Genomic DNA, 71,747 nt, shown 5'->3' on the forward strand with positions numbered 1-71,747 from the left:
ATTTATGTGCTTTGATGAAATATCTTGTTTGAAATATTATTTTTTAGAATGCTCTACTTTCTTTGGTTTGAACCTTTTCTTTTACTCTCTTTTACCTCACCTTAACCTTAGCCCCATTACAACCAGAAAATAAGACCTTTTGATTCATGCATTGTTTGTAATATGTTAGTAATGGAGATGAGATTAAAGAGCAAGCTTATGGTAGAACATATTCATTGATTGAATTTGAGAGATTTAAACATATAAGCCTTAAACACGTGAGTGTTGGAGCGTATATCAATGAGAGGACCTATCACTTTGGCATGGCATAGATTTCATTTAAATCCCGACGATTAATTGAGTTTTGAAGTTTGCATGTAAATGAATTCATGAGAATTATACTATTTATCATTCTTGATTGTATTCTTGTTTATAATGCATATATTCTTGGACATTGATGGGAGATTAAGAGATTGATCATAGTTATTTTCAATTTAATTTTATTTATCCTTTCTCGAGGACGAGCAAGAGCTAAGTGTGGGGGTATTTGATGTAACCATATTATTCGATAGTTTCACCCACATCTACCTAATGTTTTGTCCATGTTTTATATATAAAATGCCTTGATATTCTTTGTTTTATGTTTTGAAGGCACTTTTGGATGAAAGATGCGAAAGGGAGTAAATTGGAGGTAATTGGCAGATTTGACGTTCAGTCAATGTTTTGTGCAGAGCGTGAGTTCTAGAGATCGAAATGAAGTGATTCCAGTGGCACTAAAAAGCTAACATCCATACCTTTCTGGAAATGTAATGCAAGAAAAAAAAAAGAGAAAGATCATGGAAATCACATCCTGCAAAGTCAAATCTCGCATTCTGCCAGTGTTGACCTTTGGCCATTCAAAATTTAATATCTGGAGCTACAGAAGTCCAATTAATGCAAACTCAATTTTCGTGGATTCCTGACTTAAATACCGATCAACGCTCCCAATTTCAGTCAAAACCGATGTCATATGAGGGAGATATGAGTTTTCAAAGATGAAAACTGAATTCTGCCAGCAAACAGGTTTCGTGAAGAAACAAGTCCAAATTACATTCCGAAGCATCTAAACCGACATCCAAGTTTTTATATCAGCAATTTAGCTCCTCTAAGTCAGATCTTGAAGATTTCATGCAAGGCTATTTCTCCTTTTAGGAAAAATAGTTATTGAAGTACTTAAATGTAAACTGTCAACTCAAGGAAGGACTATTTTGTAAAATAGAGACTAGGGTTTCTTAGCATATAAAAAGAAAGAGCAGAAGGAGGCAGCAGCCAGCAGAAAAGAGGGAGAGCAGAAGGAGGCAGCAGCCAGCAGAGAATAAACACAAATTCTCTCCTCTACAAACCCAAAAATCATGCTCTCTTCAATCTTTAGAAGTAGTTGTTCAATAGTTATGCAAGGCTAAGCTCTTTTCTTGGTTGCAAGGACGCAAAAACCTTCGGATTTCAAGAACCGTAGATTTATTCTTCCTTTTATTTTCAGTTTATGTTATGAATGAATATGATTGTTTTTCTATGCATATTTCCTATGATTGTTATTGATGATTGCTAGAGCGGACTCTAAGTTATTGTTGTGAACAATCTATTGCTAAGTTTAATATCAAAACCAGAGTTGTGATATATGGACTTGTGAAGCAACTAAGTTTGATAATTGTGGCGGAACTACGTTATTGAACTTAGGGAGAACATTTGAACAAAGTGACACAAGCTGCGGACAGCTTGTATGTTAATCTTGATGAAATTATCTAGTTCTTAAAGCTGCCATTAAATTGAATCATTAGTGCGGACACTTTGATTGTTTGTTGGTTAGGATTAGTTATACGGCGGATCCGTTAATTAATCAACGTTAAGAAAAGATAAAATTTCAGAACATAAACTGCAATTTTCGTTTCAAGGATCGATTCTAATTTCCGTTGGTGGATGTGTGCTTGCGACCAAGGTTTGTTTTCTTGATAGGTTTCGGTTTTAATTGATTTTGTTTGCTAGTTTAATTGCTGCCATAGTTTAGATAATCACAAACCAAATCCCCCCAATTACATAACGTACAACATAAAAATCTGACTTGAAACTTCCTCGTGGGATCGACCCCTTGCTTGCTCTATACTATCTTGTGTGTTGTGTTTGAAGCTAGGGTAATTAATTTGTGCGACCGCGACATCGCAACAGAAGCTGACTGGCGGGATCCCCTCAAGGGTTGCACCGCCAACCGACCTTGATCTTCTGAGAAGGGTTCGAGTGAGAGCATGCTTGTCGGGACCCGAAAGATGGTGAACTATGTCTGAGTGGGGCGAAGCCAGAGGAAACTCTAGTGGAGGCCCGCAGCGATACTGACGTGCAAATCGTTTGTCTGACTTGGGTATAGGGGCAAAAGACTAATCAAACCATCTAGTAGCTGGTTCCCTCCAGCGGCACGGCGTCGCGGAGGCTGGGATGCAATCCGGCAGCGTTCCCGGGATCTCGGGACTGGATAGTCCAAGGCTTGATGAAGAAGACTGCTGGTCTAGACATTGGGGTGGTGGCAGCAATGCCCACCAGTGGGAAAAATCGGCAGCACAGGTTCATCGGGGAAAATCAGTAGCGCATATTGTTCGACGAACATGGGCTGGACGCCGGACTGTCCAGGCCAGGCAGGAAAATTCATCAAGGGGATACGCTGACAAAACAGTGTTGGTTTAGACACAGCGGGCAGTGTTGGAATCGGCAGCGCCGACGAAATCGGCAAAGTCGACAGAATCGGCAGCAGGTGCTGGCAATGAGTCTGGACGAACTGTGTAAAACCCAGGGAAAAATAAAGGTTGCATAGATTGCAAACGAACTACATGAGAAATAAAAGTGAAGAAATTCAAGCATATGGTTAAATAAAAACGGGAATTCAGAAATTTTTGGATATAAGTTTCTGGACGAAATATTTCGAGACATTATAAATCAACACAAAAATGTTGAGGGTTAGATTAAATTAATGAAAATAAACTAAACTAAAAGTTATGGGGTGAAATTATAAGAAATGAAAAGAGGTATAACTTAATTATAAGAAGAAAAAAAGATGTGGGGGCCTAAATGCAAATAAGAAAAATTATAGAGCATAAATACTCTTATTCTCACCAAACATCTGCAGCAATCGTAAGGAAAGAAAAGAGGGAGTGTTTGTATCCATTCTTGCAAAATCAAGAGAGAAACACCAAAATTTCAAGAACCCATCCAAGATTAAGGGTTTATAGATGGAATAAACACTTGTGGGTAAGGGATTAACCAGAAAAATTAAACAAGAAGAGAAGATGGAGGGATGGCTGTCATTAGATAAGAAAGGAGGGAGTTGAAAATCTTCAACTGGTTGGAGATCAAAACCTTAATTCGTATCGGGTAAGGTGTTCTAAACATGATCTTATAAGTCATTTCAAATTCGATAATGAATTGATGCCTTGATGTGAGTTATAGATTAGGGTTCTTAGACTTGAATTGGGGGAAAAGTATTTATTGTTAAAATTAAGTTAATTCATGGGTGGTATGTGATTGGGGATGTGAAACCATGATAATTTACCCAATCCAAGTGTTTGTTGACGAGCGATTTTGACTATCTTAGAGGCAGAACTGAGTTCTCCTTAAATCATAGAAATTGTAGCCTCATGTCTTAGCTTTCCAACAACACTAATTTCGCTTGAATCGGAGATCTATAACTCCAGATATGGTTAAAAATCTGAGGAGAGGTCAGACAGTAACAGTTCAAAAACGAGACAGTAACAGTTGGACAGTAACAGTCCAAGTGTTTGTTGACGAGCGATTTTGACTATCTTAGAGGCAGAACTGGGTTCTCCTTAAATCATAGAACTTGTAGCCTCATGTCTTAGCTTTCCAACAACACTAATTTCTCTCGAATCGGGGTTCTATAACTCCAGATATGGTTAAAAATCTGAGGAGAGGTCAGACAGTAACAGTTCAAAAACGAGACAGTAACAGTTGGACAGTAACATTCCAAGTGTTTGTTGACGAGCGATTTTGACTATCTTAGAGGCAGAACTGGGTTCTCCTTAAATCATAGAAGTTGTAGCCCCATGTCTTAGCTTTCCAACGACACTAATTTCTCTTGAATCGGAGTTTTATAACTCCAGATATGGTTAAAAATCTAAGAAGAGGTCAGACAGTAACAGTTCAAAAACGAGACAGTAACAGTCCAAGTGTTTATTGACGAGCGATTTTGACTATCTTAGAGGCAGAACTGGGTTCTCCTTAAATCATAGGACTTGTAGCCTCATGTCTTAGCTTTCCAACGACACTAATTTTTCTTGAATCGGAGTTCCATAACTCCAGATATGGTTAAAAATATGAGGAGAGGTCAGACAGTAACAGTTCAAAAACAAGACAGTAACAGTTGGACAGTAACAGTCCAATTATTTGTTGATGAGCGATTTTGACTATCTTAGAGGCAGAATTGGGTTCTTCTTAAATCATAGAACTTGTAGCCTCATGTCTTAGCTTTCCAACGACACTAATCTCGCTTGAATCAGAGTTCTATAACTCCAGATATAGTTAAAAATCTGAGGAGAGGTCAGACAGTAACAGTTCAAAAACAAGACAGTAACAATTAGACAGTGACAGTCCAAATATAAAGAAAGGAATGATAACTGGGGTTGGACAAAGAACGACAATAATAATGGGTGAAATGAGAAAAACGTAAAATATTAAGAAATGACTGAAAGAAAGACTTACTGGTTGTTGATATGGTTACTATAAAACATATCCTTGAATGAGAAAAATTTATGAGATAAACCTGTGATTTGCAGGAGGGACCACATGCGTGGTGCAACAGCAGCAGCTGGGGAGCACGAGTAGAGCTTCTATTGCATGTAGGTAATCCGCACCTATACTTTCTAGTTAAATTCTATGATTTAATATGTTATTGATGTGAGATGTGAATTACCAAACGTTGGATATTAAGAGAAATGAGGAAAGTTTGCATAATGATGCCGATATTTTGGATAGTATTCTGAATGTATGTGTATTCAGGGTGAACGGTTGTTGTGTGAATTGCCAAGGGATGAAATTATCGTTGACAAAGGAAATATGAGAAGTGTGATTTGGGGCGTGAACTAGCATACCTTTAGTGTAAGTTAGGATCCTGGGTAAGGGGATCACCATGGATTGACTAGCATACATTTAGTGTATGTTAGGATCCCGGGTAAGGGGATCACCATGCATGGACTAGCATACATTTAGTGTATGTTAGGATCCTGGGTAAGGGGATTACCATGTATTGACTAGCATACATTTAGTGTATGTTAGGATCCCGGGTAAGGGGATCACCTTGCATCGACTCCTACATGGTGATGATGATAATAGTGAAATTGGTATCAGTAATGTGTTAAACGGAAATAATCATGGGTGGTCTTATGAGATCTTAAATGGAGGTTGATAATGGAAGAGGAAAAGGTTTTTAGTAGTTGAAGGAGAAAGAGTTTCCAATGAAAACCAAAAGGGAGGAGTGAATAAAATATGAATGCATGTTTGCCTTTTTAAATTGCTGGATATTTGTATTGCTATATTATTGTGATATTCATATTTCAATAATATGTATTTTGTTTTCAGGGTCATCGCATGCACGATAGGAGTAAATTCTAGCTTGGGTTCAATTTTTGTAATTTAGGTCCTAGGGAGTATACCCTTGTATTTGGTAATATTACAACGTTTATATATACTCAAATTGTATAATTGATGTTTAAACTTGAATAGATGAATTTAAGTCTGTAGTTTGTATAACTATGTTCCATGTATGCATGTTTATATCTTTATCCATCCATAATGATAATTTTTGTACAATGTATATTATAAACATTGTGGTTGATATGAATGATGATGTTTGTGGGACTGAGACCTAGGATGATTGGGTTGAATTGAGTTAGGAGATGCGGTATATTAGAAGTATAAACAGGTCGTATGTCGATAACTTGGGACCTCCCGGTATAGGGGAGACTCCGTCGAAATTTCAGTGGACTTTAATACAACCACAATGAATAGATATAGAAAAAAAAATTAATCACTCTGTTTATCAGTTAACATGAGAACGTTGCTTTATCCCGGAAATGGGAATATTACAGACTGGATAGTCAAAGGCTTGACGAGAAAGACTGCTGGTTTAGACACTGGGGCAGTGGCAGCCTGCGGGACAGTGTCGGCAGATTCAGCAGCAGTGTCTGCTTCGACAGCGTTGGCTTATTGGCGCGGTGGGCTGATGCGAGTGGGGACTTGGGCAGCTGGCAGTGAAAGCAAGAGTTTTCCCGAGCCTGCCGGGAAAAACGCTCCTCGGGATGGCCGAGTGAGATGACTATGGAGTGATGCCTGGAGATTATGGTTATACCTCGAATATTGAAACTCCTTTGTCGTTGTTCCGAACTGAGATAAGTGGGCTAACTCGGAGTGGTCGTTGTTTCACACCTGAAGAACTAGAGAAGCAAAGAAAGGTTAAGGGCAGGAGGTGTTGGACCTCGATAAAGAGCTTGAGGTAAATAAACCTGTGACTGAGGAAGAAACAAATAAGTTCCTGAAATTGATGAAGCATAGTGAGTACTGTATAGTGGATCAGTTGAAGAAGACCCCAACCAAGATCTCCATCATATCATTAATACTCAGCTCCGAGCCGCATCGTAATGCTTTGCAAAAAGTACTGAATGAGGCCTACGTACCCCAAGATATTGAACAAAAGACTATAGAGCATCTAGTAGGGAGGATCCATGTTGCCAATTTCTTATATTTCATGGAAGATGAACTTGACGCTGAAGGAAATGAACATAACAAGCCCCTGTATGTCACGGTCCGATGCAAAGATTGTCTCATCGGTAAAGTTCTCATCGATAACGGCTCAGCCCTTAATGTGTTACCAAGGCATATGCTGGATGAAATGTTGGTAGATCCCTCACACATGCAACCCAGTGTGATGACGGCTAGAGCGTACGATGGCTCGCCAAGGCAAGTGATAGGGACAATTGAGGTCGAATTAGCTGTGGGTCCACAAGTCTTTCTAGTAACCCTTCAAGTGATGGATATCCACCCTTCCTATAGTATGTTGTTAGGAAGGCCATGGATACATTCTGCGGGAGCTATCACCTCCTCGCTACATCAATGTTTGAAGTACATTGCCAATGGTGTTCTGGTTACTGTTAAGGCTGAGGAGACCATATCAATGGTAAGAAATGTGGCGGTCCCATTCATTGAAGTTGAAGATTGTAAGGATGGAAACCTTCATGCATTTGAGGTTGTGAATACCGAGTGGGTGCCCGAGAACACTATGGTGAGGAAGCCAAAAATCTCGGAGGCCACCAAAATGGTCGCTAAAAGCTTTTTGAAACACAAGATTCCTTTCCCATATGACATTGAGAAAGGAAGGCTTGAATGGATTGATATAATCAAGCTGAAAGCTGCAGAACAGAGGTTTGGGCTTGGATATAAGCCCAAGAAGGAGGATTACAAGTGAGTTGCTGGTGCAAGAAGGGAGAAGAGAATGGCTAGGATTGAAGGAAAGAAGCCTGAAGAAGAAAGCTTAGCCATCCCCCCAATTAGGATTTCGTTTCCGAAGGCCGCATATGTGATGCAGCCTGATAAGGGACATGGAAACCTCCTTCAGAAGCTTTCTTCAATGAACATAAACACTCTGGAGGAAGATCAAGTCGAGGACATTGCCGAGAAGATTGAATCCGGAAGAAGGGATGAAGAGCTGCCGCAATTAACCATCTACACTCTGGAAGAAGTCACCGTCAGGACTTTCATTCGAAAGCTAGTCGAAGGACAGAAGTTCCAGAATTGGGATACCCAAGAAGCTTCATTGGTTTTCAAAATGTAATCAACAATGATTGTTGGATTATAATTTTATCTATGTTGTTTGCCTTTTTCTAATTTGTTTTGTTTTTATTCATTGACAATCGAGGCTTAAGATGTCAATTGGATTTTATTTTTGTTTTTGAGCCAATCTTTTCCTTTTAATGGGATCATGCATTTTCAAAATTCATCTTGATGTCTTACTGTGCATTTACACATCACTTTCCACTTTCAGGAACCCTGAAAGCGGATCCTCTACAACAACACCTGCACTTTACATTGAGAATGAATGGCCAAACTTTAAAGAATACATGGTAGCTGTAGAAGATGAGGAATGAGAGGAGAAAAACATATGGGAATTCACAAAATTAATAGAACAGCACGAACAAGCTTGGAGGCCCGCTAAAGAGGAACTTGAAACCATAAATGTAGGTAATGAAGAAATCAAGCAAGAGCTGAAAATAGGGACTTTGATCACCCCTGAAGAGAAAGAAGAGTTGACTGCACTACTCCGAGATTACGTAGATATCTTTTCCTGGTCCTACGAGGATATGCCTGGTTTGGATACGGATATCGTAGTACATAGGATACCACTGGTGGAAGGATGCAAGCCGATTAAGCAGAAGTTAAGGAGAACTCATCCGGAGATCTTAATCAAAGCAAAGGCAGAAATTGAAAAACAATGGAATGCTGGTTTTTTTGGAAGTAGTCAAGTATCCACAATGGGTGTCAAACATAGTGGTGGTACCCAAAAAGGAAGGTAAAATCAGAGTTTGTGTGGACTTTAGGGACTTAAACCGGGCTAGCCCTAAAGATAATTTCCCTTTACCACACATAGATATGTTAGTTGATAATGTAGCACGCAGCTCCACATATTCCTTTATGGATGGGTTTTTGGGCTACAATCAGATAAAAATGGCGCAAGAGGATAAGGAGAAGACAATCTTTGTAACACCATGGGGAACCTTTTGCTACAAAGTCATGCCATTTGGTTTAAAGAATGTTGGGGCCACCTACCAAAGGGCTATGGTGACTTTGTTTCATGACATGATGCACAAAGAGATTGAAGTATACATGGATGACATGATTGCTAAATCTAGAGAGGGAGAGAATCATGTCCAAATATTGAAGAAATTGTTTGAAAGGCTATGGAAATATAAGTTGAGGCTTAACCCAGCGAAGTGTTCATTTGGGGTGAAATCCAGTAAGTTGTTGGGATTTGTGGTGAGTGACAAAGGGATAGAAGTGGATCTCGACAAAGTAAAGGCTATTCAATCTATGCCACCTCCCAAGACTGAGAAGGATGTGAGAGGTTTCTTAGGAAGGTTGAATTACATTGCTCGGTTTATATCCCAATTAATCACGACTTGTGACCCGATCTTTCATTTGTTAAGGAAGAAGAACCCTGGAACATGGAATGAAGAGTGTGAAGAGGCTTTTGAGAAAATCAAGCAATACTTGCTGAATCCACCCCTGCTTGTTCCTCCTGTACCAGAAAGGCCATTGATATTGTACCTAACAGTAACCGAAACAGCAATGGGATGTGTGCTTGGGCAACACGATGAAACCGGAAGGAAGGAAAGGGTTATTTATTACCTGAGCAAGAAGTTCACGGAATGTGAGTCTAGGTATACTATGATTGAGAAGCTATGGTGCGCACTGACATGGGTTGCAAAGAGATTACGTCAGTATATGTTGTATCACACTACGTGGTTAATTTCCAAATTAGACCCGTTGAGGTACATTTGTGAAAATCCCTATCTATCTAGCTGAATTGCAAGATGGCAAGTTCTATTGGCTGAGTATGACATAGTATATATGACAAGGAAAGCCGTGGAAAAGGAGTGTTATTGCCGATCACCTGGCTGACCATGCTATGGAAGATTATGAGTCATTAAACTTTGACTTTCCCGATGAAGATGTGCTTGCAATCGAGGAAGAGAAATCAGATTGGTGGATTATGTACTTTGATGGTGCTGTAAATGTACGTGGTAACGGAGCGGGTGCAGTGATAATCTCTCCTGATAAGAAGCAGTATCCAATTTTAGTTAAGCTGCAGTTCGGGTGCACCAACAACACGGCTGAGTATGAAGCTTGCATTCTCAGTTTAGAGGCTGCATTAGAGATGAACATCAGAAAGATAAATGTGTATGGAAACTCAATGCTGATCATTTGCCAAGTAAAAGGAGAATGGCAAACCAAGGAAGAGAAGTTAAGGCCTTACCAAGAATACCTTTCTAAACTGGCTAGAGAATTTGAGGAAATAGAGTTCACCCATCTGGGAAGGGAAGGAAACCAGTTTGCAGATGCTTTGGCCACACTAGCATCTATGGCCAAGATAGACTTTGGGCACAAGGTACAGTTGGTACACATCAATATCACAAATAACCCAGCTCATTGCTGCTCAGTCGAAAAAGAAGTGGATGGAAACCCTTGGTACTATGATATCAAGAATTTCATCCAAAACCAGACATATCCCATGGAGGCATCCAAAATCGACAAGAAGACCTTGAGGAGGTTGGCAATGGATTTTTATCTTGATGGGGAGATTTTGTATAAGAAATCATCTGACGGGACTTTGTTGAGATGTTTGGATGAATTTGAGGCAAAAAGCGCGTTACGGGAAGTCCATGAAGGGATTTGCTCAACCCATGCTAATGGACACGTGATGGCTAGGAAGATACAAAGAGTCGGATACTTCTGGATGACATTAGAGAAGGATTCCATCGACTATGTCTGAAAATATCATAAGTGCCAAGTATACAGTGACAAAATCAACGCCCCTCCAGCTCCTCTGTTTAACTTGACATCTCCATGGCCCTTCGCGATGTGGGGAATTGATGTGAGTGGACCTGTAAACCCAAAAGCCAGCAATGGTCATAGGTTATTCTCGTGGCTATGTGACACAAAAAGTGGTGAAGAAATTTATTGAGAGAGATTTGATATGTCGGTATGGTCCACCAGAAAAGATTATAACTGATAATGCCCAGAATTTCAATGGCAAGATGATAATAGAACTCTGCGTTAAATGGAAAATTAAGCATTCCAACTCTTCGCCATATAGACCAAAGATGAATGGTGCGGTAGAAGCTGCTAACAAGAATGTCAAAAAGATTATTCAGAAGATGGTAGTCACCTATAAGGATTGGCATGAGATGTGGGGAATTGATGTTTTGTATTCTGGCTTTGCACCTTCGTGTTCCATTTTTTTTCCATAGAATGAATGCTTGTCTTATGTTCCTTTCCATGACTTTGAGCTTAGACGGTTATTTTATGTTAGAGTTTGTGAGTTCCTTGCTTTTTATTGTTTTTTTTCCCTCTGGTTCATGAGGAACCGTGGGGGGCTATTAGGCTTTCATTATCAGCTCACTTTTATGGTCAGGCGTTTTCCTTTTTTTTTTTTGAGATCTTGCATGGGGTAGTTTGGCTCCTAAATGAAGTTTTGTCTAGAGAAGAAACCGAAACACAAGGAAACCCCTTTGCACTTTAAGTAATCCTTCGGCAGGTTTAAGGGAAGGGGTTGCGTTTTCCTCTCTGCTTTTTGTATGACAACATTTGCATTTTACTGTTCAAGTGAATTATAATTCACTTGAACACTAACTTGTTACTAAGTGAATTATAATGCATTTTCCCTCTTGAATAGTGTCTTGGCGTGTGAATGCATCATCCCTGTACAAGCATGGTTTATCATTTATAGCATTGGAGTGTTTGTTTTAAAAATAAGTGTGCAATGGTTTATCATTTATGCTTAAGCACTGGAGTGTTTGTTGTAAAAAAATGTTTTCTTGTGTGTTGCATACGGCCAATACTCTAACATGTTTTGAAAGTTTTTTTTATATAAATAAACAAATATTTGAAGTTTCAAAAATGTGTTTTCGCATGGATTTCTTAAACACAACAAAAATTATTTTCTTACATTTCTGGATTTTACAACATGTTTGTAAAACTCTAAAGGGTATTAGCCAATATTCCAAAAAAAATAAAAAATCTTATTTTGGGGGGAATTCATCTATTATTCACCATTAATGTTTGGATAAAGAAATCCCAAAGGGATGAATATCCAAAATATTATTGGGAATAACTTGTTATTATTCACTGTTAATAGTTGGATAAAGAAACCCTAAGTGGTAAATATCCAAAATAATTTTCTAGGAATAATAATTCATCACACATCCTTAAAAGAAGCCTTGATTATAATCGAGGACGTTTTAATTTTTTTTTACTCCACAGTTTACGAGCCGTGAGAGTATGAAACACTAAAGCAAAAATAGGCTTTTAAAGCGCCCTGAATTTTCTTAGATTTCTAAATTTTGTCCCTCCTCCTTGCGATTTACGAGTCGCAAACTCTTGAAATACTAAGGGAAAAATGAGCTTTTAAAGCACATGGAATCTTCTTGGATTTCTATCTTAATAAATTTAGTTTGAATCAAACCTAGGAAAACGGATGGGATTAGAAAACACCAACACCATAGCAATTATAAGGCAAACCAAACACCAAGCAGCTTACCTTAGGCAGGGCGTACTAGAGGTGCTAATACCTTCCCTTTACGCAACCAGTCTCTTGCCTTAGAATCTCTGAAAGACCAGTTAGGGTTCCTAGTGACCATAATACTAGGTGGCGACTCCAAAGAACCAATCAAGCAAAACAAACGAAAAAATCGCCATCAGACACCGCGCAGGGGACGTGTGACAATAACATTTGTGAGTTACATGACAATAGTCATTTTATACGTGATAAGACTTTAACCCCAGTGTTATCAACTTACTATTAGCCTAAACTTCTAGATTAAGTATCAGACTTTGTGAAGAGATGTATCATTTATTAGGAATCCAAAGATGCTTTGACTAATGTTGGGTTGTATACTCCATTTCATGTTCTAGATGCTCCTTAATTGAATGTTAGTATTGATTTTATATCAGGCTTATCTCATACCCACCATGTTATAGATTCAATCTTTATAGTGGTGGATAAGTTTCGGAAGAAGACCTATTTTATTGCATCTTAAAAGACCATGAATGCTTACCAAATAATCCATCTTTACTTTAGAGAGTTGGTTCACTTGTATGGGGTTCTTAAGTCCATTATCTCAATTGGATATGAATTTTATAAGCAATTTCTAGAAGTGTTTGTTGGAAAAGCTTGGTACTCGGTTAAATTTTTACAGTGTTTATCACCCTCAAATATAGATAAGCAAAAGTGGTTAACCGCAACCTAGGAAATCTACTGCAAAGTTTGGTAGGAGACAAGTCTAAGCAATGGGATCTAGCTTTATTATAAATGGAGTTCGCCTATAATAGGTCTAGATATTGGACTTCCTAGTTGACCCCATTTGATATATTGTGTGTGGACATAATCCTTCTGGTGTACTTAAGCTAGCACGTATTATTTTATTATAATTGAGAATTAGTAATATCCAAATGAAGTTGTGAGTGGTATATCTATTAGTTTCTAAGGAAGAAACTTATTTTTTTTTATTATAATTGCACGTACTTCACCATTTGTTACTATTATGTCACAAATTTTTGTATGCCCTGCATTGTAAAGGTAATACAATTTTAGTTTATGATTATTCCTATATAATCAATTACTTAGTTGCTTTATTATTTATAATCTCATTTATTTTTTATTGTAGATATTTTAATTATAATTATTTTTATTGTTACTATTGTGTTTGAATAGAAATAGCAACAAATCTCATCCACATGGAAAATACATAATCCAAATTTTATATAATTTCTTATAGCAATATATTCTTTAAAACTTGATATGGATATCCAAATGAAGTTGTGAGTGGTATATCTATTATTTTCTAAAAAAGAAACTTATTTTCTTTTATTATAATTGCACGCACTTCACCATTTGTTACTATTATGTCACAAATTTTTGTATGCCCTGCATTGTAAAGGTAATACAATTTTAGTTTATGATTATTCCTATATAATCAATTACTTAGTTGCTTTATTATTTATAATCTCATTTATTTTTTATTGTAGATATTTTAATTATAATTATTTTTATTGTTACTATTGTGTTTGAATAGAAATAGCAACAAATCTCATCCACATGGAAAATACATAATTCAAATTTTATATAATTTCTTATAGCAATATATTCTTTAAAACTTGATATGGATTTTTTTTATTCAAGTGTATTAAATATAGAAAAATTATATCATGAAATAAAATAATAAAAGTTTTAAAAATATATGATATATTTATTTTCTCGATGCATATAAATTAATACACTTGCATAAAAAAAATCCATATCAAGTTTGCGAAGAGAGAGCTGTCGTATCATGTTATACCCATATCAAAATGTCCACGATCATGTATATTTAATGAATTCTGGCACCTTAAACTTCTTAGGAATGACTACGTTAGGTACCAAATACATCTTGGCAGCTTTCACCAAGTCACACAAATGGTTTCCCTCAACTGCTCTTACCCTCTCTTCTAGGGCAGCCCATTTTTCCAGACCCTCTTCTTTTACCATTTTGCCCTTTTGAGATTCCTTCTCTGTAGAATCAATGGTAAACGGAATTCTCGTGGGGTATGCTGGTTGGAAATGCATGACTTGTTGAAAATCAGATGACAACCCATTTGCCCCCAGATTCTGTGGATTGAAGGGATTTACGAGCATAGGTTCACGCTGAGCTATATATGTTGCTTTTCCAGATTTGTCTGTCAAGGCCTGTTCGAGTAGACTAGTAAGCCTTGCAACTTCTTCTTTAAGATTGTCCACCTCTTTTTGGTGTTAGGCTTCCAACTGGGCTCTTTCTTCGTTTTCCATTTGTCTTTTTCTCAAATGATTGTTATAGGTGGGTTTCAATGGGGAACCTATATTTCAACACGCTAAATGTAAATCATGCAATTTATGCAAAAATGTTGATTAAAAAAAAATGCATATGAAATACAAACTTGCCCTTCACGGGGTGACAACCTAGTAGGAAGATCCTAATTGTTGAGTGCATCAATGGGTTGGTCATTATCTAGTTTCAAAATGTCTCTCGCATGCTCAGTGATCGTCTTTGAAAGGTCGACATGAGGCTTACAAGTAGTGTGAAGATAGAGACCTTGAGTAATATCAGTTTGGCATATCAACCACTTCCAAGTAAACAATCAAGCGAGAGTTGGATGGTTTCACGAGTCTTACCCAAGCTAAAGTCATTGGGGTACCGTTACTCCCCCACTTATCCTAGGTTGTAAAGTGTGTGCTCAAAGTGATGCATGGCAACATAAACAAGGATGCATGCTAAAGTAGTAAATGCAGGAAAAATAAACAAATAAACACAACAAACAAAATAACAATAATAAGACAAAAGACAAAGCTTAATCCTAAGGTCCCTAGTGGAGTCGTCATTCAGTTGTACCCGACATCGCGGCGACCTTAAAAATTCATGGAAAAAGAACAGATTTCTGGCATCTTGTTCTTTTAGGAAAAAGGTCTTGTTTTAAGGAGTCGCCACCTAGTATTATGGTCACTAGAAACCCTAACTGGTCAACAGAGATCCTATGGTTCGGGACTGGTTACGCAAAAGAAAATGTATTATCACCCCTTAAACGTTCTACCTGAGGCAGACTGCATTGCTGCTTTTGTCTTAAATTGCTAAACGTTTATTAGTTTATGTTATGATCATTTGCTTATAATATTCCTGACTCTAGAGCCAGTGAATATTTAACTACGGATAATTCCAACTCTGGCGTTGGTAAATATTACGTAGCTATAAAATAAATTTAGATCAATATTTTTTATTCCTAACTCTACGCTAGTGAATAAACAAATAAAATAAATTTATTTTATTACGCATTCACATATTTTTTATTTTTTTATGTAGCTAAATAAAAACAAAATACAATTAAATCAGTATTTTTATTCCTGACTCTGGCGTTAGTGAATAAACCAATAAAATAAATTTGTTTTTACACATGCACATATTTTTTATTTTTTTCTATTTTTTTATTTATTTTTTAATTTTTTTGGGTTGGGCTAGACCCAGCCCATGGGGGCTGGGTTAGACCCAGCTAGCCCGGCCCGGCCACAGGCCCAAGCCAGTGGCCCGGGCTGGACAAAGCACGCGTGACGCGTGCATGTCAATGTGTGAAGGTAATTTCATTACCTTCGCCCAGTGCTCTTGCAAATTTAAAGAATGCAAAATGAAGAAACGGGCGTACCTGCTTCTGGAGACCGAAGATGCTTGCAACGCTGATGGATTCTCGCCTACTGCTTCCTTTTATCTTCCTTCTGTGCTCACTTGTCTGCGTGTTCTTTTTGTTTTCTCAGCAGCTTTTGAAGCCGAGAAGATGATGAACACTACCAGAAAACCGGAGAAAAGCAACGGAATTACCGACGGAATTTTTCTGTCGGTAATTTATACCGACGGACATAATTCCGTCTCAAAATCTGTCGGTAGATACCGACGGAATCATTCCATCGGTGATACCGTCGGTTTCACCGACGGAATATACATTTCGTCTGCAAATACGCAACGACATGGTGACGTCAGGCAATTTTACCGACGGAAAGTACCGAGGGATTCAAACTGTGATCGCCGTACAGTGACGTGACGCTATCACCGACGGATGAATTCCGTCGGTGATGCCGTCGGAAAAAACCATTATATGCACCCATCTGCCGACACTCTCATCCTCTGTTTATCCTTCTTCTTCTTTCCCATCCCACCTCTCCCCTCCCAAACTCCTCCCAAACTGCATCCAAACACCCATCCCAAACTCTCCACTATTCTCAACACGAGCACTCAAGTTTCTTATATCTTGTACGTGGTCACAATATCCGTTTCTTGTAGATTTTATCATTTTTTTGTAAGTAAATCTATCCTTTTTAGTTTTAATATTTAATTGTGAATTTTATTGTTTTAGTATATGTATTTTGTTAACGTTTGTACTTGTTTAATTGTTATTTGTCAAAGAAACTTGTAGTATGAATGTATAATTTTGTAGTTGTTATAGGTTGTTTTAGATTTTGTCAAATTATATTTGTTTGTAAATTTTTGAAATTTTGTTTGAATTACACCGAATTAAATGTGTCGTTGTGATGAAATAAATAATTAATAGCTTATTTAAGTGTCTTGTTTAATTGTTATCAATTATATTTTGAAGTTGTGATTAATTCTGTAAATTTATATATGTATAAATTTGTATGTATGAACGTTGATAGTTGATAATTGATAATGAATATTTAACATAAGTGTTGTTTTAGTTTGTTGGATAATGTCGGGGAAAACCAATATTTTTGTTATGTTTTATAGAGGTTCAATAGAAGTCATGGATGATCGTTCATGGATGTATCGGGACTCACCCCAAGGATTGCGGAGGATGGATTATTGTAACGGTGTCCAGGGTTTTATTAATTTCGCAACATCTATTCCGAGGAATTTTACTGATGGCGGTATTAGGTGTCCATGCAGGAAGTGTAAAAATTTAAAGTTTCTGCATCAAGATGTTGTAACGATGCATCTTCTAACCAAAGGGTTCATGGAAGATTACATGTGTTGGTATGCTCACGGAGAACTATTTGTTCCTGATGAGAGCATGGAAGAACAAGTGGTTGGGTCAACTTCTAGTGCTAGTAACATGCATGAAGTTGGAAATGAGAACAGTAATCCTTACAGGAATATGGTTATGGATGCAATGAGAATGAGTGAAGATAATGTCAGGGGATGTCCAATCGTAGAAGAAGAACCTAATGCAGATGCAGCAAGGTTTTTTGATCTGTTGAGAGATTCTGACGAACCATTATGGGATGGCTGCACGAACCACAGTAAATTATCAGCCGTAGCACAGGTGTTCACCATCAAGTCAGATCACGGGTTGAGTGAGGCCGGTTATGACAAGATTATTGAATGGGCGAGAAGCATTTTACCTGAAGGGAACAGGCTGAAAGAGAACTTCTATGCTGCCAAGTCCATGATGAAACCCCTCGGTTTAGGATACCAGAAAATTGATATATGCCCTAACTTCTGCATGTTATACTACCTTGAAAATGCCGAGATGATCGAGTGCATGACGTGCGGGCATTCCCGTTACAAACCCAGAACTGGTAGAGGGAAGACTCTCGTGGCATATAAAAAACTTAGATACTTCCCAATCACACCTAGACTGCAGAGGTTATTCATGTCACCAAGGACTGCTGAGCACATGACATGGCACCAATCACACCATGCGGTTGATGGAGTGATGGTTCATCCTTCTAACGGTGAAGCCTGGAAACACTTTAACAGTATGCATCCTCCCTTTTCAGCTGAATCAAGGAACGTGCGTCTTGGGTTGTGTACAGACGGATTCAATCCATTTGGGTCATTTGCTGCTCCTTATTCTTGTTGGCCGGTCATACTGACGGTTTATAACTTGCCACCAGGGATGTGTATGAGGCCGGAGTTCATGTTTTTATCTATGGTCATACCAGGTCCGAGCAGTCCGGGGCGGAATATAGATGTTTGTCTTCGTCCGTTGATTGATGAGTTGACGCAGTTGTGGTCCTCTGGAGCTTTGACTTATGACATCTCGAGGAAACAAAATTTTGTTATGAGAGCGGCTTTGATGTGGACTATCAATGATTTCCCAGCTTATGGAATGGTTTCTAGTTGGAGCACGCATGGAAAGCTAGCATGTCCATATTGTATGGAGAACAACAAGGCATTCACGCTAACAAACGGGGGTAAAGCTTCTTTTTTTGACTGTCACCGTCGTTTCTTGCCACATAACCACAAGGTACAGAAAGAACATAAAGGATTTCTTTGTTGGCAGGGTTGAAAATGATGTTGCACCCCCGCGTCTTTCCGGTGAAGAATTGTTTGATGTTGTGTCAGAGTACGGTGAAATTGTGTTTGGTCTCCAATCAGGTAAGCAGAAGTTTCCTGGTTTTGGTTTGACCCATAATTGGGTGAAGCGAAGTATATTTTGGGAGCTTCCTTATTGGAAGACCAATCTTCTCCGCCATAACCTTGACGTCATGCACATTGAAAAGAACGTGTTTGAGAACATTTTCAACACCGTCATGGATGTGAAGGGGAAGACAAAGGACAACATCAAGGCTAGATTGGATGTAGCGTTGTTCTGTAACCGTAAAAATATGGAGTTGGTTTGTGATGGGTCACGGGTCGCAAAACCAAGAGCAAGCTTCGTGCTAGAGAAAAACGCACAACTACTAATCTACAAATGGCTTAAGAGTCTACGTTTCCCCGATGGACATGCCTCGAACATATCAAGGCTGGTTAATACGGAGGAATGCAGATTATATGGAATGAAGAGTCATGACTGCCATGTGTTTATGCAAACACTCATCCCATTAGCTTTTCGTGATTTGTTGCCAAAGGGGATATGGGATGCACTAACGGAGATTAGTCATTTCTTCAGAGATATATGCTCCAGCAAGTTGAATGTTGATCACATTGAGAGGCTTGAAAAGAATATTGTCGAGACAATATGCAAACTTGAGATGATATTCCCTCCATCATTTTTTGACTCAATGGAGCATCTACCCGTACATTTACCGTTTGAGGTAAAAGTTGGAGGACCGGTCCAGTACAGATGGATGTATCCATTCGAGAGGTTAGATATTATAGTTGCTATGACATTTATAATTAAATGTTTTTATTTTTATTTTAATGTTTTTAATTGATAATTTTTTATTAATATATATATATATGCAGGTACTTGTTCAATCTTAAAAAAAAGGTTAAGAACAAGGCGCATGTTGAGGCGTCAATATGTGAGGCGTATATTGTTGAGGAGATCTCAACATCTATCTCATACTATTTCGAACCTCATTTGAGAACGAGGATAAACCGTGTTCCACGGCATGATGATGGTGGTGAAGTGCATTCAAGTGGGAACTTGTCAATATTCTCCAATCCTGGACGACCCACACCTAAAAATGCCGTGAGGGGAAGATATTTGTCTGAAATAGAGTTCAGACAAGCACACAATTATGTCCTATTTAACTGTGATGAGCTGAGACCTTTTATTAAGTAAGTAGATGTTCGACTTAAACTTTGTCAAGAGTGTACTATTTATGTTTTGTGATACCATACACTCATATACTTTGGAACAACCTTGCAGGCAACATCGACGATATTTACTGTCCAATAACTCACAGCTGACCGAATCCCAGATCTTTCAATTACAAGATGAACAATTTGCCACATGGTTTAGAACACATGTAAGTCCTAGCACAAACTCATTATCTCTTGCAATGTAATTAATTGTAGTCAATGTTACATAATATCCGTTTATTGATTATTTTTGTATTTAATTTACAAGCTAGGTTTATCAAATGGGAGGTAGTGCTGCTATTTCACTGTCTTTACTATGTCTGGGCCCTGAAAGAAAAGTCAAGTGCTATAATGGATATTTTGTCAATGGATATGTCTTTCATACTGAAGAATACGGGCATGGAAGAAAGACATACAACAGCGGTGTTTGTATTAAGGGATCGACTTCTAGTGAGTTTGAAGTTGACTACTACGGTAGATTGGAAGAGGTCATCGAACTGCAATATCATAGCGAGCAAAATAGAGTGTTTTTATTCAAATGTTATTGGTATGACACAACTGACAGAGGAATCAGAGTAGATCCTCACTATGGTCTCGTTGAAATCAATTCAAAAGCTAGACACCGCAACGTAAACGACGTCTTTGTTTTCGCAAAGCAATGCCAACAAGTTTATTACACATACACCCATTCCTTTAGAAAGGACCGATCAAGAGTTGATTGGTTATCCGTTTTAAAAACAAAACCCAAGGGTCGTGTCGAGGTTGTTCAGGATGAGAACGAAGACACAAGTGTGATAGATGAAGTCTTTCAAGCTAGTGAGTTGGTTGAACCATACCGAGTTGCTCCGTCGATTGACTTAGAAGAAAATTCGAATTTTCGCGTTTTCAACGATAGTCTTGTTGATGTTGACGCAGAGGAGTTGAATGTTGTTCTGAGCTCCACTGGTGGAAAAAAGAATGTTGTTGAAGAAGATGATAACGAAATTGAAGAGTGCGATGAAGCTGATGATAACAATTCAATGGAGGACGAAGATGAAAATTCCGACTAACTAAACATGTTATAAAGCCTTATTTTTATAATGTAATAATTTGAAACATGAAATATTTATTCTTCTTTAAGGTTCAGCCGTTGTTATTGTGTTGTGTGTGTTTTTTAGTTTGCAATTCAAGATTTTTTTAGAGGGTTACATATAAAACATAAGAAAAATTTACCTTTTCACCGACGGATATACCGACGGACTATAACCCGTCGGTATTTCACAGAGAGTTGCAAAAAAATTACGGGATTTTGCCACATTCACCGACGGATTTCCGACGGCATTTCCGACGCTAATACCGACGGAATCTACAGCACGTCGTCAGAAGATGGTTGCAGCTAGTTCTTCTAGCAGTGAGGAGGACGTATCCTTAGGTGCTGATCACGGCGAGGAATCTACGCCAACTTGTGATGCTGCCTCTTCTAGCGCGGTTTCACAGCGCAGAAGCGGTGTGCCTTCACAGCGGGGTCAATTCACCCGCAAGTACCAGGCACAATGGAAGGATGACCTCTCAATGTAAGTTTGTTTAGGTTTTAGTTTTTTTTTATATATACTTATAACATAATTTATGAACAACTAATTAATATTAATTACTACTTTTATTTAATTTCAGGTTTACAAACATTGAGGCTGCAAGGACTATAACATTGGCGTTTAAATCGTCGATGGAGATTCCATTGTTTCAATGGAGCCAGGTTTCCAAACATCCTGAGTGGAAACCTAATATCGATGCATGGTTTAAGCGATTTCAGGTCGATGTTAATTTTTAATTTCCAGGTTATTTTTAATAAATGATTTTTATAATTTTATATCTTGTACTATTTTTATTTTATATGAATTATTTATATACACAGAACAAATTTGAGTGGGATAGGGCGGACAACAATGTTGTGAGGAGGGTATGGGAGAATCACGCGGCAACTAGGTAACATCAAAAATAATATTTATTTTTGTTTTATAATTTAATGTTTTAAATTCTAATTTGTTACTATGGAAGTAGGTTGCGTGATTTTTGGTATGACACCCAAAAAAAATCAAAAAAACATGCGAGGGATAACGGTCTTGAAGGATGGAATGAGGTGGCGGTTTGGCAGGAATTCAAACCGCCATTCATCTCGGGGGAAATATGGACGGCATATATTGAGCACGTGACCTTAGAGCGGTTCTCACGGCGCTCACAGTCTGGCGCCGACAACCGGAACCGGCAAATTTATGGTTCGGTGACCACGCACACTGGCGGATCCGTCCCATTCAGCGCACATGCAAAGCGGATGGTAAGATTAATTTTATTGAAATATATCGTTAATTAATTTGTCGTTCCTTATAATATATTTAACTTTCAACCTATTTTTCCTTACAGGCTGCGTCTCTTGGACGTGAACCGAGTCCAATGGAGCTGTTTCTAGAGACGCATGTGCGGAGTCAAGACCGCCAAAAAGGGGTGCAGCAGTTCGTGGACAACCGTGCTCAGCACTTCGTGGTATGTTCGTTCATTCATTTTATTTTGTAAGTTATTATTTTCTTGAATTGCATCTTGAATTGCATTTGATGATTTTTTTACCGATGGAATTTTCAGGAGACCTATAATAGCCAGTTGAGGGAGAGATATGGGGACAATCCGTCGACCCATCCAGATTTCGATCCAGATTTGTGGATGGAGGCGGGATCGTCTGGTGGACCCGATAAAAACAGGGTCTACGGGCTCTCCAACACTACGGCTGACAACTTGTGTTCGACTCGTAGTGTCTCAACTGTTGGAAGCTCTCCATCAGTATCGAACACCCAGTCTGAGGAGTTCATTGCGTTGAAACAACAATATCAACAACTCTCGACGAATTATGATGAGCTCCGTCAAATAGTCATGGAGATGAGATCAAAGATGGGTGACGATACTTGTGCAGCTTCTTTTTGGCCGTTTGGTCCCGGGAACAACCAGCCTCCTCCTCCTCCGCCTCCTCCTCCAGCTCCGCCGCTATTCTAGTTTAATTTTTTTAAAAAAACACATTAAATTTGTAATGAATATTATTACTTTTACATTTTTAATGTTTAATGCATTTTTATTTGTTTATTAAGGTTTTTTACAATTAATAAATTATTTTTTTTATATATTTCAAATACCTACCGACGGATATACCGACGGATAATATCCGTCGGTATTTAACAGAGAGTTGCCGAACAATTACCATCCATGCCATCGGTACCGACGGCATCACCGACGGATAATATCCGTCGGTGATTTACTTCCGACGGCATTACCGACGGATAATATCCGTCGGTATTACACAGAGAGTTGCAACAAAATTACAAGCCATGCCATAATTACCGACGGAAAATCCGTCGGTAATGTTCCCGCGGGGAATTTTTTTTGGCGCGCGCGTATCCGTCGGTGTTTCCGTCGGTGGGTGGTTTTTTTTATTTGCGACAGAATTAGCGACGGAAATGGGATTTACCGACGACTGTTATACCGACGGACGTGTTCCGTCGGTGAGTCCGTCGGTATTATTTTCACCGACGGATTTCATTTCTGTCACCGACGGAATTAGTCCGTCGGTAACACTGGATAATGTTGTAGTGGAAGAGCTCGGCCTGCTGTGAATATGTTTTGATTCTGGGTCTTTCTCTGTCTGCAGGGACGAAAGCAATGGCAAAGCCAATCCTCCTCTCTGTGTTGCTCCTTTACTTTTCCTTCTCTTTTCTGTGTTTTTTTTTCTGTTTGGTTCGTGCTCTCTGTTTTTGTTCCTCTCTGTTTTCTTCTCCCTTTTTCTGTGGCCTTCTCCGGCTTCTATAAAGCCAGAGAATGGCCTTTCTTCCCGTGTTCGTGCCTCACGATCGTGAGGCACGAACGCCTCTGCTTCTTTGAGAAGAAACAGGGGCAGAAAATTTGCTCTCCTCTGTCTTGTTCGTTTCCCTGTCCTTTTCCTGTTCTCCTCCCCGTTTTTTTTCTTCTTTTCTCTCCTCTCAGCCCCTCGGTTCTGCCCTTTTCTTTTCCCCATGTGACCTTTCGTTCTCTGGATTTTATAGCCAGAGAACAATGCCGTTTCAACCATTGATTGCAGGTGTAATGGTGGCGATTCTGTAAATGTTTTGTGAGCCAGAAAACAAACCCTTTTCAAAGAATTTACAGACAGCAGCTAGCTTGAATCTGAACTGGACTGGAGAGATCAAGTGTCAACCACGAGTCATTATCTTCCAAGGAATAACAGTGTTATGGTCTATTTGTTTTTCTCCAACTCAGGAAAATAAAACAAATGCCATCACTGCCTATTCCATGGAAGACAATGGCTTGTAATTAGCATGTTCATCATAACCCTACAGCTCAACTTGTTCGCCATGCATGAGTCCAATTCTCAGCAAGTCATTTGCCCTATTTATGGAAGGAAATCAAGCAATAAATCAACAAAAAGCAATATCAACAGATCATAGAATATAAAGCTAGTGTCTTTGGAATAACTTTGGCTTCAAGTTTAGTGATGGAATCATAGGTGCTGGTATGTAGTAGATTAATTAGGAAAGAATATTGATTTGAGCTTTGCAAAGTGTAGATTGCACTTAGATGTAGCCACATACGTCAAGCCCCTTCAAATATATGAATGAAACTGCTTTCTAATCGGGGTTTTTGCAGTGTTTTTTCAAAATCTGTTGATGATATGTGCTACCAATAGTCTTTCATGGTTAAAGACAAGCAGCAAAATCTCTCATGACAGCTTTCTTTCTCATGCGTTGTTTGGAATCTTTGGCTTCAGGAATGACATTATTTTTAATAACGTTGCCCCTAACCTTCAAATCGTTTTCTCCATTGTGCACCAAAGTATTGCTTTATGGTTGTGGCTTGATTCTAGCTCTTTAAAGCTTAATATAGAGAATATTGTTCAGTAGGGAGGAGTTGGTTTCTTATGATTTTTTCGTTCTCTCCATTTGTTGTGCTCCCCTGTTTCATGCAATAACTTTTGTGCTTTTCTTTTCTATTTGTTCATCTAATGTAAGTTAGGCTATTATTTTTGTAGTTTTTTTTTAATAAAACTTTCGACTATTACCAAAAAAAAAAACATACCTCAAGCCCACCAATCCCAGAAGAAAAATAACTTTTTTAAAAAAATATATTAATTTATTTTGTTATCTCTAAAGAAACTCCTTTCGTCAAGTCTACTGTTTATTAATTATAAATGTTCCGTGATGTAGCCACTTTTTGCCACGAGAATCAAAACAAGCTTGAAAGTGGAACATATAGCCTTCGTCCCCATCATGTAACAAACTTAGTTGTGGCAGTTCCTGCAATCAAAGATCTGGGGGGCAGCCTTCTTTTCCTTTCGACCTTGGTCCCAAATGCAATTGAAAGTGGATATAACTGAAAGGAAAATCTTTGCCTTTGTTGCCGGAGATATGCTTGCTTTAACAGGATTTAGATTGTGCCCATACCTTGTTGTTTTGGGCTTTTGAAGTTATATATGGACTAGGGATAGTCACAGTGCATGTTTTTTAATATATAAAAAAACAAATATGGATTTATTTAACTAGTGGATCCCTAATCAAGACAATCTTTAAAAATCACTAGTCCCGTTACCCGCGTTATGCTAGCTATAATCCTGATGAGAAGTCAATTTAAGCATAAAAAAAACATATGGGCAATGTTAAATTCTGAGTTTACGATGGAAATTTTGAAATATGTATTAAGATTTTATTATTATATTTAATAAAATTAATCGATCATCATATACATCAAAATATACTAAAAGGAGTTGTTAAAGAAAAACAAAGACTCACGCTAAAAGATGAGTGCAAATAAAAAAATATAATCTCATGACATAACACCTTTATTTAATTATCCATCAATATTATTTTTGTAAACTAAAATTACAAATTGAATTAAAACGAGTTCCTTTTTAAGTATCTAGTGTGTTGTTCATTAGATGACAAAACTTTCAAATCCAATCGGGTTGTAGAATTATGTTGGAGCTGGCTAGTGCAGTGAGAATGGTCATCACATTTAGGCGGCACGTGCGACTTTCTCTGAGCTCCGATGACGACTTTTCTTGGTGCTGATGGAATTGGCTTGGAAGCAGTTCTCTTCCATGTCAGTGCATGTTGGCAGCGTAACCACGACCTGGATCCAACTACTTTTTTTCTTTTTTTTCTCTCCCTCTCAATTATCGTGCTTATCTTGAAAAAAAAATATTATTATTCCATCATAGTAGTTTATTAGAGAGGCCACAATGTTTTTTCTATAAGAATTATTATTATTTTGTAGTTTTAATTTAATGTTACATGGGTTTCATCATGGGTTTAGCAGTATAAAAGTTTTCTTTTAGCTTATTCCCTTTAGGTAAAATGTTTCTCGCTCATTCGACAACTCTATCGTAACCGACTTCACTTAGCCCATGTTCTAACTTCACGGTGAACACCTATGCAACGACCAATAATTTATTATGATTTGTGCACCCATCCCATAATGGTTTGTCAGAGTCTTTTAAAAGATAAAAAAATCAGGTTGCGTCTGTATTTTGTTCTTCATCTATAATTAAATATTTACCTGAATAACCCTGATTCATTCTCATTACATCCATAATCATATTTCTATAAGAATTACTATTTTCATCTACGACTCCATGCACATAGCTAGAACTAAACGTTGACCCAACCATGTTTTCTATCATATTCTCGTAAGGAACATATGATTATCCGTGTGCAAACCAACACAAGTATTTTTTTTATGAAATCTTTTTGTAGAAGATACATTGTTATTATATCTAGATCGAGAAAGTTTTTTATTTTTACACCTCTAACATGGATATCTAATATCGCCTTCACTAATTTTTCTCGGATTAGATAGTACGTAATTAATAAAACCCTCAATCCCATTACAATAATCCATCTTGCGCAACCCTTTGGGTGAAACTCGATCCATCCAAAAACGATTATCCATTACTTATATCAAACCTATATAGACTATTGATGATAACATGTATTAATTAATTATGTGAACTAAATAAATTAGTTAACACTGGTTTAACTCAAACTTATTCAATCTATTTTAATAGTACAATTAAATCATTATCAATATTTTATAAAAATCTAAATTCCTCCACATTTACCAAAATTTTCAACTCAACAATAAAATTGACAAAATATAAAACGTACTCATTAAACAAGGCATTATTTATTTCATTACAAAACACCTAGATCACAAAGCTAAAATCAATTTCAACAAATTACAAACAAATATAATTTTTCAAAATCTCAAACAAACTTTAACATGCACAAATTATACATTCATACAACAAATTTCTATATGAAAAAGTTATAAAACAAATAAACACACAAACAAACTACGTATAATACATCAAGATGCCATATAAAAATTAACATTTTAAAATTGAGTTCAAACAAAAAATTGATAGTTTTGCTTACTTGATGCTGGGAATATTAAAAAAAAATAAACCATAACAGAGAGTTGACATATTGAGTGTTGGGGTAATTGAATTTGTGGTGATGAGAGTTTGATTTGTCATAAAATGAGGGGGTGGGGGGGGGTTCTACTGCTATTTATAGAGAAAAATAAAGGAAGAAGAAGAAATAAAGGAGGAGGAGATGGGGGTTGCTTAAGTCATAATTTAAATATTACCGACGACTATACATATGAATATTATCGATGAGTTTTATACATTGGCAAAGATTAAACTCGGTATCTCCAGTGCGATTGCACAGTTCACCAACGATAGGATTGACTCAGTCTTTCCAGTGTGATTGCACAATTCACCTAGGAATGGATCAACTTTGTCTCCCTAGTGCGATTGCATAATTTACCTTAGAAGAAATTGACATGGTCTCCCTTTGTGCGATTGCACACTCTCAAAAATATAGGATTGACAAGACCTCAGCAACGAGAATTAATGCGATCTCCATAAGACAACAGCCCCTCAACTCTCTAAAGGATTTGACTTCATCTCCATAGTGCAATAACTCCATTCTCCACATGATCCTTAAGGCATTTCAATGATCCCTTAAGAATATAAAGATATACTTACAACCCATATTTATTCTCAATTCTAGGCACGAGGCAAATCTTACTAAGGTTAGGCGAAATTCAAAATTTGATTCTTGCCAAAATTTAATACATATTTTTTCAAGAATGGGTGTTGGACCCAATACAAAATTTCAATAATTGTTTAAGGCCTTTGGACCCTATATGGAAGTTTTAGTATAAGTATTAGATCAATACAGATTGTCTAGATAATTTCCTCCAAATTATTTTTTTGAGTATGAACATTTGGGCTATACAAATTTCAAAAAACATTCCTAAAGGTCTTGGACCTTGGAATTTTTTCACTGCATACTTTAAATTCATATAGACTACGCAAGTTAATACATAAATGAAAAATAAAAATCAAATTTATAAAATGAATAGCATTACAAGGATAAACCTCACAGGGGAGGGGTTATTTACATAACTAAGGGCAGGTATATTTTCTTTTCATCCACATTTGGGACTAGACACATATTTGCTGCCATTACTAGATCATATAAGTCTACCCCTTCAATGACTTTGATTATGGCTTCCAACGCCTCTATCTTATCTTGATCAATGCTATCAGATGACTTGGCCTTGTGGGGCTCGTTAGCAGATGCCTCCATGACTGTCGGGGTTGGTGCAGGTGTCGCTGACGGTAAAAATGTTGGATTTTGTTATGGCTCTTGACCATGTTCGCTCATTCTTTCTTCAGACTGAACTATAGTAGGAGCCTGATTAAAGGTGACCGGTCATTTAGAAGGACCTTCACCAGAGGTATTTCTTAGTGTTTGCTCGAGTAAGCTAATGTGGCGAGCCACCCTTGTTTTCAGAGACTCAAACTCTTCTTAAAAATGGGCATCACGATGAGCACACTATTCATCTTACATGCTTCTCGCTCTAAGTCGGGTGTTGTAGACTCATAGGGGGGCTATATTTCAACTTGTTGTATGTATGCACGTTATTTACGATGATTGGATGTATATGTAAGATGCAAATGTATGTACAGGTCTTGTAGAGAGTTCATACTCTAAGGTTAGGTTTGGGCCATTACATGATGGGTGACTTGCTATCTGGTCTCAAAAGAGTCTCTTGTTGTCCCAGTGATTGCCCTTGTAAAGGCAATATGGGGGCTCAACAGGTAATGGGATGACATGTGCACCAATTGTTGTCAGTCTAAGCACTCAGCAAAGAGTTGAGGTTTACACAAACTTAAACCTTGACTAAAAGTCATATTGTAAGCTGCTAGTCCCCCACTTAACCTAGAGTTTTCAATGTAACTCGTACAAAAATGTGAATGATGCATGAAGCAATTTTACAATGCAAACAAACATGTATGAAATTAAAGCGTATGAGCAAATGAGGAAATACATATTAACAATACCACACAAACCAAACAATAAAACACGATAATCAGACAAAAACAAAGCTTAGTCCACAAAGTATCCCTAGTGGAGTTGCTATTCTATCGCACGTGTGCGGCGTCGCGACAATCATCCACCCTCGGGGTATTTGTAAGTCTATCTGGAAAATATAGGGAGACAATAAATTCTTGTCTTTTATCAGTGAAAAATTGGAATGGGAGTCGCCACATAGTATTTTGGTCACTAGGAACCCTAACTGGTCTCAGAGATCGGGTACGAAGATTGATTGCGTAAAGGGAAGGTATTAGCACCCCAACTACGCCCTAACTAAGGTAAGCTACATTGTTTTGTTGTCTAATAAAATCTAAGGTCTTGTTGTGGTTTCTAATTGTCGATATGTCTATGGTTTAAGAAAAGTCCTCCTCTGTAAGGAGATTCTTATCTTATCAGGTAAAAACCTAACTGTTTTATGTCGTTAAAAGAAAATACCTTTTTAATATTGGGAATATATTTTACGTATAAATTCATAATCCCTGATACTAAAACAACGCAAAATAAAATTTTTGTTGTTTTTGAAATTTTGGCTAATGTTCTCTTAACTTTAATAAGCTGGTTATTAAAGCCAAAATGCATAATAAAACATTTTTGTTTGGTGTATGAAAAACACAATATGATTTGTTAGCTTTGAGACAATTGGCCGTATGCACAAAAAACATTTTTTTCTTTTTTCAAATTTTTTTTTGGTATTTTGGAAGTTTTGACGAAAACTGAGTGTTATAATACCGGATTTATACTTTTTACGACGTAAAATACAAACCAATATTAAGAAAAAAAAAAGCATAAATAAAAAAGTGGGGAAATCACAAATATTGAAAAATATTTTTTTCTTTTAATTCTTTTTTTTTAATGGGCCGGACCCAGCCCAAATGCATGGGCTGGGCCGAACCCAGCCCAACTACGTGGGCTAGGCTTAGCCCGGTCCGTGTGAACAGTGCTCACTATTGTTCACATGCTACGTGAAAAGTGGAGACTGGGGTGGCGAGACGAGGCAGGAGAAGAAAAATAAAGGGAGAAGGGCTGACCTGCGGTGGCTGCTGTTGTTGGTGGAGCTGCTGGAGGCGACAGGCAGCGGCGCTGGTGGTTCGCGGTGGTTTTCCTTCTCTTCTTCCTCTCTGTTTTTTTATTCTCTCTCTCTCCTCTGTTTTTTCGTTCTCTTCTCTGCTTCTTCTTCTTCTTCTTTTCGGTCTTCCCCCCTCTCCTATCCTCTCTCTTCTCTTTTTTTCTCCTAGTCTCCCCTGTATTTATAGGCAAAATAAAAGGGAGAGAGAGGTCGGGGCGACTACTGTGTTGCCGCCCCTCCACCGCCCGAGGGACACATCTCCTCCCTTTTCTTCAACACGTGGAAAGCTTTAGGCAAGTGGGGATCCTTGGAGAAGAATGATTGGTTAAACTCATAAAGAAAAATATTCTAATAAAAATACTTGATCATTGAAGTTTAATCACCCCTTTCATCTTATTTTGTGATCGTGGCCTAAGAGGACTTCTTTATCACGTGCTATAAAGAGAAAAGCTCATTGGCCCGAGTTACCCTAGTGATTGGATTAAATTTTTTATTTGATTACAAGGAAATATATTCAAGTTATAAAAAATTTATTTGCTAGAATTATTAAATCTGATTTAATGAGTTAATTATAAGATCTTTTAATTTTTTTTTATTAACCCATTTTGAACTTAACCTATTGGAGAATTGTTTTATTATTATTTTCTTAATTCAAGATGGTTTTTTTAAAAAACAATATTGAAATGACAATAGACTTAACTTGCTAAATTTAATTCAGATCATATCATGTATTTTATTGGATTTATTAATTTTATTTATTTAACTATTTTTTATGAAATGTTATAATAATAAAAATAGATTTTTATAAAATTGAGTGAATATTTATTTTATATTATGATAATTTTATTGAAATCAAACTAAAATAAATTATGAAGATCAATTTAAAATCAATCACATGTTGATGAAACTGAAAAAAAAAAGACCAAAAAAGGCAATCATAAGAAAAAAAATTGAAATATGAAATTAAAAAAATAAAAATAAAAAGGGTCGAATTAACATGTCAACATTGCTTAGCCTGAATATAAAATTAACTTGCGTAAAAGTTGCTTTGATGTGACCCAGTCGACTCATAAACGTAACCCGAACGATTAGTAAAAAGACATGGTTTGACTTTAAAAAAATTTCAAGATGACGTTTTTCTTTTTAATATTGAGACAATGATATATTGGATTGACTCAGGTTTCATTGCTTAACCCGCTAAACATGCGATCTGAATCATGAACTCCACTGATTTTAACAACTTTTTTTTAATAAAAAAAACTATTTTTTAATTAATAATATGATAACAAAAATAAACACTCACAAAATTAAGTATCAACCAAATATTAAGATATTTGTTTGAGATTACATAACTTTATTAAAAAACAAACCGAAACAAATTATAAATATCAATTCAAAATTAACATAATATTCAAGTGTGAAACACACGGATAAAAAAATGAATAACTTTTTAAAAAAATTAGGTGTTACAGTGGTGGCTGATTAATCCAACAATTGTCAAATCGACAACATCTCCTGGTGATTTAGCGTATCCCTGATTGTCATAACCCAATTTTTGAACAAAGTAATAAAAATTAAATATAGTTGACAAAGGGGTTAAGATAACACAAAATTTGAAGTTTGGGGATGTAATTATAAAATTTGAGAGTTAATTGATCAATTTTGAAAGAATTAAAAGTTAAAGATTTAATTAAGGGTCAAATTGAACAATCCGGGAATTAATGACTGTTTTGTAAACAGTGTTATAATTTAGGGATTTAATTGAAATTAATCCAAAGGGGCAAAATTAAAAGGAATTTTTAATTGCTTAGAGGTCCAATTGCCGAATTTCCAAAGTTCAGGGGTCAAAATGAAAAAGTCCATTGCTGCTTGAAACGTCGTCGTTGCTGGTGGAACAGCCGTGTTCATCTTCTGCATCCCGATTCAATAGGCTGAAAATTTGCGACGGATTCGATCCAATCGAGGACCACGTCTCTCACCCACGATCTCGTTCGTGGAAGATAACAGTTCTGCAAAGGCAGGACTGGTTAGAGGCAATCAGTTGGGGAGTCTATAAAAGGGAGAAGAAAACCTAGAACTGAGGGGGGAGAAAAATAAACCCAGAAACCAGAGGAGGAACAGAGAAAAAAAAAAGCAGAGCATAAACTAAAAAAAAAACATACACGGAGAGAAGGAGAGAGGAAGAGAGTAGCAGAGACAGAGAGGAGAATTATCCCTGCAATTATCTTAGTCCCTGCAGAAAAAAAAAGGGCAACCCGGAATCAGTAAAAAAATTCAGAGAAAACAGACATACCCATTACTTTCTCAGCTTCTTCATCTCAAGAATTGAGAAATCAAAAGAAGGGAAGACAGTGGGCACAACGGGTAGAGAGAGGAAAGCCGTCGAACGAGAGTGTCAGCCACCAGCATTGCAGCCTTCTTCTTCATCTCCAGAAGCAGGTGAGCTCAATTCTCATTTCATTGTCTGTGTTCAAATAAGCATTTGAACAGTGCGAAGGTAATTTAATTACCTTCGCACTGTTGATACACGCGTGAAATTGCTTCACGCGTGCATCAGTCATCTGCCCAGCCGGTCACTGGCTTGGGCCAGTGACCAGGCCGGGTTGGCTGGGCTTAGCCCAGCCCATATGGGTTGAGCTGGTCCCAGCCCCAAAAAAAAATATAGGAAAATAAAAAATAGAAAAATAAAAAGTAAAAAAATAAAATGTGTGTGCATGAATAAAAATATTATAAATTTATTAGTTTATTCACTAACGCCAGAGTCAGGAATAAAAATACCGGTTTAAATTTATATTTTTCATTGTATTTTATTTTTATTTAGCATAAAAATAAAAAATTATGCATGCGTAAAAATAAATTTATTTTATTTATTTATTCACTGACGCTAGAGTCAGGAATAAAAAATACTGATTTAAATTTATGTTGTTTTTATAGCTACGTAATATTTACCAACCCCAGAGTTGGAAGTATCCGTAGTTGAATATTCACTGGCGCCAGAGTCAGGAATATTACACGCAAACCATTATAGCATAAACCAACAAAATGTTAGCAATTTATGACAAAACTAGCAATGCAGCCTGCCTTAGGCAGGACGTTTAAGGGGTGATAATATCTTCCCTTTTGTGTAACCAGTTACGTACCATAGAATCTCTACTGACCAGTCAGGGTTCCTAGTGACCATAATACTAGGTGACGACTCCTTAAACAAGACCATTCCCCATTAAAAAACAAGATGCCAGAAATTCATTTTTTCTATGAAATTTTATTTTTAAGGCCGCTGCGATGTTGGGTGCGACACTGATCATCGTGAATTATGGAGACTGCATCACATTAATCCGATGCGATGTACCTGATTAAGTTTTCCATGAACAAAACAGCAATGATCATTTTTCTTAAAATAGAGAAAAAGAATCCATATTTTCAACATTTATCTCCACTGTCCTCTGGCCTTTTTTGACAAGAGATTGTAATATGCACATTTAACACAATTATAAGCACACCATTATTATCCCACTAGCTTTCCCTTCTTGTACGCAGCAGCTTTGGAATCAAACGGTGCTGGCATGTAAATGAAACGGCAGAGAATTTCATTTTAACATAAATATCTTAAATATAGATTTGATTAATTTTAAGAAAGGACAAAAGTAGAAACAACTCCTTTTTGGAAAAAGCTGAGTGTGGTTGCGGTTTTTTTAAAAAATATTTTTCGTGTTAAAATATATTAAAATAATATTTTTTTTATTTTTTAAAAATTATTTTTTAAGATTAGTGCATCAAAACGATTCAAAACATACAAAAAATATTAATTTTTCAGAAAACAAAATTAAATTTGTTAGAAACACGGGTTGGTTCGCTTTTCCAAACACAGCCTCAACACTCGTAAAGTATTATTTAAATGTATTTATTAAGCTTTATTTATTATTGAATTATGTTTAAAAAATAAAAGAGATCAAATATTCATACAAACGATAGTGATATTAACAAATACATTAAGAAATTATTATTTTATATAGTAATGGTTTTAAGTGTTTAAAATAAAGAAAACATGTGAATTGATTAAAAATAGTAAATGATTTATAACTAGTAGCTACACTTTTTGTTTTTATATTTTAAAAGTATCTTTGAAAAAATTTGAATTTGTTTTATTTTTTTTTCAAATTAATATTTTTTGGCGTTTTCAGATCATTTTGATGTGCTGATGTCAAAAATAATTTTTTAAAAATAAAAAATATATATTATTTTAATACATTTTCGAGTGAAAAACACTTTAAAAAACAACCGCAACCACATTACCAAATACGCTAAGAAAGCCAAACTTATTTTATAGTGATAAATGGAAAAGGATGCTATTAAATTAAATTTATTATAGATCAAATTATATATGGGTAATGTACTATTAAATTGATATATTTTAAATAAATTTTATTTTTTCTTAATTCATTTTTTTATATAATTAAACCATAATAATAACATTAATGGTAAAAGAAAAAAACAATTATGACAGATGGGGTAATATCGACTTTACAAAGGGTGCAGCCGCCTTCACGTGGCATCCAGAAGGTGAGCACGAGTCTGATTCAGTGAGGAACGCATAAAGATTTTCTCATCACGTGGCAGGTTGTGCTGTGCATCTGTCACGGTTTCTTTCATCCCTGCAACTTCAAACACATTAACATTAACTAACAAACAAACAAAGGCAGATCAGATTTCTCTTTAATATTAAAATAATATATTTTTTTTAATTTTTAAATATTATTTTTAATAGAAAATTCTATTTTTTTATTCCAATTATTCGAAGAGTATTACCTTGTTTTTATTAACATCTTTGGATTTTTGAAAGACATATCATTTCAATTCCAATTCCATTTATATATTAATTGTTAATAATTATTATTTCTATACTAGTGGTTTGTTAAGATGAGACATGTCTGGAAATGTGTAAAAAGGCGTGATTAGTAATTTAGTTAGATCACAGTTTTAATAGTAATAATTTATTAAAACAAAATTTGTTGTCCGTGATAGGTGTTCTGCCGGTTTTGTGGAGTATTTCAACATGTAATAAATGTTATTTTTTAAAATATTTTTTAAAAAATATATATTAAAATAATATTTTTTTTATTTATTTTTTATATTAAAACAATTCAAAAACAATAAAAAAAATTAAATAAAAAAAATATTCAAATTTTAACAACAAACAAGTTTAACCTTGATTCCAAACCAAGATTCAAGCCAACAATTTCAATCCAGTAAATTATAAAAAGAAAAAAAATACGTACCACAAAGCAAAGCACGATGAAATAACTACGACTCTATTATTATAAGATCTGACTCAAAATCCGAGGTATTTTAAATTTTAAAATAAAAATATTTTAATTAAAAAATCAAGTTTTTTCTTACTAACTTAGTCAAGGCTAAACTTTAAATCAGTGAATCATTAAATTAATACATTAAGTTAATGAAGTTATATAACATAAACAAATTTGCTTTGAATTATAAGATAAGGTTTAGTTTGAAGCATTAATTTGGTGGTTGTGATGCACTTTGAGAAGAAAGGGAAGCGGGCATTTCTCAGTTTCTTACGAGCAGCAGCCTTTCTTTTGCATTCCAAGGGGCAGGAGGTCAAAACCACACGTAATATAATTTAAATTGCATGTAGTTCGGCGTTAATAATAAAGTAAACAAACTAAAGCGGAAGGGTGTGATTCAACACTGAAAAACACTCATATATACTATGGACTTTGAGCAGTATTATTTTTAATTTTCTTAATTTTAACCTTTAACCTTATTATTATTATTATTGTGTGCTTTGATGGCAAGTTTAGCACCCAATTGCTTCAAATTTATGGGCTAGGTGCAAAATTAAAAAAAAACAAATAAAAAAATAGCATCGAAAATAGATGGGCTAATTTTGAATAGACAAACAACATGTCATCTGCTCCAGCAAGCTACATGTTGCTTGATTTATTTATTTTAAATAAAAAAGGTGAATGACTTAAAAAAAATAAGGACTAGATGTGCGGGCCTAGGCTACCAAGCCCAAAAGCATGGGCTCTGTTTTAATAGGTTTGTGCACTTCTGAAACCTTTTTTTTTTCATTTCTTTTTAGTCTTTATTAAAGGGTAACATAAATCTATTAAAAAAAATATTAGATTGGTTGAGTCATTGGCGCAGATCGTTGATTCGACGGGTTATGACTTAACATCTAGGGATTGTTTTATGAATTTTTCCCTTAAAGTTTTTTTAAAAAATATAATTTGACCCTTTATTATCATTGATTTTTTTTATTTAACATAAAATAGAACAAAAATGCAATTTTATTATTTTTTTCACTTACCTTAAAAAAATTATGCCTAATTGGGATCATTTTTTGACCTAGGTTCTATATTTTATTTGTTAATTAAAATTAACTGAGATCAATACAATATGATATATTTTAAAAGTTTTAGTTGAAATTCTTTTATAACTCTCTGATTTACTTCTAAATTTAATCCGATTTGTGGTCAATTAAGACCCAATAAAGGTCCAGTTATTAAGAGAATAAGTGAAGGAAAAATAAAAAAAATTATCTAGATAAATTAACTCATTATGGTTGTGTCTATTATTCAGGTTGTAAATTTTACGACTTAATCCTAGTCGATAAAGTTTGTTATTGTATTTTCATTTCACTCCCTCATGTTTTTTTTTATTTAATCCTTTGTCAGTTTTTTGTTTCTGCATTTAAGTTAGGATAAATAGAATTATGCGAAGTGAAAATGATAGTATTTAAATATTATATAGACTTCTACTGCACGTGGATGTAAAATTATTTTTTCAATTCAATAATGAATCAAATTAGCTTTGAACTAATTATTAGTAATTAAATAGTAGATTGTTTCTAGTCTATAATATTATATATTAGTGTGCATGTTTTTATTTTTCTATTTGAATGCCTCTACTTTTTTATATTTAAATGTAGGAATCTTTAATATTTTTTAATTAAGCATTAATTTAATAATTATATTAACATATATTTAAATAAAGAAATATTTAAGAATTCATGCACTGAATAAAAAATAACATTAAGGATATTTGAACAGGAAAAAAAAGTAAATGTATGATAAACTATTCAATTTATACAAGCTACATTAGCTCCAAAACTATGGTCGTTCTTAGCATCTTAACATGAAATGTTAGGGGTATTTTAGACATTTCTTAACCGTTTAACTTTTGTTCTTAACATCCTCTTACCATTGATTCTATTATTGTCTCCATCTTTTTTAACAAAATATCTCTCATTTACCCCTAGTGTTAAGAACAAAAGTTTCTTCCTTTTGAAATGAATTTAAAATAAAATTAGTTTGGTTATTATAAAAAAAATATATGTTTTGATGATATCTTATAAATATATAATATCATATGATATTTTCATAACGATTGAAATGAATTTAAAATAAAATTTGATAGAATTTTAATTTTTTGATTAATGCATCATGCAAGAGGAGCGACATCAAGAAAAATGTTCTGTTAGTGGGAAAACATAGAAAAAGTCTCAGATTGAACAATTTGAACAATTTGTTAAAATACAAAAAGAGGGGGGAAAAAGATAAAAGAAAAGAAAAGAAAAGAAAAGATGAGATTGTGATTATAGGAAGCCAAAACAAGCACCTGCCGGCTACCATATAAGAAGAGATATTTAATATTTATAGTTTATCAAAACTATTTAATTAATATTTATAGTATAAAAAATAACTAAATAACTCATTTAATAATGTTGATCATCTTTAATTTAGCAATTTTTTTAATTAAAAAATTGCCTTGTTTTCTTACAAAAACTTCCCCCCTTACTTTATTTTTAATTTTTTTTCTTAAAAAACAAAAACAAAATGAAACGAACATATGAAAGAACTAAATTATAAATGAATTAAGAATCCAAGGATTATTATAAATAATTTCTGAAGTTACAAGGACTAATTTGTATACTAATTAACTACATAGCATATAATAAAAAAAGAGGTGGGAAAAAGATGGGCCCAAACAAGCATCCCTCCAACATCATCGTATTTGAATTTGAGATGAAACACGGATCATGTCACTCCATCTTCTAGTTCAAAACCCTAACTCACCACCCCTCTCTCTCTCTCAAACCCAAGTAAAAGTATTCAACACAGATACCCTTTTGAAAGAAACCAAGATTGGGCCAAAGGGTTAGTGAATCTTGTGTGCCTGTTTCTTTAATTTTGCCTTTTGGTTCAAGCCTTCATTTTTATGGGGTTTCAAGAATTTTTCCTTTTTGAAGTTTTGTTTTTTGGATTTGGTGCTAGAGTTGTTAATCAAATTGGGTTATAATCTTTTTTATAAAAGTTCGGCTAATAGGTTTGTTGCTAAAGTTCAATTTTTTTTTCCTTTTCCTTTGGGTTCTTGAATTTGCTACTCAAATTCTTAAATTTTAAATTAGGTTCAAGGTAATGGAAGATCGAGGTGACGCGGGGAGACCTAGATCTGATTCCAAGGTTGGTTTCTCGCTTTCTTGGGTGCTTTTGAGAAGTTTTATGTTTGTGTTTTTGGTTTTCCTGATTTCGGGTTGTTTTTAGTTGGCTGGTGAGAAGCGAACAGGTGGTGAATTGAGAGAGAAATCAGAAGTTGCTCGAAAAAAGATGAATATGCGTGATCTTGAATCTCTGCTGGGGTCTGAAGGTAATATTTTTAAATATGTTAATTGTTTGCTGTTGCTGTTAGGTTTTTTTTTTTTGGACACTGAATTTGGGTGTATCTGGTATGTTAGAATGCAGTTAAGTGGAAGTGCAACAGACAATCTATTACTCCTAGTAATATGTCTGGTTTTTCATTTTCAAAATTGGAGCTTTTCTGCGTTCCTTCTTTTGAAGATTGCACTTATCTTCTTCTGTAGTTTTTTTGTTTGCACTTTTCAAATTGGAGCAGAACTTCTTAATGAAATAGTAAAATGCTTGTTGGCTCAATAATGTGAGGACAAGACCAACAAGAAACATTTAATTAAAAATAAATTACGATGCCTATTGAACTTCCGACTCAAACATATGTTAAAGCCCTTTCTTATGTACTTTATAATGCCACATAAGCAAGCTCCAGTCGCTTGAAAAACAAAGAAGATAGTGACCACTTAATTTTTATTTCCATAGCCCTGATCTAGTGAACATGCTGCAGGGGCTATTCTCTTATGTTGTTCGTATGCTAATTTTATTGTGGTATTATGCAACCAAACTAGGTTCTGGTTGCATGTTATCTGGTCTTTGTTGATAACTTTGCACTTTTGTAGTTTGATATTTCATTGGAAATGCAATATGTTGCGACTTTTTTGCTGTTTTTAAAGGCCCAGGCCATTAATTGCACACCTTTTGTTTTCTGCAGCTGCTTTCCACTGATGTTTCTGCAAACAAAAACACATATCCAGCTCTTGTGATCTTGCTCAAGGTAACCAAAGCTTCTCTAACTATTTTGGAATGGTTTCTTAATTGAAATCAATAGACCATGATTTGCATAAATTGCTATAGTCCTGCCTGTTTGTGTTCTGATACTCAGCATTCCTACTCTGAACATGTTTCTTATACCGAGTCCAATTTTTCCATGGCATTTTCTTATATTGCTGCTTCAGAGGAGGCAATGGAGAATTCATTGGTTTCTGGGTTTGCAGAAGCTTGTGGGCAGGATTTTGGAATCAGTAATGTTGCTTTTTCAGAGTCATGTTCTGTAGAGGGTGAAAACTTTCAAAAGCTTGCAAACCTGCACGCCATCAATGTAAATGAAATTGAAATGTTTGATGACTAGTTATGGAATTTTGGTGGTGTATGATAGACCTCTTACTTTCTTGACCATTAAAAATGTGCAGGACTATCTGGCTTCAAGGATCGAGAAGAGGCCTAGTGGCCATACTGACCTGGTTGTATTATGTTAATAGCATATTAGTGATATTTTAATGCTTTTCTAAAACCAGATGAAAATGGCAAACAAAATCAAAGGGATCCAGATAAGCACTTGAACAAATAAAAAAACAAAGACAAACAGTAAAAGAATTATATATATAAATATAGAAACAATTGCACTTTTACATCTCCATTGAACCCATTACAGTTTTTCATCTCTGTTGAAATGCGTTGCTGCAAGTAGTGCAGGGGTGTTGTCGGGGAAAATAGTGTTGGAGTACGTTGTGGGTGGAGGTTGCATTGTTGGTGGCATGACTGGTAGTGGCTATAGATCTTGCTTAAAGAGATAGCAGATTTGTTGTTTTTGGTTATAGATTGAAAGCACGAGAAAAGAACCGGATTTTGTTAGAAAAAAAGGCTCTTTTGTGTCTAGTACTAAAACCATCGAGTTATTCAATGACCTGCATTTCTTTTTTAAAAAGAAAAGAAAAGGATGTTTTTAGAGTAGTTTTCACTTGTTTGTTGGTTAAAAAGAGGTTTTGGTATGGGCAATGAAATAGATTTTGTTGGATCAGTCTGAATAGTAAAGAGGTTGGAGATTGGGATTTCTATCCCATGCGAGGAAGAAGAAATTGGACTTTGGGGACTTCCCATGATTTTTCAATTTTAGATTTTCAGATCTGCAGTTGTGCAAATCACTAGGAGATTAAGCTCTTCCCATGTGTCAAGTTGAATAAAGAAATGCAGCCTCAACCAGATAAATCAATTTGCACCACCGCTGATGGCTTAGAATGTGCTAATCCGCGAGCAGCAAGTATTTCCAAACTGCATAAAATTCTTACTTAAATACTAAACTTAGAAGAAAAAAAAAGATTAAATTTAAAGAAGAATACGAGCCACTGGATCATAATCTTAATGGGGAACCCAAATAGTGGGCCCACTAATCCACTGGCTCGTGTATTCTTGAAGTTTTTTTATTCATATTCAGCATTACTCTAACAGAGAATAAATAAGAATAGTATAGATTTTTGATTTTTTCTTTTTAAAATCTTTTTTCTATTTTAAAAACTGTTGTGTGTGTGTATATATATATATATATATATATTTTGTTTCTTCTTTTCAGAATATACTAACACTCAAACAAACTGACTTTAATAATTTGGCTTTGACTGGCCATTTTATTTATGTAGGGGCTTATTGAAATTGATGAATTTAAGGTTTGATGGAAAATGATGCATGTCATAGGGGCATAATTGACGCTAGATTTTATCGATTGAAATTGATGAATTTAAAGTTTGATTGACCAGGTTATTTATATAGGGGCTTAATTCATGAATTTTGGATAACGCAAGGACATACTTGTGAATTCAGCCAACTTTAAAACATCCTACTTTGCATGGAATTTATTGCAATGGGTTACCATGAAATGTTGTGACTGTCTGATTATGTACTTATCTTTATTACAATCCTAAATCATACAATGAACTGAGTGTCGATTATTAGATCCTCTTTCTTATATGTATTTAGATGTGATTATTAGGTCCTCCTCTCACTAAGTTTTGAACAAAATAGTTTTAATATGATCAAGTGAAGTTCAGATAGTACAATTTGTGTGTATGCTCATTTGCCATGTTACAGATTTCATAGGCTGAATTTTTTACTATGATTTGTCACTGGCTTCAATGTTCAGGATGACGAGACAACCTTGTTGGAGGAGGAAGAGCTGGCAAAAGCAGATTCAAAGAATCCCATAGAAGAGGTAAAGAACTAGTAGGATGTATCATATTTCTTTGTGTTCCATAACCTTGCGTTTTGGTGAAGAAATCCATGGTTTTTCAACAAAATTTTATTATAACTCCTGATTGTCTTTGCTAGTTTAATTGTTTTATTTTTAATCACTCTACCTGAGATAGCTGCTAATTCACAAATCTCATTGCTGCAAAAGGAGAGTGAAATCCCTTTGGAAATAATTTCTTTCGTTTGATCATCTTTTGTATTTGACAATGTGCTACGCCTTATGCACACTAGGCTTGACAGTAAGCCAAGCCCCTGGCATGCCAATGGAAATGCACATCCTCCCTTGGCACGCCCAAGGGAATGAGGTAATGTGGGTCGGGAAAAAATATCAGACTAAAAGCACTTGGACTTGGTAGTCAGCCAAGTCCAAGGTAATGTGGGTCTGACAAACATGTCAAGCCCAAGGCATTTGGACATGGCATTCTGCCAAGTCCAAGGTAATGTAGGTCTGCAAAACATGTCAGACCCAAGACACTTAGACTTAGCGGGTGACCAAATCCAAGACAACGTGGGACTAGCAAACATGCCAAACCCAAGGCACTTGGACTTGACATTTTGCCAAGTCCAAGTTAATGACCATTATCCTTTAGGCACACCCAAAAGAAATAACCATCCTCTCTTGACACACCCAATGAAATGAGCATCCTCCATTGATACGCCTAAGGAAATGACCAACCTCTATTGGGTCTAACCTTGGGAAAGAACTCAGTCTCCATGGGTTTAGCTACATTTGACATCTTAGTTTCTAATCTTCCTACACCTTTTAGGTGTATAAAAGTCCTTCAAGGACCCACCATATTCCCATAGAGCATTAGTACAGATGTAGCATTAGTACAGATGTAAGGGATATTTATCCCTCATTAAATGTTTTTAGGGTAAGATTACATATTTTAGGTGTTTAAAAGTCTAAGGACCCACCATATTCCTATCAAACATTAATGCAGATGTAAGGGATATTTATCCCTCATTAAATGCTATCAGAGTAATTACATTGCAGGCTCTCCTCTTCATAAAATAACAAGACTCATGGGTTATAAATACATCATGAGACCTTCAGAACAAAGGTTCACAATCTTCATTCTTTACTGCATATATATTTTCAGAGCATCTATCTCTAGAATATAATTGTATTTTCTCTTTCTAAAAGATATTTATTGAAGAATCGGAGAGTCCCCACCTCCACTAAAAAGGATATTTTGTAGGTATTAGCCACAAGCCACCTTGACCTACCAAGCACCAAGTATAAGATATCATACTCAAGTACTGTCATACCTTCCTGCTGCATCACTCTCATGTTTATGATTATAGTTTGTGCTTAACTCACCAAACCCATGACCCGAGTCATGAACTCTACCGGGTTTAATAAATTTTTTAAAAAATATTTTTTATTTAATTATATGATAACAAAAATAGATGTTTGTAAAATTAAGCATTGTTCAATGCCAAGACTTTTGTTTGGGACCGCAATAACCTTGTAGAAAACAAAACAAAACAAATTATGAAATTCAATTCTCAATTAACTCAAGTCAACCCATCAAACTATATTACTCGGAGTAACCATACCAATGTTAGTAATCTTTAATAACATCATTAGTTACTTAATTACTCGGGATTGACTAATCAATTTAAGAAATGTCGGCACCAATGGAACCCCATCAATACCATTAGCTATCCAAACCCGGATAGCTAATCAATGTCATCTGAAATGCTGGTATAAATGGAACCTCATTGATACCATTAGCTATCCAAACCCGAATAACTAATCAATGTCTTCTCAACCTCTCATTCGTACTGATCCCTTTCATTTTTCTTATTAACACAACCTTAATTACCGACACTACGGTCACTAAGCATCATTCACATAACCTTGGTCACCCTTATCATAGTGCTAAGTATCATTGTGATGTATCCTTAGCCACCGACACTACGGTGATCAATTATCTATCATTTCTCCTTCAATATCCAAGTCATTGTGTATACCCCATCCATACCGAGGTATGTAAAATCCCGAGATAAAAAAATGATGATGTAATGAAATGAAATAAAGAAATTAAATAAGAAGAATATAAAAGACATAAGAAGTGTGACTTTAATTGTAAAGAAGAGAAAAGGGGCTGATACATAATTAGGAAGAATGGGGCTATAAATACCCCATTTCTTCCTCTTGTATGGCTGGCTACACCTAGTGGAAAAGAGGGGAGAGATTGTAGAATTTTCTTCATCAAAAGAGAGGAAGAAACACCAAATTTTCTAGGACTATGCAAACCTAAGACCCTTAAGCAAAGAAGACGCCCATTAACAAGGATTTTAACAAGGAAAACAAGTGAAGAAATTGGAGAAAAGGGGGGAAGAGGGTTGGCTGTATGCAAGAGAGAAGAGAACAAAAATATTCAACTAAATTGAGCTGAAATTCTGAAATTTCTTAAGGTATGGACACTAGACCTAATTGTGAAAAACAATTTGAAAATTGATTAGGAATTATGCACCGATTTCAAATTTCATAAATTAGGGTTCTTGAATGAAAATTAAGGGAAGTGCAGAAATTATTAGAATGAAGTAAGTTGAGCTATCATAAGTTGTTTTGAACATGAAAAACATGCAAAATTGTTAAGGAAAAATCAATAACTTAAGGGCTTGAATGGTCGACCATGTGAGGGTTAAATGGGGAAAATTGAATTCTAAAATTGTGTTGATAAACTCTTATAGCATGTGTATTGTCATAACTCATTTTTGGGTCACTTCCAAATTCATTTTCCTTTTCTTCAAAAAAAAAAAACAAACAAACTGCACAGTGCTGCTTTAAACAACACTGTGCAGCTTCTTCTCCCTTGCAAATGCAGAGACAGGGGAGAAAAGGATTTTTGAAATGTTTTTCCCGCTCTCTCTTTACATCCCACTTGCATAAAACTGACAACAGCCCATGCTCCCACATACCCTGCCAACGTGATAAATAAAAGAGAGGGACACCATGCCCTGCAAACGGCCGACCACCTTACCCTGCAGAGGTAAGGTAACCCGCTTCCCCCCTGCACCATGATGGGACAGAGCAGGGGGGCCTCCCTCTTTTCCTGCTTATAAATAGAAGGGAAGGAGAACGAACTGAGAGGGCCGGGTGATTTTTTGGGCAGAGAGAAAGACAAGAAGAGGGAGGAGAAATTTTTTGGAGAGAAGAGGGAAGCAAGCTGCAGAAACGGGGAAGAAAAGGAAAAAAGGAAACAGAGAGGGGAGCTAAATAAACAGACACGGGGCAACAGAGATAAAAAAACCCAGACAAAACAGAGCAGAAAGAGGAAAAGCAGAAGAGAGGAGAGGAAGACCACCACAACAAACACCGTCGCTCCGCCATCGTCATCACCGCCGGCTGCCATCTTCCTCCCCCTGCTGTAACACTGTGAAGAAGAAGGAAAACAACAGCACTGGTCGCCACAACCACGGTGCCGTGACTCCGCCATTGCTATTCCTCCCCATCGCCACCACCTTGAGCCACAAAAAAAAACAGAGAAAGGGAAGCCCTCAAAGAAGCGGGGAAGAACAGGAAGTGACAGAGGAAGAAAAAAAATACCAGAGAAGAAGAACAACCACAGCTGCCACCGTGCTTCCTCTCCACCGCCACAGCACACCACCTGACCGCCGCTGACGACCCCGAAGAGACAGAGGAGAAAAAGAGAAGACAATGAAAAAAAACAGAGGAGAGGGGGTTGAGAAGAGAAACAAAGGAGACAGGAGAGAAGGAAGGAAAACGCCGCCAGCAGTCGCCACCACCCTTGCGGCCTCCGCTGCCGCCAGCGTCGCCACTGCTCCAGGTAACTTTCTCCCCTCCCCTGTCATTTTTTAGTTGCTCATCTTCATTTGCATGCAGAACGTGAGCAATTCACGTTCTGCAGCAAATGAAGATTAATTAGCTAGTTACTGTGCTGTGCACAGTAACTAGCTAATTATATTTGGTTGGTTACTGTGCGCAGCACAGTACAGTAACCAGCCCTTTCATTGGTTATGGGCTGGAACATTAGCCCAGCCCACTCGGCTGGGCTGAGTCCAGCCCACAGTATATGGGCCAGGTCAGGCCCAGCCCAGGATGGGTGGGCCATGTCCGACCCAGTTTTTTTTTGTTGTTAAAAGAAAAATTAAAAAATATTTTTGGAATTTTACAATTTTCCCGCGTATTTTTATGTTATTTTGATTAATATCAAGCAGTATTTTTTATGTTGCTAAAAATGCAAAATCCGATATTAAAATATTCGGTTTTCGTCAAAACTTCAAAAATACAAAAAAAAATAAAATTGTTTTATGCATATGGCCAAGTATCTCAAAACTAAAAAATCATATTGTGTTTTTCATATACCAAAAAACAATGTTTTAGCATGCAATTTTGACTTTAATAACCAGTTTATTAAAGTCAAGAGAACATTGGCCAAAATTTCAAAAACAACAAAAATTTTATTTTGTTTGTCTTTTAGTATCCGGGGTATGATATTACATGTAATACGTATTTCGGATATTAAATTTTTTTTTCCAACGTTAGAACGGTTAGGTTCTACCCTATTAAGATAAGAACCTCCTTATTGAGGAGGGCTTTTCTTGAATCTTAGATAGATAGGACCAACAATTAGAAAATACGACCAAACCTTAGATTTGGATTAGACAAATAAAAGAATGCAGCTTACCTTAGGTAGGATATATTTGGGGTACTAATACCTTCCCTTTACGCAACCAGTCTCCGTACCCGATCTCTGAGACCAGTTAGGGTTCCTAGTGACCATAATACTAGGTGACGACTCCCATTCTATTTTTTTCCACTGATAAGAGACAAGAATTCCTTGTCTCCCCATATTCACCGGAATAGATATCATACCACACTTGATGATGAGGGTGGTGGGCGATCGCCGCGACGCTGCACACGTGCGACATGTATGATGTAAATAATGGGTAAATGCGGCAAGCAAATTTTACTAGAAAGAAAAGGGGAACCCTTAGTTCCCTTAGGCCAAGTTCGGTCAAAAGCCAATTGAGAGGAGGGAAGAGGAATTCTGGTATATTGTGTGCTCTTGATGCATGAATTAATTGTAGAGGAAAGCTCACTAATAGGGAAAAAGCATGAAAACTTAATAATATGGGACTTCACAAGTTTAATGTGTGTTAAGTAAAGCGGAAACAAAATTATTTAACTATGGGTATAGCTTATGATTTTGGCATAGAAGGAATCATAAAATGTAGGGAAAACATAGAATATAATTGTTGTAGAAGAAAAAGGGAAGTGAGGATAACAGAAAACTTATTTAGAAATCGTCAATGAAATTTGGGCAGATTCATCGCCCCTCTTCTAGAGAAGATTCGGGCCTCAGAACGATAAAATTTGGGGAAAATATCTTATATAAATTGTAGCTAGGGATGTTAGCTTTCCAACAAATCCAACCTCGCTTGATTTGGAATTCTAGAACACCAGATATAGATAAATGTATAACGAGAGGTCGAGTTGCTACCTCTATTGGCAGATTCAGAATTGATAATCATTTCCTCTGTCTATTAGAAGCATCTCGTACAAGGTTTTCTTTGAAACACTCCAACCTTCTTCTACATGGTTTTCTTTCTTTTTGATCAATGTTTCCCTTTCCTGTAGGAAATTCTGCTTCTTCTATCTTTGCTATTACATTGTTAACATCAAACCAATAAAGTTATTTGACCATACCATACCTAAATAAATTGAGTAAGAGTGACTTCAAGTAAGAACTGCTCACCAAAAGCTAAGGGAACATAATTAACATATCATGTGCTTTATAATGGAAGACAGAAAAACAAACTTCAACAAATTAAAAGATAAGCCATTTCGGCTTATATCCATCATTAATTGGTCAAAAAAAGCTAACCTTTTATTTTAGCCCTGACCCACAACACTTCAATTTTCAACTAGTTTGCACCTTCCACACTTCCGATTGATATAAAAATCCAATTCTTTCATTACTAGGTAAAGCATTATAACTAGGCATCAAATCATGCAAAGCTGCACAAAAAAGAAAGAATACATTGTAATAATTTCCATTTCCTTTATAAGATAAAGAAAAATGTGGTGGGGGGGTCGATGCCCCCAACTTGATACAGTTTACACATAATGATTCGTGTAATAATAAATATGCAAGCTTTGGTTAGCTGTGTATCCCAAATAAAAAGCTAAACTCCAAGTAAAACAATATATTCATATAGTTCAAGACAATACTCCAATCATTTATTAGATAAGAGAGCATAAAAGTTTGAGAGCCACATGTGACTGCAAAGAAAACCTATTGGGAAGAAGCAATAATATACTTCCCAACATAAGAATACTAACAGAAATTTAAGGAAGCAATCCTCTTCTTGAAAACCTTTGATATTTTATATGATGAAAGAAGAATCAAATGAAAAATATCATGTACTGATATAACTAATTACAACAAAATGTTTCGTCCACTGTCATACATATGTAAAAGGGTGATCAACATATTAACTTAAAAAGTTTACAAAGAGCAAAGAAATAATCAAATATTTAGCATTCCAGTTTGGCATAGCCCTCACTCTCTTCACGAAGAAGGTTAAATTTTGTTTGCTGATAAAGAAGACGAGTATTTACCCTGACATGAAAGCAATAGAAAAAATATCAATTGCAAGCATGATGAAGTATCTAACGAAAATGTAATTTAAATTACAGCAAGTAAATATCACGGTCAAAGAAAAAATAAAGTTGCTGGTTGATCTAGCTATATCAGTTGAACAAGCAGAATCACAATGTTTTCCTCGAATTTCATTTGATCAAGTGCAAGATCAAGTAATCATCTAAACATTGACATAATTTCTTGTTCTATCATAGGTGCAATACTACAACAAAATCCAGAGGATGTGCATGAAAACTAAAATTATTGAAAATACAAGGATAGATATACCCAAATTTAATTATAGTAATAGCTCCAAATTCAAAACTATAGTTTGTGCTTGTTAACATTTTAATCTATTTTACCTCTTTGCCCTTCAAGTCTTAAGCCTTTATCTTTATCATTTTAGCTTCCCATAAAAATTCCTCCTGCAAATAGAAAACCAAGTAAAAACTCACTTTAGTTTTGTCAATTTTTTTTTGTGAAAAAAATGAACAAAGTTAACCCGAAATATCTCGGTTGAAATTTATACAAGAAACCTGAAATGACTCAAGATCCTGAGCAAGATGAAATTCATTTCATTTAGTTTTTTTTTTGAAATAGTATGAAATATACCATCCATTCCGAGTGAAACAAAACTAAATTTACAATCTTAATTGAGATTTAGATATACCGTTTCTTAAAAAAATGATGGATTTCAAAGCATCTTGACTCCTTTTTTTTTTAATATTTTGCTTTGAATTAAAATAACTAAAAATATAAAAAATGTTAATTAAGGATATTAAATATTAAGTACTTATTGAAATTTGATTTTTATAAAAAAAAAGTTATATGCATGATAGCTATCATTTAAAGTAATATTTTTTAAGATAAAAAACTACTTATTTTATTTAAAAAAATAATTATTTACTATCTTAAAATTATAAAAATATCTAAAATACAGTTCACCTTAATTTTTCAAACAATAGTTTAGTTTCTTAAGCATTTAATTACAAGAATTAATATATGAAGTAATTTATTCACGCTTTTTTTTTAATATTTAATTTAAATTATATTTTAATTCGAACATCATAACAACATGTTAACAAATATTTAAATAGGGTAGTGTTTGGTATGCTGGACAATGATGGATAGGACATGATAATATTTTATGAAATTGTTTGGTGCACCTTTGGACAATATAAAAATCAATTTTTGTCTTGTCCAAGGCTGTTCTAGTGAAGAAATTTTTGTCTCACTAAAAAGGGCAGGACAAGCTTGTCCAATGCTCTAAACAAGGGTTAATGTAATTGATTTAGGTCAACATAAGAATAAAAATAGTTATTGTCATAGTTTTAAAACCAGATTCGTGGGTCAACTCGGGGCCAAGCTTAGGTCATGAGTTGGGTTGACCATTGACACGAGTCAATATAAGGATAACAATAATTATTATCACAGTTTTAAAACCTGACTCGGGAGTCAACCCAAGGCTAGGCTCATGTCACAAGTTGGGTCATCAATTGGCTTGGATGAATATAAGGATAGAAGTAGTTATTATCATAATTTTAAAACCCTACTCAGGGGTTGACTCGGGATCAAACACAAGTTATGGGCGGAGTTGACCATTGATCGAGTCAATGTAAAGATAAAAAGGATTATTATCACATTTTTAAAACCTAACCAAGGAGGGGTCGACGTGAGACAAGGCTCGAGTCATGGGTCAAGATGGTCAACCCGGTTTGACTTAAAGTAACGCAAAAATAAAATGGTTATTAGACAAACTTCCATAAAAAACTTATAGTACTATATTAGTATATATTAAATTATGATAAAGGAAGTTTATATACTAATAAGTTTATAGATAATACTCAGAACCATATATAGTATTGTGTTTAATACCTGATGGTGTACTTTATCAAAAGAATAGAGAAAACCCATAAACCAATTTCTCTCTTCTAAATAGAGATTTAAAAGATTTCTCATCGATGATTCACGTGGATTACCATTGGAAGCTAGACAATTGGACAGCTTGTGGTTTGCAACAACTTGGCCTCTAAAGAATTATTCAAAGCTAGAGAAGATTAGATCTTCGGGTAATAAATTTCTAAACAACTTTAGATTTTTCTAATGAGATCCTAAAGACTCCAGAATATTATTTTAAATTTATTATTTTCTCTGCGTGTATGAGTTTTGGGAACCCAACAGGTTTTTGAGAAAGCACATTAGTGACAACTTTTGTTTCACCTATTCTGTTGAATATGGAGAATATTAATTACATCAATACATATCATAATTGAAGATATATATTTTCATGTTATAGTTAAACATTTAACATAAATTTTCTACAGTATCTTATTCATTTATTTATTTTATAATAACATTTTATATTATAAAAAAAATAATTATTGATATTACTATATATAAAAAAATCTCTCATTCTGTTTGGAAACCATGGCATTATCAGATAATGTTTTTAAATACTATTTTAATAATTTTATTTGAAGAATATTTTATTCTAAAATGTAAAAAAAAGAAGAAGAAGCTGACGAGCCATTAAAAAAAAGAAAAGAACATGCACTTGACTTTGATGCTTTTTTGGAAGTCGCGAGATTCAACAAAGTGTTTTATGATGCTTTGGTAAATTATATTGCTAAACAACGAAAAGTTTAAGGCTAATGACGATTATTATTTGAAAATAAATAATTAAATTTCAATTTGTATTTTTCTTTTATTTCCTAATTTTTTAGAGGGAGCCTGTAACAGTGTCAAATGTGCACGAGGTGCACACTTCGACAGGCTGTCCAAAACAGTGTCTAGGGGTGCTGGCAGCCATGCCAACAGGGGCATAAATCAGCAGCGCAGATTTGTGCAGCTGTAGGTTCGTCAAAGGAAAATCGGCAGCGCATATTGTTGACGAACATGGGCTGGACGATGGAATGTCCAAGCCAGGCAGCAAAACGCGTTAGGGGGATAGGCTGATGAGAACTAGGGCTGTTGCGGAATTCGACAGCGAAGACATTGGCAGCTTGCACGCAGATGCGAATTCGGCAGCGCAGGAATTGGCAGCCTGCACGCAGATGCGAATTCGGCATCGCGCAACGGCTTGTGCAAGTCGTTGGTTCGACTTGGCACGATCTGAAACTTGGACGAAGGACTGTCCAAGGCATGTGAGTGACTCAATAGATGACGCAGCAAGAGCTGGTAGAAGGGGCTGCCAGGTGGGCATGCAGAACGTGGGTAGTGGCAGTTATGGATATCCAAGATCATGGGATCATGGGGGCTGAACATGGGGGCTGACCAGGGGTTGCTCTCAACCCACTAAAGATCATGGGGGATCATGGTGGGGAAACTTCCCATTACTTGGTAGATAATGGGGCCACTATGTTCATGGGTGCACATGGGTGAGATAGTGTCCCACTACTTCCTTAAAAGTAGGAATGGGGGGTGTACCTTGTAAATGCTTGTCTATAAATACTTGTTGTAGCTTTTGGTTGAGGGGGCGGCATGTATGGGCATGTAGCAGCATGCGTGGGGAATGTTCAACATGTAGGGGCATGCAAGAATATGTAGAACACTAGTTAGAGATAGCTTGGTGTAGCATGCAATCTTTGTGCATTGCACACATACGGATTTGTGTATATTTGCTTTGTGTACGAGATCAATAAAGGTTGGGAAATAGTTCCTGTAAAGCTTGTTGTGCACTTTGATTCTTATTCTTACTTGTGTATTCCGCTTGCTTAGTTACTAAGCAAACACGAGTGGAATTGGCGAGGGACTAGACCGTCGCATAGGTTTATTCGCGTAGCGAAAAATTACCCCGTGACAGAGCCCATGAGCATATGAAACGTACAATTAAGCCCCACATTAGAAATAACATTTGCTTTAAATAAAAGGTAAAGAAAACAACAAGATCAAAATTGCACATTAGGCGGCCATGTCTAACTATAATAATTGGACATATTCTATAGAAAAAATATATAATGTAATATTTAAGAATAATAAAATATAAATCACAAATTATATTAAATTAAGTTCTTTAAAGGCTTGATGATGAATTGCACTGGCCAATAATCAAATTGGTATTTGCACGCTACATTGTCGAAACGGCATGCATGTTGCTGCCAATGCTCCGAATCCAGGCATGTTATCGATCGATACTATTCCACAGGATGCATGTTTTAGCAATGCACACTGTAATTTGCACGTTACAGACTGTTTATTTTTGTATTTAAAAGTATTTTTTTTTAAAAAGTAAATTTTTTTTATTTTTTTATTTTAAATTAATATTTTTTATGTTTTCAGATTATTTTGATTTGCTGATATCAAAAATATTTTTAAAAAAAACATTACTTTAATACATTTCCAAACGAAAAACACTTTGAAAAGCAACCGCTACCACACTCTCAAACACCTTTAACCAATATAAGTCAGAGATTATTATTTTTTAAAAAAATTTGATCCCCCGTTTGATTTTTTATCAAGTTGGTTGTTTTTTTTAATTAAATACAATAAAATAACTCAAAAATACGTTTGTGCTAGAAACACAGGTATTATCATTATAATAGTTTTTATTCATAGTTAAAAAGAAAGTAGTTATCTTTTACCAGGAAATTTAAAACATCCCTTTAAATAATTAAAGACAGTTTAAATAATACTATAATAAATAATATAATATAGACACACACACACTTAAAGTTTACTTCTAATTCTAAATTTGATACGAAGGATTTAGAGGGTTAAAGTATTTTTTAGGTATTGAAATTTATTAGTTCTAAACAAGGTATTTCTCCATCATAAAAAAAAAATATTCTGAATTTATCGAAAGAAACAAGAATGCTGACTTTTTTTTTAAGATACATATAACAATTGGTTGAATGAGAGATACGGGGATAATCCTTTGACCCGTCAGGATCTTGATCCAGATTTGTGGTTGGAGACAAGATCGTCCAAACCTGATAGAAATCGGGTGTGCTGTCTCTCTAATACTACGATTGAGGACTTACGAATGGCTCACAGTGTTTTAACTATTGGATACTCGCAATTAGTTTTGAGCACTCAAACTCCAGAATTTGAAGTGATTTTAAACAAACGAGTTGAAGCTCCGGCAGCCCATATTGTTGCTCAAACAGAATGACTCACTGCTAAGATGCTCAAACTCCACCGATTTTCCTTTGATGGAGCTTGAAATCAAAAGAACTTAAGCATTAGTGCTTAAAAATGAAAAATTTGTGTGCTTTGATGAGATATCTTGTTTTAAAAGAATTTTTTTTTAATGCTCTGCTTCCTTTGGTTTTAGCCTTTTCCTTTCCTTTCATTCACCTCACCTTAACCTTAGCCCCATTACAACAAAAAGTAAGACCTCTTGATTCATGCATTGCTTGTAATATTTTAGTAATGGAAATGAGATTGAAAAGCAAGTTTATGATAGAACATATTCATTGAATGAATTTGAGAAATTTAAATACCTAAGCCTTAAACACGTGAGTGTTGGAGTGTATATCAATGAGAGGACCTATCACTTTGGCATGACATAGATTTCATTCCCAATAATTAATTGAGTTTTGAAGTGCGCATGTAAATAAATTCATAAAAATTTATATTTTTTATCCTTCTTGATTGTATTCTTGTTTATAATGCTTGTACTCTTGGACATTGATGGGAGATTAAGAGATTAGTCATAGTTATTTTACTTATTTAATTTAAGTTTGATTTCATCTCTCATTTCTTGAGGACGAGCAAGAGCTAAGTGTGGGCGTATTTGATACAACCTTATTATTTGATAGTTTTACCCACATTTACCCAGTATTTTGCCTATGTTTTATATATAAAATTTCTTGATATTCTTTGTTTTATGTTTTGAAGACACTTTTGGATGTAAGATTCAAAAAGAAGTAAATTGGAGATAATTGACAGATTTTACCTTTGATCGATGTTTTGTGCAGAGCTTGAGCTCTAGAGGTCGAAACGAAGTGATTCCAATGGCATTAGGAAGATAATATCCATACCTTTCTATATATACATGGAAAAAAAAAGCATGGAAATCGCAGCTTTCAAAGTCAAATCTCATATTCTGTCACTATTGACCTTCGGCCATTTCGACTTGAATACTTGAGCTACAGAAGTCCATTTGATGCAAACTCAATTGTATTATATTCCTGACTCAAAGACCTAAATTTGTTCTTCATGTTTAGAATCAAACTTAAATTCTCACCAAGAAGAAATGTCTACTTGTTTCTGTTGTCTGCCTCTTGACCAAGAAACTACAAGTCTAGTTTTACAGATTTGAAAACTTTGTTCGCTCGGCATATGCTTTCATGTCAAATACCATATGGCCTGGGGGTTGAGAAGTTGCTATTTATGGTTTTTAATGGATGGTTTTTAAGGAAATATTTATTTTTAAATGCTAGTGTAGTCTACCAATTATTGATAGCATCTCCTATTGCTGGAGTTGAAATATCTTGGTGAATCAACCGTGTCTTTTATGTTATTTCATGCTGAATGACATGGTTGGAAAACATAACTGCTTCTTGAAACTGTGATGTTTTTCATGATCATGGACTAGAAAAACGCAGGTGAGGCAGTGGCTCAGAAATCAGGCATCTTAAATTCAACCCCCCTGGCTAGTTGTGGGGTTGGGTGGGTCTCATGCGTTCATGGGAATCAGTTTTGGATTTGATTCAAAAGTGAGCCAGGTTGATGTAATACCCTTACTTTGAGAAGGTCATCTGAACTTTCTATCCCTTACCAAAAACACATATTACGCTTTTCCATCTTTTGATACTCTTGAGCAAAATAAACTCCCTTTTCAAAAGGGGATAATGATGTGTTATGGACATTAGGTAGGTAGGTTGGGAGAGTGAGAAATCTTCTTATGCACATTTTGAACACCATAATGATGTCCCCCTTCTATTCTTTTGGCCTTCCTTCTGTTTCAAACGTAAGATTCCTCCATATGGATTACTAAAATGTTTATGGAACCTTCCTTTACCAGATGATAATACCTTTTCAACCTCCGTTACCACCACTGGTTATTGTTTACGTCAACACAATACATGTAGATGTATAATGGATTGGTCTTATTTTTCCTTTGATTATATTAAAGATGTAATAATCTGCTGTGTTTTTGCCAATGAGTTCCTCTCAATCTCTCACCAATTAATTTTTTTTTTTCTGGTTCAGGTATTGCCATCGTTGAGGGAGAAGCATGATGAATTTATGTTAAGAGAGCTAGTTAAAAGGTGGGCAAACCATAAAGTCATGGTTAGGTGGCTTTCTCGTTTCTTCCATTACCTTGACCGCTATTTCATTGCCCGGAGGTCACTTCCACCATTTAATGAAGTTGGACTTACTTGCTTCCGTGATCTGGTATGTCATGGCTGAGTGCTATTGTATGTTTTTTTCTGTATTCTGTGTTGACAAAGGAAATGTTTTCTTTCCATTGCTTCTTGAGCCATTGTCCCAATTGAAACTACATTTTATTATGTTTGCTAACTTGATGATCCCCTTTCAAAAAGATACATCATAATGTAACTTTATGGATCATGTCCTTTGACTCCAGGTGTACCAGGAACTGAATGGGAAAGTGAGGGATGCTGTAATTTCTCTGGTAGGGTCATATTGTTTCTCCTAAATGTATAGTTTGCTTTTTTTTTTAACCCATGGACAAGTTAGTTAGCATGATTTTCCTAATCAGATTGATCAAGAGCGTGAAGGAGAGCAGATTGACCGAGCTTTATTGAAGAATGTTTTAGATATATTTGTTGAAATTGGAATGGGACAGATGGATTACTATGAAAATGACTTTGAAGCAGCGATGCTTAAAGATATAGCTGCTTATTATTCTCGGAAGGCATCAAACTGGAAGGCATCAAAAGCTTTCTGATTTTGGGCTTGCAAAGCTTGGCCCCACTGGGGACAAGTCACATGTTTCCACTAGGGTTATGGGCACTTATGGTTACTGTGCTCCTGAGTATGCCATGACGGGACAATTGACTGTAAAATCTGACGTCTACAGTTTTGGGGGTAGTGTTCTTAGAGCTGATAACTGGTCGTAAAGCAATTGACAGCACTCAACCACACGGAGAACAGAACTTTGTCGCATGGGCACGGCCATTATTCAATGATCGCAGGAAATTCTCAAAATTGGCAGATCCACAACTGCAGGGACGTTATCCAATGAGAGGACTCTACCAGGCTCTAGCTGTGGCATCCATGTGCATCCAGGAGCAGGCTGCTGCGCGTCCTCTCATTGGGGATGTGGTCACCGCACTTTCTTATTTAGCGAACCAGGCTTATGAACCTAATGGTCATGGCCACAGAGGTTCAGGGGACAGGGATTAAAAAAGACAGAGAGATGAGAGAGGTGGACAGTTATCAAGGAATGAGGAAGGTGGAGGATCGGGACGCAGATGGGACTTGGATGGGTCCGAGAAAGAGGACTCACCAAGAGAAACTGCTAAGATGTTAAACAGGGATTTAGATAGAGAACGAGCAGTTGTTGAGGCCAAGATGTGGGGAGAAAAAATCAAGGAGCAGAAAAAAGGAAACCCAGAAAAACAGAAAAAAAGAGAGCACACAGAGAAAAACAGAGACAAACTCAAGCAGAAAACCCAGAAGACCAACGTTAATGTCACCGTCTTCTTGATCGCCTCCTGCAAATCAGAAAAAGAAGAACCTAAACAGAAAGCCGTCACCTTCATCATCACAGAAACAAAAGGAAAACAGAAGGGAAAGTCATACGCAGACGAGAGTAAAACCACTGCGCTGTAAGCCTCCTCGCCATCTCCAGAAGCAGGTAAGCCGTTCTCTTCCATTCACTGTTGTTTTAAATTGTTCAGTTGCAAGAACTGTGCGAAGGTAATTTACCTTCGCACAGTTGATGCACACGTGAAATTGCTTCACGCGTGCATCTGAATTAGCCTAGCCGGGCCTAGCCCTGGGCTGAACTGGGCAGCCCTAAAAAAATAAAAAAATAAAAATAAAAAAATAAAAAGTGTAGAATTTATATGTATTAGAAAAAATATATTTTTATCAATTTATTAATTGATATCAGAATCGGAAATAAAAAAAAATATACTGATTTTTTTGTATTTATGAATTTTACGCCAGAGTTGAAATTATTCATGGTGGAATCTTTACCAACGCCAGAGTTGAAAATATTCGAGATCGAATATTCATTGACACCAGAGTCAGGAATATTATAAACAAATCATCATAGTATAAGCGAATAAATGTTTAGCAATTTACGACAAAACCAGCAATGCAGTCTGCCTCAGGCAAAACGTTTAAGAGGTGATAATATCTTTCTTTTTACGTAACCAGTCTCGTACCATATAATCTCTATTGACCAGTCAGGTTTTCTAGTGACCATAATACTAGGTGGCGACTCCTTAAATAAGACATTTTTCCTAAAAAAACAAGATGCTAGAAATCTGTTTTTTTTCCATAATCAAGAAAAATTTTAAGGCCACCGCGATGTCGGGTGCGACAGAATGACGACTCCACTAGGGACCTTAGGATTAAGCTTTGTCTTTTGTCTTATTATTGCTATTTTGTTTGTTGTGTTTATTTGTTTATTTTTCCTGCATGTACTGTTTTAGCATGCATCCTTGTTTATGTTGTCATGCATCACTTTTAGAGCACACACTTTACAACCTAGGATAAGTGGGGGAGTAACGGTAACCCAATGACTTTAGCTTGGGTAAGACTCGTGAAACTATCCAACTCTCGCTTGATTGTTTACTTGGAAGTGATTGATATGCCAAACTGATATTACTCAGGGCCTCTATCTTTACACTACTTGTAAGCCTCATATCGACCTTTCAAGGACGATCACTGAGCATGTGAGAGACCTTTTGAAACTAGATAATGACCAACCCCTTGATGCACTCAACAATTAGGATCTTCCTACTAGGTTGTCACCCCGTGAAGGGAAAGTTTGCATTTCATACGCATTTTTTTAATCAACATTTTTGCATAAATTGCATGATTTACATTTAGCACGTTGAAATATAGGTTCCCCATTGAAACCCACCTATAACAATCATTTGAGAAAAGACAAATGGAAAACGAAGAAAAAGCCTAGTTGGAAGCCCAACACCAAAAAGAGGTGGACAATCTTAAAGAAGAAGTTGCAAGGCTTACTAGTCTACTCGAATAGGTCTTGAGAGACAAATCCGGAAAAGCAACACATATAGCTCAGCGTGAATCTATGCTCGTAGTATAGGATGTCTGTTTACATCAGGGTTCAGAGACAGATAGAGACCAGTTAAGCTCAGGGATCAAGAAGGAGCAAAACCACGTGAAAATGACATTTATTTGTTGAACCCCATTTATATCTATCTAGTTGAAGCTAAATACGATATGCTTAGAATCCGACAGAGCACGCACACGTGTATGCGAGTCTTTCATACTACCTTATGTGGTACTGGTTAAAGTGTTTGACACTGTAATTCAAATTTTTATATATATATATTTTTTAGGAATTTTTTATATAATTTTTATATGTTAATATTAAAAATTAAAAAAATATTAATTTTTTTAATTAATTTTTTTATATAAAAATATCTTGCAATGCATTATCAAATACATAAAACAATATCACAACCTTTTATTTTATATAATTTTTTATATTTATTAATTTGCATTCCATCACTTCTATTTTACTGTAGTTATCACTATCTTTCTAGCTTTTCCATTAGCAGCCTTCTCCCACCTTCTCCCTTGACTATGTATTATTTTATATATTATTTTCCATTTTTTATTCACAATAACATTAAGAGAGCACTAATTAATAACCTACCTATATTAATAACATCTCTACCTGTTCCCTCCATCACCTCTCTGCAGCTTCTATCTCATCCACTCTCTCTATGCATCTTTTAATTTTTCTCCAAATAAATTTCATATTATTCCCCCATTTTTCACAAATTAATAACAAACAAAACACTAACAATAAGAGACGATCAGTAGTGATCATAGGAAATCGAGGACGACGAGCAAGGTAATTTCTTCTGGATGGTGAGAGGGTTATAAAGAGGGTGGTGAGCTTTTGTTTTGTCTTGTTAATCTTTCCTTCTGGATGTTATCGTTTGTGTTTCTTTGTGTGTACCTGCAGATATTAACAAATATATTAACAAATATATATGCTTAATAGCCATTGGTAAGGAAACTTCTGTTACGAGCTTTAAAGTCAAAGAGACCCAGACCTCCTTCAACTTTAGGCAGGCAGAGAAATTTCCATGCAACCAGGGCTGAGCCATTTCTCCCTATGTTCCCCGCCCATAAAAAATTCCTGCAGATACTGGTGAGGCGATGAAGAACCACCTCAGGCATAGGAAAAATGTTGAGCCATAATTGAACTTTCCCAAATAGCACTGATCGAACAAGTTCAAGACGACCTGCATATGAGAGATGTTTGCCAATCCAGCCTTGAACTGTTAATTCCAAGGCATTCAGAAGAGGAGAAAACTGACTAGCCAATAGCCGGTGAGGACTCAAGGGAACCCCTAAGTAAGTGAAAGGGAAAATCCCTTCCTTGAATCCTGATTCAGTGAGGATGGTATGTTTGTGAGCATCCCTGACTCCACCAAAGAAGATTACCAGCCCTGAAGTTTGTCCAAAGAGGTGAAGCTGCTGAAGAAGCCATCTAACCGAAGTTGCATCACCACGTGAGAGAAGGAGGATGTCATCAACAAAAGCAAGGTGAGTAAGCCGATGAGACTGGCATTTGGGATGAAACCGAAATCCAGGCTGTTGAGAGGCTAGTGTTAGCATTCTGGAAAAGTATTCCATACAACAGATGAAAAGATAAGGGGATAAAGGATCTCCCTGTCTAACACCACTTTTACCCATAAAGAATCCATGAAGATCACCATTCACAGCAACAGAATAAGAGACTGTGGAGACACATTGCATGAGAAGAGAAACAAACCGGCCTGGAAACCCAAGCTGCAGGAGGAGCTGCTCTAGAAAAACCCAGTGAACAGAATCAAATGCTTTCCTGAAGTCCACTTTCAACAGGCAGCGCGGGGAGGAACGTTTTCTGCCATATTGTCTGAGAAGCTCCTGTACAAGATTAATGTTATCACTCATAAACTGTCCACCCAGGAAGGCATTTTGTAAAGGGCTGATAATGGTTGGGAGTGTACAAGCCAGACGACCAGCCAAAAGTTTTGCAATGACCTTATAAATGACATTGCAGCAAGAGATGGGCCTGAAATCAGATGGAGATGTAACATTAGCCGATTTAGGGACCAAAGTGATAATGGAGTGATTAACCTGCCGAAGAAGTCGACCAGAAGTGAAGAAATCTTGGACAGCAGCACAAAAGTCATCCCCAACAATGTGCCAAGCACGCTTAAAAAAAGCAGAAGAATAGCCATCTGGTCCAGGAGCTTTGTCATCCCCTATGCTGAAGACCACCTTGCGGATATCATCTGGGGTGACCGGAGAAAGCAAGAGAGCATGAGAGCTTGAGGGGAGACAAGGACCACTGTTAATAACCTCACTATCAAGAGGAATGGTGGGGGTGGACGTTCCAAGCTGTTGCTGAAAGTAATTGACAAAGACCCTGCCAACTTCCTCCAAGGAGGAGCTTGGACAACCTTGGTCGTTCATAATTGCTGGAATGAAGTTCTTTCTGTGAGTATGATTCAGCAAGGCATGAAAGAACTTGGTGCCTCTATCACTTTCTTGAAGGAAATTGCATTTGATCTTTTGGCTGAAAAATTGTTTCTCTACAAACTTCAGTTGAGAAAGCTTAGATCGGAGAAGCTTTTCCTGGTCCAGTAAGCTGTGATTGTCTCTATCCTGGTGGAGAGATAATTGATGAGCTGCCAACTCATTCTCAAGACGAGAAACACGTTCTGAAATGTGGCTGAAGTGGGCCCGATTGAGCTCTTTTAGAGGCTTCTTAAGAAACTTTAGGCGACGACACAAGAGGTATATGGGGGTGCCATACAGATCCGAAAACCAATGAGAAGAGACAACATCAAGGAATTGATCATGGGAAGCCCACATGTTGAAGAATTTGAAGTTCCGTCTGCCTGAGACATGATGATCCAGACTAACTTTAGCCGGAGAGTGATCAGTAAAAGCTCCAGGAGGAGCAAAGTGAACCTGCGTCAATCGCTGTAGGGAAGCCCAATATGGATTTGTCATAACCCTATCAAGTTTGCTCCACACCAAACCATTGGTCCAGCTGTAGTGACAGCCAGTATAATTCACATCCTGGAGGCCAAGGTCTAAACAACATTGACAAAAATAAGAGGATTCATAAGAGGAGACTGGTTCACCATTGTGTTTGTCTGCCGAAGAAAGAACTGAGTTAAAATCTCCAAGAATCATCCAGGGGTTTGATGAGTGCCAGCTTCGTAAATCCGCCTATAGAGGTCGCCGAGCAGAAATAGAGTGAAAGCCATAGACAAAGGTTATATGGAAGCGGTAGTGAGAGATAAGACTATGCACAGAGAGATGTAAAGCTTGAGCAGTAGAAGAGATCATATCAACAGAAACCGTGGAAGGATTCCAGAAAACAACAATACGAGCAATAGAAGCCGTATCTACATTGGAAATATATTTCCAATCCCGAAGTCTCAACCGGTGAAGGCTGGCAACCCGAGAGATAGTCAACTTAGTTTCAAGCAGGCCGCAAATATCCATACGATATTTCTTCATGAGGCCAACCACCTCATGTTGTTTCAGGGGATTATTAAGACCCCTGACATTCCAGCTGTATATAATCATGGAGATGCAGGAGAAGGGATGACCCTTCTACTACCAGGGGTGGTCCTCTTGCTATGACGCTGCATAGTGGTGTTAACTGAAGTCCCCAATAGAGGAAGTGCAAAAGGCCTAGGGGCCAGAATACCATCACCCAACTGGGGAGGCCGTAATCTGGGAGAAGCAACTACCAAACCAACCTCTGCACCTACAGGAGAAACCACTTCTACACAGGCAAGTGGAAGATGTGCTGTGCTGGTATTGGCATTAGCAATGCCTAAAGACGGTGGAGGAACAATAAAATCTGTACAGGCAGGAAGTAAAGCAGGAGAAGGAGTATTACCAGAAACTGCTTCCACGGCCGCCCCTTTGAGAGGGGATTTGACACGGTTGTGGGACTTTCGTCTAGACTCCACCATTGTCCAGCCCTCCTCCGGGGCAACACAGGGTTCAACTGGTTGAGGATCCACTGCAGGGGAGTTCGATGTAGCCAAAAGAGGAGCCGGAGCTGACGACCGACTCTGTTCTGGTAAATCTGTGGTTGAGTCCTGCACCGGGTGTGAAATGTGGGGGCCCAGCCTACTAAAGACCCCCACTTTGCTGGCATGGGGAGCCGAAGCAACTCCACCCTCTTTACTACTGGAAGCAGCTTTGGAACAGAGGAGACGAGTATGGCCTATAGAATTACAGAAATTGCAGAATTTTGGTAATGATTCATAAACTACTTTTTGGTGAAGCACCTGACCTGATGGTAGAGGCACAGTTACAGATGCAGGAAGGTCTTCACGAAGATCAAGCTCAATAAGCACTCTTGCATATGACAGACGAGAGAGAGTAGAAGTCATATGGTCACATTGAATGTGCTTGCCTATAACACTTGCAATTTTGGAGAGACACACAGGGGACCAGCAGCAAAGGGGGAGGTTGGGGAATCTCACCCATACAGGCACCCTCGTCATCTCCTCATTGGAGAAGTCAAAGAACTTCGTCATCGGCTTCAAAATGAGTGGTTTGCCATACACGAGATACGGTCCTCCCCGAAGAGCAGAAATCTTGTCTTCCTCCCGAGTAAATCTATATATCAGCCATCCAGAGGCATGGATAGTGAGAGAAGCTTCACATTTCCAAACAGAGGAAATGATGCCATTCAAGGCCCTATAACCAGGGCTTTTTTCCTGAGACATAACCCACAGCGCATAAATTCCAGACCTCAAACTGAGGTTGAAAATCTTCCGGAGAAATGGCACACGATTTGGTAAGGTGATTAAGGGGAAAATTACGTAGCTTTGTGCAGAGAGAAGGTGGTCAATCTGAAGAAAAAAGGTCACACCAGTTGCGACCACTAGAGGCTGAGGGAGGGGGGGATGAGCTGTATCTGCCAAAGGAACATTCACCTCCGCAGGAGCAACAGGAGGGGACGAGGCACGCACTGGGGAAGCAACAGGATCTGGAAAGGGGCATGCAGGGGAAGCAACAGGGGAAGCCCCAGGATCTGGAAATGGGCATGCAGTGGAAGCAACAGGGACTGAATGAGCACCTATAAGAGAAGCAGCAGGGACGGAGGGGGCCTCAAATACTGAGGAGGTGAAGAATTGAGACCCCCCAGCATAGTCATCTCCAGAAGAGGCATAATCCACTTCCTCGTCATCAAGAGCATCATCGTCAGAATCCACAAACACATGGTTGATATTGGGGGATGGAGCAACATGGAACTGAGGTTGTAAACCGTGAGAAGCGGAGGGGACATGGGGATTAGGCTTGGGAATCTCTGAAATGAGGACAGTAGGCGGGGAAGGATTTGAATTTGAAATGGGGGGAACAGTGGCATGAACAGTACGAGACGGGGCCTCTAAAGCAAGAACAGTGTGTTCATTCAAATCAGCCAAAGATTGTTGTTTAAGCTTAGATTTATGGGACCCAACCTTCTTCTTTTTGTTCGCCATAGACAGAAAATCAACAGAACAAAGGAAGGACAAGAGCAAACAATGGCAGTAGCTCAATCCCAAGGGAAAAGCGTCATACAGAAGGAGAGCATCTCTCTCTAAATTCTCTCTCAAGATTTTTACTTAACTTAACTGAGAGCTCTTTTTTTTTTTTTGATCAAATGTAAGAAGTATATTAAATCAAAAACGAGCAAGACAAGCTTGCAATACAAGCTGGAAGCCAGCAAAGAACAGAGTAAATACATAAGCTCAAATAGAGAATAAAATCCCTAAAAGAAACAGAAACGAAAAGCCAGCAAAATACAAGCTGAAAACACAAGCCAAAAGCTAAGAAAAAACCAAGAGATAGCCAAACCAAGCATCCAGCCAGCCAAGCCAGCACAGGGGAGAGCCGAAGCCACCCGCACATCCAACAAGCAAACTGCCAAAAAGCCAAGATGGACAGCTCCACAACCCCATGAAGAGACAACCCGACATAAATTAACCAACCAAAAGCCTTTGCCAAAAACACTCAATTACCTCCTGCACGCGAAGGGAAAAGAGCTCACCAAGAAGGAGCACTAAAAGCCGAAAGCAACAAAAGCACACCGATAGAGACTGCAGCCATAAAGATTGAAGAGCCAAGCTTCCAAGGGGAACCCCCCACGTGGAAAGGAACCACAAGCATCCACTGAAGAAGGGGAAAGAAACCAGCCAATGAGGAGCCTTACACATCATGCAGAGCATGCACAGACAATGAAGGACTGCACCGAAAAACCCAATTAGCAAGCCCCCGGCCCCACCAACAACCAACCTCACGTTAAGACCCATGCAAGCAAAGCTTCTCCATGCATTCATGTCAAGAGATGAGGAGAAGCCGAAGACAACGAGGCAACATTCCCATAAGTTGGAATCCACGAGAACACCAACTGCATGCGACATGCAACCAACGCAACAGAGAAGCCAATATTATCAAGGAGACATGGGCACCACAGGAGTGAAGTGGAAAGCCCGGCAACAAAGCATGCAAAATTAGCTATCGCAATGCACCCCAATAAGCCATGCAGAATTGCTCAAAGAGCAGGATAGCCATAAACACAACAAAAGGAGCATCCTGAGAAACCAGAAAATCACCCTACCGCCAATTGGAGGTGGTCCTGTTCATGGAAATGAAACACCGTATAAAACAGAATTTGAAATCTCCTGAACATGACATCAACCTCTCTGGATTTTGCATCAAAGACCCGCTTGTTTCTTTCTTCCCAGATAAGATACACCGTGATACCCAATGAGACTCTGCGCATCCGAGCCACAAGATTGGACCTCTTAGGGAATAATCCACGAAGTGCACTATTGATGGACATCATCCATCTATCAATTCAAAGCCAATCTTTTATCCTACCCCACAACCTGCCCGTCCAGCTACATGCGAAAAACAAATGAGCATGGGTCTCAGATTCACACCTACAGAAGGCACAAGAGGGGTCAGACGGGATGAACCACAACCGGTCCCGAGTTTTGAGTTTACCCAAGACCGCCAGCCATAATATAAAGCTATATTTTGGAAGGGACCACTGCTCCCAGACAACCCGATCCCATGAGACAATTGAACCAACCGGCCTGAAGAAATCATATGCATGAGCAAGAAAGGGACCAGCAGTATTAGACCAGGCTCTCATCAAGGATACACACTCCACCTCTGAGCCCCCACAATGTTGAGAGATAACATCCCGAACAGTGGTGATGGCCTTCCACAAAGGGGAAGAAGAGTGATGCACCTGGACAGACCAGATGGAGCCACTACTCAAATAAAAATGATGTATCCAACGAATCCAAACCGAATCCGTTTTAAGATGAATATGCCACAGCTGCTTGCTGAGAAAACTACGGTTACGGGCATAGAGATCATACAAACCCAGACCACCCTCATTTTTAGGAAAACAAACAGTCTTCCAAGCAACAATGGCAGAAGAACCACGGCAGGCATCACCAGTCCAAAGAAAATTTCTGCAAATGCTAATTATTTGCTTGAGCACAATTGCAGGGACAGGGAATATGTTCAACCAGAACTGGACCTTCCCAAATAAAACTGATCGGAGGAGCTCCAAGCGCCCTGCATATGTAAGATATCTTCCCATCCAGCCTTGGATAGACGATTTCAGATCCTGTAGAAGTGGAGTGAATTGGCTAGCGAGCAGCCTATGAGGGCTGAGAGGGACTCCACGGTAAGTAAAAGGAAACTGCCCTTCACTGAAACCAGTTGCTGAGAGAATAGAATGCTTTTGCACAGACCCCACGCCCCCAAAGAAAATGAAGGATTTCTGAGGGTTAATGTGTAAACCCGAAGTCTGGCTAAAGAGAGTTAGTTGCTGGAGAAAGCAAGAGACTGATGAGAGGTCCCCACGAGAAAGAAGAAGGACATCGTCTGCAAAGGCAAGGTGAGTGATACCTTGAACCGCACATTTGGGATGATAACTGAAACCATCCTGCTGAGAGGCTAGAGAAAGCATCCTTGAAAAATATTCCATGCAACATATGAAAATATACGGAGACAATGGATCTCCTTGACGAACTCCACTCTTACCCGGAAAGAAACCATGAATATCACCATTAACAGCCACTGAATAAGAGGCAGAGGAAATACACTGCATAACAAGCAAGACAAAGTGAGCAGGGAAGCCAAGTTGACAGAGAAGACTTTCCAAGAAATCCCATTGCACAGAATCGAAAGTCTTCTTGAAATCCACTTTCAACAAGCAACGGGGAGAAGAGCGTTTCCTACAATACTGGCGGAGGAGTTCCTGGACCAGATTTATATTGTCACTCATATGCCTCCCCCCCAAGAAAGCATTCTGCATGGGGCTGACAATATCATGAAGAGCTAGAGCAAGCCGACCAGCTAAGATCTTGGACAAAACTTTGTATATTACATTACTACAGGAGATAGGCCTGTAATCTGAGGGGGAGGATGCATTCTCAGATTTGGGAACCAAGGCAATTATGGAGTGGCTAACTTGTTTGAGCAGCCTACCCGAAACAAAGAAATCCTGAATGGCAGCACATAAGTCCCCACCAACTATAGACCATGCTTGCTTGAAGAAGAATGAGGAATACCCGTCAGGACCAGGGGCTCTTTCATTAGCAATGCTGAAGACCGCTTGACGAATTTCATCATGAGAAACCGGGGATAAGAGAGAGCCCTGTGAAGTAGAGGAGAGGCACGACCCACACTGAATTATATCACTGTCAAGTTGGATGGTAGACTTCGAAGAACCCAGCAACCGTTGATAGTAGGCCACAAAGACGTCCCCCACTTCCTTAAGAGAGTTAGTTATCCGACCATGGCTGCATGTGATGGCAGGAATGAAGTTCCTCCTGTGATTCTGCCCCCATGAGTGCGTGGAAAAACTTGGACCCTCTATCACTATCCTTGAGAAAGTTGCATTTTATTTTTTGGCTGAAAAACTGGTTCTCCGCAAGCTTTAGAGAAGAAAGCTTTGAACGAAGAACCTTGTCCTGCTCAAACAAGAACCGGTTGTCCCTATCTTGCTGGAAAGCAGATTGGAGCTGATCCAGTTGGGATTCAAGCCTAGAAACCCTCTCAGAAATATGGTTAAAATGAAGCCGGTTAAGCTCTTTCAAGGGACCCTTTAGAAGCTTCAGCTTGCGGCATAATATATACATTGGGGTACCATACACCTGAGTCGACCAATAAGAAGAAACCACACCCAGAAACTGATCATGAGCAGCCCACATATTAAAAAATTTGAAATTACGCCTACCCTGCACATAAGGGTCCAACCTCACTGCAGCTGGGGAATGGTCTGAAAATGCACCGGGAGTGTCAAAGTGTACATGAGTAGAACGGTGCAAAGAGGTCCATAAGGGATTAATAAGAACCCTATCCAGCTTGCTCCAAACAATACCGTTTGACCAAGAGTAATGGCAGCCAGTATAGTTAGCATCCCGAAGACCAATATCAAAACAACAATCACTAAAATCAGAAACTTCATAAGAGGAGACGGCCTCACCATTGTGCTTGTCTGAAGAGGAAAGCAAAGAGTTAAAATCTCCAAGAACCAGCCAGGGGTGATTGGAATTCCATCTCCTTAACTCCTCCCAAAGAGGACGCCTTGCAGTGATAGTGTTAAAGCCATATACAAAGGTAGCCTTAAATTGAAACTGGGAAATTAAGCAAGTGATGGAAAGATGAAGAGCTTGCGCAGAGGAGGCTAGCAAATCAACATGCACTGTATCCGGATTCCAAAAGACAACAATTCTAGCCGTGTGAGCCATATCTGCATTGGAAATATACTGCCAATGCTTCAGCCTAAGTTTGTGCATGGAAGCAACCATGGCGGGGAGCATTTTGGATTCAAGTAACCCACAAACATCAATCTTGTTCTTCTTCATGAGGCTAACAACCTCATGCTGCTTCAGGGGATTGTTCATTCCCCTGATATTCCAGCTATAGATTATCATCGATTGGAGGGAATTTCCTTCCACTGCGACTACGCTACTTTTGGTTACGAGTCCTGACCCCACACTGGTCATCCACATTAATTAAGGGAACCTTCACCGAATTACCAACCACAACAATGTCACCAGTAGTAGTTGCCGGTGGTAAGGAGCTGTGAGCCTCACCATCACAAGAATGCATTATCAGCGGAGCAATGGGAGGGGGTTGAACATCACCTATGCAAACGGGAGGAACATTCACAGGATTACTAACCAAAACCGTATCTCTTGCAGTGGTTGCCCCAATATTTGTTCTGGTGGGAGAGGAATTGTGAGCCGCTCCATCACAATAATTCACTTCCAGCGGTGCAGTGGGAGTGGTGGAAGGACACTGAACTTGTCCAACACAAGAGGCTGTCACCGATGGGTCTGTTTGAGAGGAGATCTGAACGGCTCCTGTGCAAGTAAAAAGAGAGGGGGGAGCCGGGGAAGTAAGCACTGGCTCAGAATCAGCCACAACCTTCCCCTTTTGCTGCTTGCTAGATTTGCGAGAGACAACGGTAACCCAACCAGCAGAATTGTCAAGAGCAGCGACTGGCCTAGTGGTGTCCTCAAGAGCTTCTTGAATGCTATTGAGATGGCCTTGCACCGTTGGAGGAAAAATCTGGGGAATGCCTTCAGGAGCCACTTGAATGTTATTGTCTTGGGGATGGCCTTGCACCGTTGGAGGAGGAGGAGGCTGGGGACCCAACCTGCCAAAAGCAGTACCTTTATCTACGCCAGCCTGAGGTTGGGGCTGAGGGCAAGGCACCTTGCTGGTAGTGGCAGCAGCCTTGGAACAAAGGAGACGAGTGTGGCCAAGGACATGGCAGAAGTTGCAATACTTGGGCAAAGTCTCGTATACAATTTTTTGCAGCAAAGTGGACCCTTCAGGCAAAGAAATCTTCACATTATGAGGAAGTTCCTCAAGGAGATCAATTTCCACCAGTACTCTGGCATAGGACATACGGCCTAAGTTTGAAGTAAGCTGATCACATTGGATGGGTTTTCCAATAACACTAGCTATTTTTGATAGACAAACTGGGGACCAACAACACAATGGAAGACTTGGAAATTTTACCCAGACTGGCACCCGTGACATCTCTGCACTGGAAAAATCAAAAAATCTTGTCATTTGCCTAAGAACAAGTGGCCGGCCATAGACTAAATAAGGTCCTCCACGAAGGACTGCAAGTTTGTCCTCCTCTGATTTGAAATGGTAAATCAACCAGCCAGTCTCATGGATAGTGAGCGTGGCCTCACACTTCCAGTTAGTGGCGATAATTCTTTGAAGCGCTTTGAAGCCAGGATTTTTCCCAGAAACATAACCCACAGCACAAAGATTCCAAATGTCAAATCGCGGCTGGATATCCTCTGGGGATATAGCACAGGTTTTGGAAAGGTGATTAAGTGAGAAATTTTGAAGTTTGGTGCAGGGGTTAGTAGATTTATTTGAACTGAAAAGGTCTCGCCATTTGTTGATGCTGGGAGCAGGGATAGGTTTACCTGCAACGGAGGGGGGAGCAAACTCTTTACTGCCAGAAATGGGGGCTGAAGACATCACTTTCTTTGGCAGCAGGGGGGTTGCTCGGCAGAGAGCAATGGAGGAGGGGGAGACAAATGGGGAGCAGGGAGCATAGAAGGAGCTTGAGGGGAGTCTTCACACTCTTCATCCGAGAAGTTGAAATCCAGCTGATCCTCATCAAGGATCTCATCGTCAGAGCAATCTTCAACCAGAACCACATCCAAATGTTTGGAGCTAGAAGCAGCAGCCGTTGCTGAAGCATGTTGGGGAAGACCCACCTCATGGGGTGAAGATGGAGGCGAGGGGGGAGGGGCTGGACAAGGGGGGCAAGAAACGGCCTCAGCTTCAAGTTCTGCGTCAAGCTCTTCATTGTTATAATGGTTAGCTTCAAGGGACCCAACAAGGGGTCCATTTGCGCCAGCAGCGCTGGGTGAATGTGGGCGCTGGACAGCAGATATTGGTCCATTTGTGCCATCAACGCTGGATGAGTTGACGGGGAGAGGGGAGACGTCCAGCCTATCAAGAGCTGGCTGGATTCCAAGGTCGGTAGTGGATGGTGGGGCTGGGACATATGGGCGCCGGACTATGGCTGCTTGTTTCCTTTTGTTTTTGGCCATTTTAGAAACGGACAGAAAGGAAAAAATTGAAAGGAACGGGCATTAATTACTTGAGAAAGGGACGGGTGCAGTAGGCAGCCATGATCGAAGGAGGAAACAGCTTCGGGTGGAAGGAGAGCATCTCTCTCTATTTTTTTTTTTTTTTAACTGAGAGCTCTTTCTTTTTTTTGATCAAATGTAAGTATTGTATAGATCAAAAAGGAGCTGGAGACCAGCAATACAAGGAAAAGGATCAAAGACCCTTGACTAAGACAAAATCAAGACAGGGATGCTGGGAACAGAAAGCAACGGGAACAGACTCCCTTGAACTGCCCATACGCATGCCAAGCTTGAAGAAAAGAAAACCAAAGGAACAGACTCCCTTGGACAACCAAAAAGCAATGGGAACAGACTCCCTTGAACAAGCAAAACAAAGCTAAGAGGCAAGCACCAATCAATTGACTAGACCTACCCAGCAGCCGAAAGACTCCTTTTGTCAAAGGAGAGACTAGCTGAAACATGAGTTGCCGAAACATGAGACCTTCCAAACCAGCAGATCGGAACAAAGCCTAGTGGATAGGAAGGTGGCAGGTAGTTAAGAATTAATTCACTCCGTTGAAACAAAGAACCGAATTCTATGGTGGAGAGCCATGCAAGACAAGCAGCGGAGCCATGACTAAAAGAAAGACTGAGACAGCTGAGCAAATAAAGGTAACCAAAGGCAACCCTCCACGCTGTCCATGGAAGGACCCTCCACGTTGTCCAGTGAAGGACCACAAACAGCAATCAAAAGGAAGAAGGAAATGGTGCAGCCAATCAGAGCAGCACATAGCATTAGATCACGAGAAAATGCATGCA

The 71,747-nt window shown here is 37.5% G+C and overlaps 1 protein-coding gene, 1 long non-coding RNA gene and 1 pseudogene across 2 annotated transcripts; all 3 read left to right on the plus strand.

Moving 5' to 3' along the window:
* Positions 1-7,504: 7,504 nt before the first annotated feature.
* On the plus strand, positions 7,505-10,558 carry LOC127905684 (uncharacterized). Its single transcript, XM_052455436.1, has 7 exons — positions 7,505-7,839; positions 8,054-8,132; positions 8,199-8,531; positions 8,728-8,886; positions 8,980-9,502; positions 9,645-10,339; positions 10,424-10,558. Exons 1-7 carry the CDS (start codon positions 7,505-7,507, stop codon positions 10,556-10,558), a joined length of 2,259 nt encoding a protein of 752 aa, XP_052311396.1.
* Positions 10,559-38,388: 27,830 nt separating this feature from the next.
* On the plus strand, positions 38,389-39,781 carry LOC112328309 (uncharacterized). Its single transcript, XR_002983058.1, has 4 exons — positions 38,389-38,536; positions 38,788-38,842; positions 38,924-39,026; positions 39,720-39,781. It is a non-coding gene; the product is annotated as an uncharacterized LOC112328309 (long non-coding RNA).
* An 11,923-nt stretch (positions 39,782-51,704) lies between these two features.
* Positions 51,705-59,082, plus strand: LOC18101763 (receptor-like kinase LIP1; annotated as a pseudogene).
* Positions 59,083-71,747: the final 12,665 nt, after the last annotated feature.

Source organism: Populus trichocarpa, chromosome 8 (genome assembly GCF_000002775.5).
Source record: "Populus trichocarpa isolate Nisqually-1 chromosome 8, P.trichocarpa_v4.1, whole genome shotgun sequence".
In the NCBI taxonomy this organism is placed as follows: domain Eukaryota; kingdom Viridiplantae; phylum Streptophyta; class Magnoliopsida; order Malpighiales; family Salicaceae; genus Populus; species Populus trichocarpa.

Excerpts from the sequence above, each read along its gene's own strand:
- LOC127905684 (XM_052455436.1), top strand. The coding sequence starts at position 7,505 with ATGGCTAGGATTGAAGGAAAGAAGCCTGAAGAAGAAAGCTTAGCCATC. Across the intron at positions 7,840-8,053 it reads GCTTCATTGGTTTTCAAAAT|GAACCCTGAAAGCGGATCCT; the intron begins GTAATCAACAAT and ends TTCCACTTTCAG. Across the intron at positions 10,340-10,423 it reads AGAAGACCTTGAGGAGGTTG|GCAAAAAGCGCGTTACGGGA; the intron begins GCAATGGATTTT and ends GATGAATTTGAG.